The following is a 60,948-nucleotide window of genomic DNA, read 5'->3' as shown; positions in this document are numbered from 1 at the left end:
GCTGCTTATTAAGTTAAGATCAAGATTTAGGATGCAAAACGGAAAAGAATTTAAAAAAGAAAAAGCCAACCAACCAACCCTCTCTCTCTTTTCTCCCCCCCCCTTTTTTTTTTTTTTTTTTGCAAGCTTCAGCCTATCTACAGAAGCAATTCCATTGGTGGGAAGACAAAGGTATTTGGGGAATGCTAGATTCTGCACCATGAGACCAGCAGGGGGAGGAGGTTGGTTTTAATTTGACAGACCATGTTTACTCTTCCCAATCACCTTTGGACTCCGAAATGTGCAGTGAAATCGTGGGGGCTAGGCAAACGCACACTAGAGATTCCGGGGCTTGCATTGTACACCCTACTTCTCTAATGCCCAGCAAATATTGCAATGCAGATCCCACCCAGCAACGCTCTCTCTCTTCTATAAAGATCTGAGCTGGAAATTGCTCATGCCAAGAATTAGGCAGACACATTTACTCTCCAAAATACTGAGCTTTAATTCTGTAAACTTGCAATCAACAATCCATGAACAACAAAGACATCGCCCTGATAACAGAGAGAAGCTCAAGAACATGTGCCAGGAAATAGACTTGCTGGGTGTGATCCTGCCACATCAGAGATTCCCATGTGGAATGGTTCAGCACAGTGTCATTCCATAGCATTCATGACTTGGCAGATATACTTGAACTATGTAAACAAGAAGATAGTCAACAAAAGTATTTCGGGTTTTTTCCTGCCATTGCTTTCTGGCTAATGTGATAACATGGGATGCTAGGGTGACTTTGATTTTATTGACAAAGGACTTGATCCTGTTCCCATCAAACTGAATGGGAGTTTTGACATTGATGCCAGTAGAAACAGGGCTAAAGAAAGGGTAAAATGAAGCATAAATTCGGCAGTTGATTTTAAAACTTACACGTAGGGCCTGCTCCTGCTCCCTTTAAACTCAGTGGCAAAACTCACATTGATTTTGGAGGGGTCAAGATCAAGTCCACAAAATTCATAGGCAAGCACGATATAAAGTGTTTGCTGATCAAGGTGTCTGAGGCATCAGTTCTTTACACAGTGGGTTTAATCTGATTCCAGACAATGGCAGGAAGAAAGATTTGCATTATATACATAGACAAAAAGGAAATGCAAACAAAATTCATAGGTGGGAGTTTATAAATCTCCTGTGTTATCGCCTCTGCTCTGATTCAAAGCCTTAATCTGGACCAGGAATTAGGCTCCCAGATACTGCACTCCCTCTTCAGACAGCCCAGCAACATGTTACATAGACTAACATGAGGACTTGGTGCAAGTTTAAAACCCCACGAGTCTTCCTTCTTGTGCTGAGTGCGGGGCACAGGTGCAGAGCTGAGGGTGAAATTGGTAATACCTCCCCCTATGCTTTGCCAGAGACGGGCAACGGACTTGCACCTTGTGAAGAAAACATTCCTGAGATTTCAAGTCAAGGGGAAACAAATAGCAGGGCCCTGTATCCAGAAAACTGCTCAAGCTAGTGTGAAGCTCTGACTGACTGGATGAGGAGAACTGTGCATAAGACAGACCAAATTCAACCACAGGAATAAAAAATACAACACGCAAGTAATGGGCAAATCAGCAAGTGACACAGTCATGAAAGATCTCCCTGAGGCCGCTATCGTGCTGTTCTACAGGCTAACTCCAGCACTGGTTTGACAAATGATGTTTGTGCTGCCTCTTTGGAGCATTTAATTATTAGTTAAAGCATTTCAGTGTTAAGTCAATCCTCCCATCAATGGGCTTATTAAGCATCGTCAGGACACTGCCCTAGATGATACTAATAATTACATGCTGCTGAAATATTTATTCCGGCAAAAGTCTGTTCTCATCTGACAGAGCATAATAGCCAATGTGACCAACTCGAGCCAATTCCTGCTCGCCTCTGTCACTCCAGGGGTCCCGTTGGCCTCAGTGTGAGTTAGGCCTTGTCTACACTGGGAGCGCGTGACCGGTGTAGGAATACTGGTATGCTATACCAGCAAAGCGCTCCTAGTGTGGACACACCTCTACAAGCAAAGGTGTGCTTTGTATCAGTATAGTGAAACCACACCGCCCAAGTGAAACAAGCTACACGGGTAACAGCACCGTTTTGCTGGAATAACTGCATCTACACTATAGACCTTGGCCAGCACAGCTATGCTGGTCAGGGATCACATCTCGTCCCAATATTTCTATGCTGGCAGAAGTCTGTAGGGTAGACATAGCTTTTGCTGTCAGGGAGTCAAATAAATTGACTTTCCTTAAAAGTCCCAGTGCCCAGAGGGACAGGGCCTTTTTGGTTTTTTTAAGCATACGGACAAAAAAAAATATTAGCCCAGTAACTCTAATTGGTAATTATTCCATGCCCTTATATACAACAGGCATGAGACAGGTGCTGCACACACAGACAAGACAGTTACCTAGAGAGAGTAATGCCGTCACTCTTAGGGTCCCAATTCAGCAAAGTCAATGGGACTCATGTAAAGCGTGTGCTTCAGTGCCTTGCTGAATGGGGCCCGGGGTTTGGGGTCACCAGGGGTTTGCAACTTTCACTAGAGAAAGGAAAATGGAAACCAGACAAATGGTAAAATCATGGTAAAGGTGACGCAAATGGGCCACAGTCGGGAAATCTAAACTCTAAAAAAGAATAGCTGTTGAAGAGCTGGCTCGAGAGCTTGGCAGACAGAGGGTCTCTAGCTACTGACAAAATTGCTCCTGTATGGGCAGCAGTGATGAGCCTTCTCCCACTATCTCCTGTCAATATGCCTGGGTATAAACGGGGAGCTTGTTCTCCGTGCCCATTTGGAGCTTGGCCGCTCTGCTAACAACTCGGTGCCAAATGCAAGGGTTATTTCTGTGCTGTGCACACCCGTCTCTTAGGAACCGGCCAGAGACTCATTTCACACAGGCCACTCCCAGAGCCAGCAGACGGTGGTAACTGTCAGCGCTGCTGACTTTGGACTACATCTGACTCTCTCTCAAGCCAGAGAGAATCTTTCCCTGGGCTTCAGTAAGAATTCAGATTGTAGCTGAGCTGGTGGCCTAGAGGTCAAAGGCTCTGTGCCCTGTTATCAATTCCCTGAGCACTCCTGAAGAAAACCAAACCTAAGGCAGGACCCATATCACTCATTTGCCCTGTGTTTCCCTGGTGAGCCCCAGGGCCTTCAGAATGCTGCGTAATCAAAGGCACCACATGTGCTGCAAAAGCCAGGCTGACAGGGGGTGCAATAGGGAGAGAGGGTCAAAGCCTCTTCTGCAGCTGTGACCAATTTGTGTCACAGCATCAAGGGTATTTGAACACTCTGGGAGAGAGGCAGCAGGGGGTTGCCTTTGAGAGCATGAAACACCCAGTCGCTCAGCAATTAGGGCCTGATCCAGAGCCCAGTGAAATCAATAGGGAGACTGTCAAAGGCATCAGTGGGCTTTGGATCAGGCCCTTAATTTTCAGCAGTTTTATTTCAACAGCAAGAGGCGCGGCTTCTAGCTCCATCTGTAGGAGAGCGGCCTGCGGAGTGCAATGGAATGAGCTGGGAGAATAAGATCTCCCCTGTCCCGGTGGCTGCCAGGGGGTGGATTCTGCAGCAAGTGGCCACAGGCTGCCAATGCTGGCTCCATGCTCACCCCCACCTTAGCAGTGCAGGTGCCAATGCTTTAGAACAGGAGGGGGGTGGGATCCAGAGCATGTCCATGGCATGCTGGACTTGGCCTCTCGTAAAAGATTAAATAGCAATTTAGCCTGAGATAAATATAAATAAGAGCAGATTTGAAACATTTCTTTTTAGAGTCAGAAAAATAGATAGTGATCTCCTCTTTCTCCACTAACGCTGCGATCGGCAGCTTTCTTCCAACATAGCAGGCACTGTAATAACACTTAGCACCCCAAGTCCTTTGCTTGGGACATGCTCAGCAGCAGGAGAGGTTGGGCAAAGGGGACAGCCCAGCTGCAGGGGCCTGGAGGAGGTGAGGAGAGTGGGGAGGGACCAGCTATCACAGGGAAAAGGTCTCCCATTCCTCTTCCTTTAGCGAACACTCCTGCTGATTTCATTCGCTGCAGGAAAACTTCACCTGCTAATGCAAGAGGGAGAGAAACGGTTCTTCCTGCCCTGGCCCCCTCAGCCTGGTGAGACTCCAGAGCAGAGACGTCCCATGGAAACTGGTCAGAAAGGTGGTGACTCTGGACTGGAAAGGTGCGGGACCCCGGCTGTGCAGCAGTGCTGACCTGGCCCAATGCAGATAGGTACAGGACCGTGGCTACGCTGCTGAGGATGACTTGGTCCCGTCTTGAAAATGGGGCACAGGCTATGCAGCCAACATTGACTTGGCCCAGTCTGGATAGAAACTGGAACCTGGCTTGTTTGAAGGCCGAACCAGCCGAGTCCTGGCTATGCATGTGAAGCTGACACAAGCCATTCCCAAGAGGCCGGGCTTTGGCTGTGCTGCCAGGAGTGATTCCCCAAAGGTTGGACTCTCACATTGTAAGATTTGCTAGTCAGGCGAAACCCAGAACTGGCTTTTATTTAGCTTCTGTTGTATCTTCCCCGCAGCCACCCACACTCATGCACATCCACACACACCCGCATGCATACCCCGCCCCCTCTCAGGGTAGGTTTGCCTTTTTCCTATTTGCAATTTATGGCCAGAAATATTTATAGAGGTCTTCTGACCAGTTTCCTTTCCAGCCCCGCCTTGCTCTTGCAGTATACCAGGCCCCTGTGCCCCAAGTCCTCCTTCCTGCCCTGCCATCCTCCTCTCTCACATGAAGGAACAGCAGCTGTTTTTTTTCTTCTGTGACTCTATGTAGTCCTGAATCTGGAACCTGGGCTCGTCCGGCTGCTGCACAGCTCGCTGCTTGAGTTCTCTGAAAGAAGCACAGCAGTGAAACATTGCACCAGCCGCCCCTCGCCCAGAAAAAGCAGCTGTGCATCCCTAAGAAAGGTGGACATGATACTCTCCACCTCCCTTTCTTCCAGGGGGTGTGATGAGAGGGTGGAACACATGGCTTGGCTCCTTGAGCAGATCTGGCCCTGTTCTACTTCCCCCAGCAGGAAATGGATGTGCCGTGGGGGCAACAACCTCAGCCCACTCCAGCTCTCTCTGCCAGCCGATACATCTGGCCAAGTCTTAGCCAGTGTTCAGGAGGCCAAGAGCCTCATTGACGGGGAGATACTGAGCTCCAGCCGGGAAACAACATGAATTCAGGGGAAGGTGAAACAAAACCCTACGAAGAGTTGTAGCTTGGAGGGCTGGGGGCTGCAGATGGGACAGATGTGCTAACACAGGGTTAATCCCACTTGCTGGCAATGGACCTGCATCATGCAGCACTGGGATACCATTCAAGGAGCCTTTGATCTTTCTATTTCGTGGTGGAATGAAACAGTGCCTCTGTGAATCAGTTGCTAGCAGCAGCATAGCCCCCTTTCAGCCCCTTTGCCCTGGCCCCTGCTGCAGCTGGCACGTCGGTGGTGGAAAGCCGTGAGGGTTTCTGAAGTGCCGCTGGAAACTGGACCCACATCCCAGGGACATTAGGTGGCAATTCACAGGCTTGTGACCTGACTGTCAAAAAGTAACTCTGGACTAGAACTTGGCTCCCCAGCCTGAGAGCAGAACAAGGTCTGGGGACAAAGAAGACAAGGTACCAGCTCCTCAGCCAAAGTCAATGGAACTCTGCCCCTTTACACCAGCTGAGGCTCTGGTCCAAGAGCTCTCAGGGATTCTGATGCTTTTATATCCCACTCTAGAGGAAAGCGTCTGAGCATTATAGACTTTGCCCATAGGAAGTGCTGGACTGGAGCGGACCAGCAGCCCATGCAGACCTGCAATCTGTCCCTGCCCTGGGCAAATGCCAACTGCTTCAAAGGAAAGCATCAGACCCCCGCATTGACCAGCCCAGGTGTGCATGCTTTACAAACATCAATGAGTTACGCTTAATAATACTCTGAGATAGGGCAATTTTATAGCCATCGGAGGTTAAGCAGCTTGTCCACACAGTGAGTGTGTAGATCCCAAGAGCTCTGCTCTAACCACTAGATGACACTTTCCCTTTGAAGGCAAAGATATCTCCCTCCCCCAGAGGCACATGTTCCCAACTCTGTGCACACATGTTAAATCAATGCCCCTTGGTATGGGAAGGCAGCCCAGGCATGGGAAGCTGCCCTTTCAGTCCCTCAGTTACTCACTTGGCAATGGCCCGAAATGCCAGCTCCACATTCATACCCGTCTTGGCGCTGGTCTCCATGAAAGGCACTCCGTATTCCTGCAGGGGGGCACAGCACCATCAGCCACTGCACTGCCAGTTACTACCACTTCCTCTAGCTCCACCGATCTACCAGCAAAGCCAGTCTCAGGGGATTCAAGCCGGTTACTTGGGTCTGGGCCTTTGGCCTGAAGAGGCCCCAGACGGAACAGCAACTGGAGGCAGAGCAACCAGGGGTGGCGCTATTCACTTGCACAGCTGGTTACTCCGGGGAGGCCTGGTTTGAAGGAAGATTGAGGATTCCAGAAGGGGGAGAGCAGAACAGAGGCCCTCTGTGGGGGAGGGGAACAAGGGTCTCTCTGGGGATCTGGAGAGAAGGATGCTAATGTTTTGGTGGAGCCTCATTTGACCGTATCATAGAAGAATCGTAGAATCATAGAATATTAGGGTTGGAAGAGACCTCAGGAGGTCATCTAGTCCAATCTCCTGCTCAAAGCAGGACCAAAACCAACTAAATCATCCCAGCCAGGGCTTTGTCAAGCCGGGCCTTAAAAACTTCTAAGGATGGAGATTACACCACCTCCTTATGTAACCCATTCCAGTGCTTCACCACCCTCCTAGTGAAACAGTGTTTCCTAATATCCAACGTAGACCTCCCACACTGCAACTTGAGACCATTGCTCCTTGTTCTGTCCACCCCACTGAGCAGACAGATTAATGGTCTCTCACATACCTTGACAGGCTGAGAGGTGCGTCCTTGTACTGCACACTGCTCCAATCCTTAACGCCACTCCCACCAATGCAGCCCCCCCAGGGTCCTCCCTCACACTGCAGTTCAATTGCATCCCCACACCCTATCTTCAGCCCTCAACCTCCTGCATCTCATAGCCCAAACTCTCCCTGCCCTCCCATCCCATCTAGCCTCCTCCCCTACATCTCCCCTACTCTCTCACTTTCATCCCTTCAGTCCAGACACAGTCCCAGAGTCAGTGCTTAATTTGTAATGAAAGAGAGGCCGGGCCTCCAGCAATTGTTTTACATTCATAACTGATACAGCAAGCCCAGAGGTGCCAGGGCTCCGAGCTGCCAGGCCCTGGCACAAATTAAGCACGGCCCAGAGTACGTCTAAATCTGAAAGTGGTTTAAGAGCTGGATGAACTGAGGTGATAGATGGATGATTGGCCCAGAGAAACAGCTCTGTGATCCCGGGGAGTAGCCTAGTTAGGTCTGTCCTGCACAGCAAAGGAGATCATAGCCCACATGGGACTGAGGATGATGAAGGGAGGGGCCAGATACCTTCAGGGATGACAGACACCCTGCAAAACCCTGGGGCGGCTCACCCTGGCTAGTGACTCTCCATCCTCCATCCTGATGACTCTCTCGCTGCTCACATCAGCCTGTAAACAAAGGGAAATAGTTACGGGAGTGGCACAGAGACTCACAGATCAGCCTTGCAGTAGCAGGCCGACACGGAGCTACCGAGCCTTAGGCTTCACTTGCTGAAGACTCAGACTTGGGCTTCCCTCTGCTGGCAGAAGTGGGCATGGACGCACCCAAGTGTCATTTTGCAGCATTTAAACCGCTCACCAGGTTCTCTTAGGAAAGTTCCAAACCCAGGTAAATGTCACAGGGAGGGACATGGGCACAGCAATGGGAGCTCAGAGCTCATGGATTCTGTTCCCAGCTCTGACACGGGCTCCCTCTGGGACCTAGGAGGGAAATTAAGGTTGGAAGAAGAAGAATGCTCTATACAGGCTAAGTGTTATCACAGAACCAAGTTAAGGAATTACAGAATCTAAAATGGCGCCCAGTTCTGGGTTTGGGGCAGCAAGTCACATCCGCCGTAGGTCGCTGAAACAGTGGAACCCAGGGTTTGGGCCCTGATGGTGTTGCTGTCTGTGGGATATCATAGCTTCTTGAGCTTCCCTCCATGCCTACTGGACAACTCAAGGAGTGACTGAGTTTTCTGTCTGGTACCTTGGGTTTGAGGAAAAACAGACAAGGCCACACAGGCTGATGAAGTTGGAAAATGGAGAAGCATAAATGTTGCCCTGCATGGTCAGAGCTGATATGGATCAGCAGTGGCTGGAGATCTTGTTCTTCCAAAATGGGGCAGGCAAAGCTCCCCATGAGATGGTGTCACTGAATGAAGAGGGGGAGCCTCAGAGCCACATCTGTACAGATTTGGGGCGTCCTCGGTATGAGGTGGGGGGCAGACAGCACAAAACAAAGAAGGAGAGTAGCTGTACATGAGCACATCCCTCAGTAGCCCACCAGGAAGCGACACTCACCTTATTGCCTAACAACATAATGACCACATCCTTTTGGGCATATTCGTGTATCTCTGTGAGCCAGGCCTACAAGAGAGGAAGAGGGTCACGTGGTATTAAAGATGAACAGTGGAGACAAGCAGGTTTATACAAAACTATAAGTCTGTGGGGAGAGCCAGGAAGGCCTCTGCATAGCAACAGCCAGATTAAAGGGGTGGAACATGGGCTGCTATTTCCATGTAGTTTTGGAGCACTTATGCCCAAGGGTCTCTGGGACACACAAATAATGGCTGGTGAAAAAATTGAAGGATTCGAAATCTGCTTTTGTTTTGATGTAGAAAGAAACAGACTTTTCAACATTTTTCATGGACCAAAACAGAGAAAGAAATATCCCTGCTCGGGTGGAGACTAAAACCTGGGTCGTCCACATTCCTGGGGAGTGTCTGAACCATGGGGCTATTTGCTGTTCTGGGGTGGTGCATTGTCTCTCTCACCCTTGCCACCAGCAATTCCAGCCAGGACTTGAGAAACCTTCTCAACAAATGTGGTGTCAAACAGATGTTTCTCCATGAAAAGTTTTGGTTTTGACCATTTTCTGATGGAAAATACGTTTCATCGGAAAATTCCCAGCCAGCTCTCATCTCTGGGCACCTTAGTCAATGGTTTGTCCTTGCACCTCAGTGTCCTGTAGAGTCTGCCAGCCTGTACCATCTTGCGCCCAGTTCTGTGCCTCAAGACACTGTCTGCTAAGAGGCAGGATTCAGAGGCAGCCTCCCTTTGGGTCCCTAATTTAGTATGGTGCCAGCTATCTTTGGTGCCCGTTGACTGTGCATGGCTTTCCATACATTGTAGCACTGAACAATTCTTCCAAACCCATCTTACTTAACTCATGTTACCGCCATCCAATGCAGCTGCATCACCAATGTGATAGGTTGGAGAGGATAATAGTCTACTACAGTTGCCAGCTAACAGAGTTTCTCCTTTCAGTGCTAAAAGCCCCAAGTTCATTTCTTGCTGACAACCCATGATAAGAAAGCCCCACTGGTTTCAAGGAGAGCCGAGGGTGCTCAGCTTTCTGCAGTATTGGATTCAGTATTTCAGGTTCTGGACCCAGAGTATAACTATTCCCCTATGCCCGCTGTGACTAAGGCAAAAGTCACCCATCACATCGTAACACAGAGCAAACTGAACAAGCAGAGAAGTGGCCGTTCTGCATTGCTAGCTGCCAAGAATTGGGAAAGGCCCTCCCATAATATCCGTCTGCCAGAGCTTTGAGAATGAGGAGACTCTGCTGCCCCTCTCTGGGGGTTTAGGAGTTAACGATTGTGTCAGTGAGGTCCAAGGGGATACATACTGACCCGAATATTGTCAAAGGACATTTTGCTGGTGATGTCATAAAAGAGGAGCAAAGCTGGAAGAAAAGAAAAGAGACAAAGCGGGGGTTTAATGAAGATTCTGTTCCTGGGTATTAGTGGCAAGAGCAGCTCCACTAGGTCTGCAGATTCTGGTTCTCATCTGACCCCAAATCGGGCAAACCACAAACCTGCCTAAGAACCTACCCTGGGCATCTCTGTAGTAGGCGTGGGTCACGCTACGAAATCGCTCCTGCCCCGCTGTGTCCCAGATCTGCAAAGAGACAGCCCCGATGAAAACCAAGAGAGAAACCCCACTGCCACCTGTCTCATTCCCAGCTCTCCAATCCCAGAGGAGCATTGGGATCCGGGCATAACAGAAGGTAAAGAACCAAGACCTCAGAGTCAGTGCAAGGGTTGGAAGCACTCAGGGACACACTGCTTGTATATGACACTCTTTGTCTAGGAGGGGATTTCCAGGTTATAAAAACAAGTCTGAAAGAGATTCGGAGCTCTGGATTAAATTATATATGAGGTCCCAAGAAAGACTTCAGGCTGCGAGTTGCCAAAGTTATATGGGGGAAAAGCATGAAAGGTTGGTAAAAACTAAGCCTTTGTCCCTGTTTTTTATGAAGGGATGTTTTTAAAGGTGTTGTGGTACATGATATGCTGTATGTGCACAATATACATCACACCCAGAACAGTCTTTGCCCCTCAAGGGCTCACCTCTCCCTGAGAAATGTCCATATTAATAGCTATCAAACACTGGCTGGCTGTGCACCGTCACTGCAAGAGTTAAGCTGAGAGAGAAAAGATCGGCTTCCCTTCCCCTCCCCCAAACCTTATTAGAGAGCGTGTACACATGGCAAAGAATAGATAAAAGCCACTGAGCCATGGCCTATTTGTACAGACACCCTCAGACAAAGTATTAACTGCACATGCTGCATCAGGATCCATTACTGGACTCACCTGCAATTTTACTTTCACACCGTCCACTGCCACGACTTTATTCTGTAAGAGAAAACAAAACCACACTGGTTTAATATGGTGGGAAAGCCAGGTGTGGTCTTTTGTGGGGTGCACCTTCCCCATACTGCATTCCATGGTACCATAGTCATCTTGAACCCTATGGGCATGGTTCAGTATAGACCAGCTCCATTGATGCAGGAGCATGCAATGCTGGATTCAGAGCCTGGAGACAAAAAGAGAAGGAGGTAACAGGTAACTCTCTTCTAGGTCTGTCTCCTTTCTCTGCAGCAGCTTCTCCTGTCAGCTAAATAGCAAGGCAGGATATTAAGAAAGATAGATATTAATTGACTCAACAGCTCATATTCATGGTGTGAGCCCACTGAAAACATTCAAACTGGCAGCTGTGGAGAAAGCTTCCAGCTTGGGTATCCCTCAAGGATGCATTTTCCTAGAATTTAAACGTCCATCTGGAGAGATTGGGAGCTAGTGAACATAAGAACGGCTCTACTGGGTCAGACCAAAGGTCAACCTAACCTAATATCCTGTCTTCCAACAGTGGCCAATGCCAGGTGCCCCAGAGGGAATGAACAGAGGTAATCACCAAGTGATCCATCCCGTTGCTCATTCCCAGCTTCTGGCAAACAGAGGCTAGGGACACCATTCCTGCTCACACATCATGGTCATGGCACCCTCGAAGTACCATAGCTTAGACAGATTGCATTAGAAGCAGAAAAACAGAGATATCGAGAAATAATAATGTATGGAACGAAGGCATCTAACAGAACATCTCTCCTGAACCCCTGTTCAGAGCTTGGACCAAGAAACCAACAGGAGGTGGTTGTTACCAGTATTTCCAGAGAGCCTGCCCTGCAGGGCACTTTACACCAAGCTGCAACATTCTCTCTCCTCCACTGATCTGAAATTCAGCCTGTCACAGAACTTGAAACACCCAGCTGTAGCTCACGAAAGCTTATGCTCTAATAAATTTGTTAGTCTCTAAGGTGCCACAAGTACTCCTTTTCTTTTTACAGTCTGGCTGGTTTGCTTTTATCTCAGAGCCTCTGGGCCTATTTGGCAGCCAGAGGTGCTAACAGATGGGCTGAAACCTGCGAGGTACTGACTGCCTGCGCTTCCTGCTGACATCCGTGGGAGTTGAAGAAGGTGCTTTGCACTTTGCAGGATTGGACCTAACACATGAGTGACACATATTTCTGAAATTGCCCCACATAACAAACAAAGGCAGTCACTTGAGAAACACAGGCAGAGATCAATGGGAAAATTCAGTGCAGCCTCAATCTGGGAGAGAATTTAGCACAGCCCTGTCCAGCTAAGGGGTTCATTTGGTGGCAATAACAGAGAGGAGTAAAAATCCTGCAAACCTCAACCAGCTACATATTAGAGAAGCAGCAAGTACCATTAAATCCAGTCCCAAGCTCCACCTACTCAGACTTTTACCTCTGTGTGCAAACAAGCTTGCTCGGGATGTTTTCATACTGCTAATAGTTGTCCGGGCCCTTGATACTCACCTCGTTTTGATTGGCTGGGTGGATGTTTCTTCTCAATGGATACTCTTTTTACTCCAGTTGTTATGATTGGTCGGCTGGGTGTCACTTGCCAGTGCATTCTCTGGTTGGCTGGCTGCCCTCCTAATGAATGCCCTGGATACTCTGGTTGCTTTGATTGGGCACCTCTTGACAGTGGATATTTACAGAGTGGTGCCAGACCCTGAATGGGTAAGGAGAAAGTGTGCCAATGTGGGATGCTGCTGCCAAACCTTCCCCTGGCTGCAGATGACAAATCTGGTGGAACTCAGCGGTGGGGGGGCATTAAAAAGGCATCCAATGAACAGGTTAAATGCAGCAGGTCGTCTGTAATTAATACGAGCACACTAGCCTTGAACACTTGTCACCATAATAATGACACGATGCAAAACAGAGAGGCCCAGGTAAAGCTCTCCATTCAATAACAGGGAGCTTGCATCTGGCTGAGGCCTCAGGGCAGTGCATGGAGCGCAATTACAACAGTGCAAGAATACACAACACCGCATGCATGCTCTCGCCCAGCCCAACCACGCACAGAGACAGGAATAGGGTCTCCTCCTGTTGTTCTTGTCTCAATGTTGCTTTTAACTTTGGAGCAGAGACCGTGCTGCATGCCCAGGAGAAGCACCACAGAAAGCAACGGTTCATTTCTTGGTGTGCAGAGACAACTGCCCACCATGCTAACCAATCTGGAGTTTCATGGTTCATTTGTACAGTCCCATCTGTCTGTAGCCATCTGTTGTCTCTCGTCTTACACTTAGATTGGACGCTCCTTGGGGTACAGACTGTCTTTATGTTCTGTGTTTAACAGCACCTAGTACAGGGGGTCCTGGGCCATATGGGGCTCTTAGATATTATGGTTATACAAATGATAAACAATAATAATAAAATAAGGCCCAATCCACAGGAATGGAGTCAAAGGTGGCATTAGTTTCTGGGCTGCTCTGGGGGTCAAAACAAAGCAGCTCATAGGGGCTGAGGCAGGGGACAGAATCTGCCTCTCCATCTTTGTATGTGTAGTAAAGCACCACGTAACCCTATGGTGCTGTATCAACAATTCAGGACAGAGCTACCATGGGCAATATAGAAAGCCCTGAGGTTAAAATGTCAAGTCACCGACATCAAGAACGTACCTTCATTTCATACACACCTGCACTCTCCCTTGACACAAACCACCCTCCGCAGCATCACACGGTCACGTATCTGCATCCCAGTACACACAGATCTGAGTCTCTGGGCACTGGGAATGCCGCAGGCACAACCCTGCATTAATAATCAGTTGCATACACCTGCATTACAGACAGGGCTTGGTGAACTAGTCTGGGTAAAACAGGAACCAGATGGAGCCTTTCATCACACCGAAGCTGAAGCTCATTTGAGGGCTGGAAGAGTAAAGGTAACGCTCTGAAACCCTGGCTTCAGTTTTGCGCCCCTCTGCCTTGCACAGCCACAGCAAGAGATGCTGGTTCCAGGAGAACAGATGGTTTCTGGCCCATTTGCCAACAAGGATGATCAGTAAGCATCGTGGGGCACAGATCATCTTTTTGTTCCATGTTTGTAAAGTGCCACAATGCAGTGCTGGGCCAGGCTGAGCCTCAGAGGCACTGTGGTCATACAAATCAATAATGGTAATCCTCCTCCTCCTCCCCAGGAAGCCTCTCATTGCTAGAGTCCAGCTCAGTTGTGCAGGCTTCAAATGTTCACAGAACGGTGGAATAAGAGCCCAGACGTTTGGGCGTTTATCTGGCTCAAACCTCTGAAGTTCACCCTTCAATAATGATAAACCTCCGGCATCCATGCAGGCACGCCCATCCACGCCGACATCATCTACAATCCATCCTTTGGGAGAACGTATCCTCCATTCAAAGAGCCAGACCCCGATCTCTGTGGAACATGGCTTAATTCAGTGGACTACCTCCCAATTCGCCCCAGGAAAAGTGAGAGAAGAATCAGGCCCTAAGTGTAAATGGAGGGCTGGAAATATAAGATAATGAGAAAAAAGCCCATGTCAGGACAGCAAAACCTGGGTCTGAAACTTCCTCTTCCCTTATTCTAATGTACTTTCAGGGCCTACACACTACACTACTCTGAATACACTAGACTGGAGAGATAGATACTCTCCAAAGCTGCAGCAGCGCTACTGGCTCCAGCCCCAGCTGCGTGTGGATCACATCAGCCATTCACATAATACTCTCTGCTTAGCCAGGAACTGGGCAAAGAGAGAGGGCCCCTCCTCAGTGCTACTCGCCCCTTTTCTTCAGGCAACAGCTCCTGCAATCGAAGACACACGGGCAGTTTAACTGAATACTATTCCATTCAATGATTATCTGAATGGGGGCAGAGGGGGTGTTTCACGCTCATCCCCTGAGCTGTAACAAGAGGCTCTCTCCCTAGCGCAGAAAGCTGCAGCGGTCTCACCCGGAAGTCTATGCCGACGGTAGCTATGAAGGTCCCAGAGAGGAAGGCCCCATCTTTGAACTGGAGCAGGAAGCAGGTTTTCCCCACACCCGAATCTCCAAGCAGCATCACCTACAACACGGGTGCAAAAACTCATTAATAGTGCTGGGGGAGAGTGTGATTCGGGGTGAGGGCAGAACCAGGGTTGAGGGCAGTGCAGCCCTGTTGAGGAGGAGTACTGATTGGGGTGGTGGGTGACACAGTCAGGGGCAGCCTGGGGTGTTTCTTTTTATTCCTGGAGCTTGTCAGAGCCATTAGCTTCCTTTCCTCTCCCAGCTCCCTTTCTCTTTCAAACACAGATTTGAACCCACACAAAGCGACACTGCCCTATAGTGTAGGTCTCAGATACAGCTTCCCTTAAAACAGGGTCTCCCCAGCTGGTGGCAATGTTTCCCCGCAGTGTCAGCTGCTTCCCAGACTGGGAAATGCTCCTGTAGCTGCAGGCAAGTCCTAGAAATTTAACTTTCTTCCCTCCATGCTTCTGTGGTGGTCTCTAATACACTCAGATCCAGGAACAGCTCATATGTTCAGAGCCAAGATACGGGCAGGCATCTCACCACCCCAGAGTTTCCTTCTCTTCTCTTTGGTCCCACAGCACTCAACCATGAGAGCACATGTTACCTGACTCCATGGAACTTCCAATGGGCAAAATATAAGAAAAGAAAGAAAGAAAGAAAGAAAGAAGGGGGCGGGATAGCTCTGTGGTTTGAGCATTGGCCTGCTAAACCCAGGGTTGTGAGTTCAATCCTTGAGGGGGCCATTTAGGGATCTGGGGCAAAAATTGGGGATTGGTCCTGCTTTGAGCAGGGGGTTGGACTAGATCTCCTGAGATCCCTTCCAACCCTGATATTCTATGTTCTAAGAGGGGGAGAGAGCACTAGTAGCGGTGGAAGTCATTACAGGAGGGATGTCACTGCTAGAGAGTCTGACTATGACCCCATTATCTAGCAGGGAATGGCTAAATGAGTTTCCCCTCTATATGAACAAATCATTTAATTGCTGCTTCTACTAATGCTTTGGAATGGCGCTAGGCCAGGAGCACCGTGCTGCTGGCACTCTTTGTAACTAGACACGTTCTATCTACAAATACCCCATAGATCTCTTCCTAGAGAATGGGACACACCATGGCACTATCCCCCTCCAGTCAGTTCTCCAGATACCAGCGTCAGGTTTCTCCCTGCAATCACAGGTAGACGGACAAAGACCTCAGGCCTATCTCAAGAAATGGCTCATTCTTTCTGTTGTCCCCTTTGTTCAGATCCAAGGAGAAAATCCAGGATATACATCTTAACACACTCAATCCACCTTCACCAAACATGGACGCTGCATCAGAGCAGTAGATCACATCATGGAACAGGCCAACCAAATACCCTGAAAGAATCTGCTTCAATAGAGAAATAAACCCCCCTCCAACTACACACCCATAGTTGTCACCACACCTACCACCACACACCGGAACTCATACAGAACAACATCAAACAAATACAACCCATACTTGATGGGGACTCCATCCTGAAAGAAATCTTTCCTGAACCCCCACTTCTGGCCTACAATCCACTCCCCAACCTCTCCAAGCTCATCATCAGAAGCAAGCTCCCCATAGACCAGGACTCACCAACTCAAAGTGGTGCCAGACCCTGCGAGAACAACAGATGCAAAACCTGCAGCCATATCTCCACTGCTCCAATGATAACACCTCTCACAACTCACCTTTCAAGATCCATGGATCCTACACCTGCCTATCACAACATGTGGTGTACCTCATCCAGTGCACTAAATGCACAGTAACTACTATGTGGGCGAAACCAGACAATCACTACGCTCTCAAATGAACTCACACAGGAAAACAAGAAAAGACAAACACCCTGTCACCTGTGGATGAACACTTTTTACCAAGCAATCACTCTGTATCTGACCTCTCAGTCTTCATCCTCAAGGGAAACCTACACCACACTTTAAAAAGACAAGCGTGGGAGCTTAAATTCATAACTTTGCAAGGCACTAAAACTCATGGACTGACCAGGAACACTGGATTTATGGCTTATTACAACAATCCATAACCCACTAACAACCCCCTCCCCAGCTGACTTCTTCCCCCTTCCTTCACCCCCCATGGCTGGCTGGGTGTTAACAGGCCACTTCCCTTTGAATGGTCCCTTGAAATATGTGTTAACTACTTACACTGAACAATCTGTTCCACCTCGTATGTACCTGTGACACATGCATCCGAAGAAGTGAGCTGTAGCTCACGAAAGCTTATGCTCAAATAAATTTGTTAGTCTCTAAGGTGCCACAAGTACTCCTTTTCTTTTTGTGACACTCTGAGAACCTTTCCCAGAGCTCTGGGTAAACTCAAAATTGCCTCTCTCACCAACGGAAGCTGGTCCAATAAAACAAAAATCTTACCACGCCCGCCTTGTTTCCTTGAACAAACTCTGACAGCCCCAGGACTCTCCGCCTTGCTCCAATCACCTCACCCACACCAGATACCAAAACAAACACACAGCTCAGCATCCACTCCTCCTAAGCAAACAGCAGCTTGGCTTCATTGGCACCTCCACATCCATTTTTACACCAGGGAGGGCGAGGCGGCACCCTTGCCAGGAGAAACACTGTGCATTATTAACAAGTACTCAGCCGCCCAGAAGGTGTGATCCCCTCCTGCCTGCTCTGCGATAACAGCAATTTCCTAGCCCTCACTGGGTGATAATTCATCAGGCACATGGGCAGCCCCCATCCCCTGTTAAAAACAGAACACGAAGCAGGGACTGCAGCAAGTGACCTGCAGAGAATGAAATAGTCTAAGGCAGGGGTTCTCAAACTGGGGGTTGGGACCCCTCACAGGGTTTTGAGGTTATTACATGGGGGGTCACGAGCTATCAGCCTCCACTCCAAATCCCGCTTTGCCTCCAGCCTTTATAATGGTGTTAAATATATAAAAAAGTGGTTTTAATTTATAAAGAGGGCACACTCGGAGGCTTGCGATATGAAAGGGGTCACCAGTAAGAAAGTTTGAGAGCCACTGGTCTAGGGTCCTGCCTGTCAGCGGAGATGAGCCCCTGTACCCTCTGCAGAAGTCAATGGGAGGTGCAGGTGCTCTGTGCTTCTGCAAGTCAGGCCCTGACATTCTAGCTGTCCCTGTCCAGACATGCAGACAAGGGGTCTGTCCTGGAGGAAAGATGGGGAATGGGATCATTCTTGTTGGGCCGGCAAATAAACTGTACTGCAAAAGATTCTGAGCCCCCAAATGACCCTTCTGCAGGCAAATTCACCTTGACTGATGTTGCCAAATCCTTTGCTGCAGACCCACCTGAACAGAGGCAAGCTTTGGGAGCAGCACTCTATCCTGACTCTAGCTCGCTCAAGGTAAAGTTTCCAGGTTGCTTTTGGGGAAAAAAGAAAAAAACCCATCTCCCCCCTATAAGTCCATCAAAAGAATCAGAGAGAAAGGAGCAGGAGGAAGGTGCGAGCATTAAAAAAGAAAAGAAAAGAAGGAAGTGGCCAAGAAAAAAAATGGGACCAAATGCCATTTTTCTGAATAACCAAAGCAAAGCAGAACGAACTCTCGCAGCAATCGCAGGCAGGGGCAAAACAAGCTGCTCGGCAGAGTGGAAGAACGGCCAGGGTGCTAGGGCGGGCTCAGAAGTGTCCCTCCCCCTCCCCTGATTCAATTCCCTGCTCTGGCACAGACTTCCTGTGTGAGCTTGGGCAATTCACTTTGCCTCTCTGTGCCTCAGTTCCTCCAGCCATACAATGAGGGTGCAACAACCCTGCCCTGCCTCCTGGCGGTGTTGTGAGGCTAAATACCTCAAAGACTGTGGGTCCTTGGGGAGCGGGAGCCGTGTAAGATAGGTATTGCAGCGGGGAGTGAGCAAAGCAAGCCCCATGAGGAGATGTTTCTCCCTGTGTTCACAGCTCCGGATGCAAATGCAGAACTCTGAGCACAGCGAGACCCAAAAAGGGAAGGGAAGCGAAGCGCTGCACACATCTCCCTGTACTAAGATTGATAAGCACCCTTCTCAGCTGCAGGCTCAAGGAGCACAGCGAGCATCTATTCTGCTGGTCCCAGGCTGGGTCTGGATCAAGTCCAGCTCACACATTCCCATGTGCTGGGGCCTGGCCTCTCCTCTGTACAGTGACAATTTTAGAGGTGGATCATTAGAACTTCCTACCGATGATCACATCCAATTTGGGGGGGACCACTTTTATGGCTGGTAGCAGATACCTCTGCTGGGAACCGTTGCCATGTGGCTGACTGGGTCCTGTGCCCATCCAGCGATGGTGCCTGATGACATCTGGCAGCTGACGGTGGGGACAGAGAGAATGGGGAAGCTGGCAAAAAGACAGAACTGACAGCTGCCAACCACCCCTGCACTGTGCACTCTTGGGTGGGGGCCTCCATGGCACCCCTGCTCCCTTTGCCTGGTGAAGTCCCATGGGCCCCCCGCCCTTGTCAGACAGGAAGCCAAGACCCTTGGGGTTGGTTCCCACCTACTCGGGCTGTGACCCGGCCAACAGGGGCTTTGGATCAGCTTCCCTCTCCCGGTCACGGGAACGTATCCGCCCCGGCAAGGGCTGCTGCAAGGGGTGGGAACCGCTGGACGCAGCCCCCGGGCTAGGCCAGCACCAGCCTGCGGGGAGCGCAGGGGAGGGCACCGTCCCCCTGGGCTCTGCACACGCAGCCACCCCCACCCTGAGCTTCGGAGGGGATCCCCGAGACCCAGGGCGCGTCGGACAGGCCGGGGGCGGGGCGCGAACCTGCACCCCAGCACGTCTCTCCCCCGCCCTGCCCCACTGGCCCCTTCGCGAACTGTCGCCGCCGCGGAGATGCTCTCAACACGCCGCCCGCAAAACCGCTCGCTTCTCCCGAGCGCGGCTCGCATCGTGTGAGCGGGACCCGGGGCGTGCAGCAGCGAGCGCGGCAGAAGGGGAAGAAAACCGGCCCCACACGAGCGGGGCCATCGCGGGAGAGGCTCCCCCCGCCAGCCCAGGCTCCGCGGCAGCTGGCAGCGCGTCGGGGCGGGGGGGGGGGGGACGGCCAGCGCTGGGGCTGAGCAACGCCAGGGGACCCCGGGGGAGCAACGCGCCCCCGCCGCCGCGCTGCGCTGCACCGACCCCTCCCGGCCCCCGGGGCGGCTCCCCCGCTGCCCCCTCCGCCCCGCGCCCGGGGGGAGCTCCCCACCCGCCGCCGGGGCAGGCTCCCACCTTGCAGGCGAGATCGTAGCCCTGCGTGAGCGACAGGGACCGCTCCCGGACCGCCGCGGGCCACCCGTTCTGGGCAGGAGCCGCGGACCCCGCCCGGCCACTCATGGTCCCAGGAGCCCGCAGCCCGGGCGGCGAGTAGGAACTAGGAGAGGCTCGGCAGCGCCCGCCCCGCTGCTCCTCCTCCCCGCGGCCCGCCCCCTTGCTGCGCTCCGTGCCGGGGACCGGACCAAACCGAACCCGAGCGAGCCCCGCGGCCTCCCGCACCAGTCAGCGGCAGCCGGGCCCGGCCGTTGCTCTGCGGGCTGCGCGGAACCGAACCTCGCTGCGCGATCCAAGGGCCGAACCGAACCGAACCGAACCCCAGCGCCCCCTTCCCCGGACCGCGCCGCTTCCCTCTCCCAGCCCGTGCCCGGACCGGACCCAGCGGTGCCGACCCAGCCTCCAGCCAGAACAGAACCCGGTCCCCTGCCCGGACCGGACCCAGCGGTGCCACCCCAGCCTCCAGCCAGAACAGAACCCGGTCCCCTGCCCGGACCGGACCCAGCGGTGCCACCCCAGCCTCCAGCCACAACAGAACCCGGTCCCCTGCCCGGACCGGACCCAGCGGTGCCACCCCAGCCTCCAGCCAGAACAGAACCCGGTCCCCTGCCCGGACCGGACCCAGCGGTGCCACCCCAGCCTCCAGCCAGAACAGAACCCGGTCCCCTGCCCGGACCGGACCCAGCGGTGCCGACCCAGCCTCCAGCCAGAACAGAACCCGGTCCCCTGCCCGGACCGGACCCAGCGGTGCCACCCCAGCCTCCAGCCACAACAGAACCCGGTCCCCTGCCCGGACCGGACCCAGCGGTGCCACCCCAGCCTCCAGCCACAACAGAACCCGGTCCCCTGCCCGGACCGGACCCAGCGGTGCCGACCCAGCCTCCAGCCACAACAGAACCCGGTCCCCTGCCCGGACCGGACCCAGCGGTGCCACCCCAGCCTCCAGCCAGAACAGAACCCGGTCCCCTGCCCGGACCGGACCCAGCGGTGCCACCCCAGCCTCCAGCCAGAACAGAACCCGGTCCCCTGCCCGGACCGGACCCAGCGGTGCCACCCCAGCCTCCAGCCAGAACAGAACCCGGTCCCCTGCCCGGACCGGACCCAGCGGTGCCGACCCAGCCTCCAGCCACAACAGAACCCGGTCCCCTGCCCGGACCGGACCCAGCGGTGCCGACCCAGCCTCCAGCCAGAACAGAACCCGGTCCCCTGCCCGGACCGGACCCAGCGGTGCCGACCCAGCCTCCAGCCAGAACAGAACCCGGTCCCCTGCCCGGACCGGACCCAGCGGTGCCACCCCAGCCTCCAGCCACAACAGAACCCGGTCCCCTGCCCGGACCGGACCCAGCGGTGCCGACCCAGCCTCCAGCCACAACAGAACCCGGTCCCCTGCCCGGACCGGACCCAGCGGTGCCACCCCAGCCTCCAGCCAGAACAGAACCCGGTCCCCTGCCCGGACCGGACCCAGCGGTGCCGACCCAGCCTCCAGCCACAACAGAACCCGGTCCCCTGCCCGGACCGGACCCAGCGGTGCCACCCCAGCCTCCAGCCACAACAGAACCCGGTCCCCTGCCCGGACCGGACCCAGCGGTGCCGACCCAGCCTCCAGCCACAACAGAACCCGGTCCCCTGCCCGGACCGGACCCAGCGGTGCCACCCCAGCCTCCAGCCAGAACAGAACCCGGTCCCCTGCCCGGACCGGACCCAGCGGTGCCGACCCAGCCTCCAGCCACAACAGAACCCGGTCCCCTGCCCGGACCGGACCCAGCGGTGCCACCCCAGCCTCCAGCCACAACAGAACCCGGTCCCCTGCCCGGACCGGACCCAGCGGTGCCACCCCAGCCTCCAGCCACAACAGAACCCGGTCCCCTGCCCGGACCGGACCCAGCGGTGCCGACCCAGCCTCCAGCCACAACAGAACCCGGTCCCCTGCCCGGACCGGACCCAGCGGTGCCACCCCAGCCTCCAGCGAGAACAGAACCCGGTCCCCTGCCCGGACCGGACCCAGCGGTGCCACCCCAGCCTCCAGCCAGAACAGAACCCGGTCCCCTGCCCGGACCGGACCCAGCGGTGCCACCCAGCCTCCAGCCAGAACAGAACCCGGTCCCCTGCCCGGACCGGACCCAGCGGTGCCACCCCAGCCTCCAGCCACAACAGAACCCGGTCCCCTGCCCGGACCGGACCCAGCGGTGCCGACCCAGCCTCCAGCCAGAACAGAACCCGGTCCCCTGCCCGGACCCAGCGGTGCCGACCCAGCCTCCAGCCACAACAGAACCCGGTCCCCTGCCCGGACCGACCCAGCGGTGCCGACCCAGCCTCCAGCCAGAACAGAACCCGGTCCCCTGCCCGGACCGGACCCAGCGGTGCCGACCCAGCCTCCAGCCACAACAGAACCCGGTCCCCTGCCCGGACCGGACCCAGCGGTGCCGACCCAGCCTCCAGCCACAACAGAACCCGGTCCCCTGCCCGGACCGGACCCAGCGGTGCCACCCCAGCCTCCAGCCACAACAGAACCCGGTCCCCTGCCCGGACCGGACCCAGCGGTGCCACCCCAGCCTCCAGCCACAACAGAACCCGGTCCCCTGCCCGGACCGGACCCAGCGGTGCCGACCCAGCCTCCAGCCAGAACAGAACCCGGTCCCCTGCCCGGACCGGACCCAGCGGTGCCGACCCAGCCTCCAGCCAGAACAGAACCCGGTCCCCTGCCCGGACCGGACCCAGCGGTGCCGACCCAGCCTCCTGCCAGAACAGAACCCGGTCCCCTGCCCGGACCGGACCCAGCGGTGCCGACCCAGCCTCCAGCCAGAACAGAACCCGGTCCCCTGCCCGGACCGGACCTAGCGGTGCCGACCCAGCCTCCAGCCAGAACAGAACCCGGTCCCCTGCCCGGACCGGACCCAGCGGTGCCGACCCAGCCTCCAGCCACAACAGAACCCGGTCCCCTGCCCGGACCGGACCCCGACCCAGCCTCCAGCCACAACAGAACCCGGTCCCCTGCCCGGACCAGACCCAGCGGTGCCACCCCAGCCTCCAGCCACAACAGAACCCGGTCCCCTGCCCGGACCGGACCCAGCGGTGCCACCCCAGCCTCCAGCCACAACAGAACCCGGTCCCCTGCCTGGACCGGACCCAGCGGTGCCACCCCAGCCTCCAGCCATAACAGCACCCGGTCCCCTGCCCAGACTGGACCCAGCGGTGCCATCCCAGCCTCCAGCCAGAACAGAACCTGGTCCCTGACCGGACCCAGCGGTTCCACCCCAGCCTCCAGCCAGAACAAAACCCGGTCCCTGGCCTGGACCGGACCGGACCCAGCGGTGCCACCCAGCCCTCCCTTCCCCAGGGCTCAACGAACTTACTGTATCTCCCCTTGGCCCTGGAACTGGACCCACCAAGCCCCTGTCTGGCCGGTCCAGTTCTGTACCCTTTACTCCCCCTTCAGGTGCCCCATCCCTCTTCTCCTCCAGCTCAGCCCCCCTCCCCACACTCCATCTTCCCCCAACTTCGCTGGAGCCAGGTGAAAGCGGGGGTTGGTTTGACTCCCATGGGAGACTTAGGAGAGCCAGGTGAGGAAGGCTTTCCAGCTGGGCACAGTGGACCCAGCTGGATCAACTCATCAGCCTGCATCCAGCCAGCCAGAGCCCAGAACCACAGTTGGTTGTAGGCTGCTGCCCAGGGAGGTGTGGGCCTGTCCCATGGAGAGGGCCCTAGGCACTGGGAAGTGGGCAGCCTCAGTCACTGACAGTCATTGTGTGAGTAGCTGCAGGCTAGTAAGGGGGACAGCTGCTGGCTCACTTGGAATGGAGGGACCCGGAGAGCAGGGGCTGGGGATGCATTGCCCTGTGCATGTCTGTATGGACATGCCTTGGCTGTGTGCATGTCCAGCTACCTGGGTGGAGGAGAACATATGGGAAGCTTCAGATCACACACAGGCCGCTACCTTCATGAGAAGGACTCCTACTTTTTGGTTTGTTCTCAGAGCTAAGACATCAACCAGTACACACTAGAGACAGGGCTTCATTTGTAATGAAAGAGGTGCCGGAGCTCAAGCAATTTTTTTACATTCATAACTGATGAAGGAAGCCCAGAGGTGCCGGGGCTCTGAACTGCCAGGCCCCGAGGTCCGGGGTTCTGAACTACCAAACCCAGATGTGACAGGGCTCGGCTCTGGCCAGGCGCAAATCAAGCACTGACTAGAGAGGAACATGAACCGAAACCACAGAGCTGGATTCTAATCCAGATCCAAACCTCATCTCCCCGGAATGGGCTGAAACCACACCCTGGATCTGAAACACCCACAGTTGTGGGGGAGAGGGAGAGCGTGTGTGTCCATCTGATCCTGATTTTTCCCAAGCTCAGCTCATTCTGCAGAGCAGGGGGAGCTGCCAAGAGGGTCGTGAACCCACAGTCTCCCTTGAGTTATGGTGAATCTGTCTGGCCTTGAGCTCTGCCTCACTCCTCGCTCCTTAACACTGTCTCTGTTCCCCCAACTCTTAACTCCAAGTCTTAGTTCATGCTGCCCCTATGACTAGATAGCCTCTCTCTGCCAGTCCACCACACTTCCCTCTTCCTTCAAGTCCCTCATTGAAACCCACCACTGCTGTCAGATTTTACTCTTGGGAGGTACTCAGATACTATGGGAATGGGCACCAACCTAGGAGAGAGAGTATTTCATTGATCAGTTACGACTCTGTCTGCTCCCATCCTCATGTCCCGTCATTTGATTACCATCTAAATGGGAGAGATGCAATCTGCTTGGGGCGGAGACCCGCCTGAACTCTGTTTCTAAAGCACCATGCATGGCTGTAGCACTGAACATATTAACCTACTCACCGTTCTCAGCAATCATTAAATTGCCCTACTGGGGAACAAAATTAGGCCAACCTCACCCTAGCTTCACACAATGAACCCCAAAAGTTAGAGACTGCTTGAAGGTGGCTTTCTGATCATTCATGGATGATCTGCTGCCTTCCCTCCAATGGTACCCCCAACACATATAGCAAGCAGAGAGCAAGGAAGCATGCACCACCATGCATAGCAGACACCCTCTCCAGGCCAGCGGAGCAGAATGGAATCCAAACAGCCATTGATTTAGGCCAGCCCCCAGCTCCCCTCCACCCCTGGTCCCTGACCTGTCCGAGGACTGCCTGGGATAACAGTGGAGAGATGGAACAACCTGGATTTCTCCCTTACAACAGTCTTTTTAAAACCCTATTGCTTCCAGTCAACCTCAAACTCATTTACAAGGATATTTAAGAAAGATGATGAAATTAACTTCATCTTATAGAAGAGGTTGAATGGGAGGGAAACCTCCTAGCCATATACTGGCCAGGGCACTGAGGGGAAGGGAAAGAGTGGGGAGGGTCATATAATCATCAGTTGATGCATTAACCTTGCAACTTGCTGGTCCCTCTGGTTGTATAAACATAGCAATGAAAAGTGCTTTCATTCCCTTCATGAATCAGCAATGGAGCACTTCACCAGAGAATGGGGTGGTAACACATCCCACTGGACTCATCACTAGGGAAGAAAACAAACCACTAACAAAGGAGCAATTTCTCACATCATGTAAACCAAGGATTCCAGCTAGCTGCTGACTCTGGGCAAAACCCTGGGATCTGAGATGAGGGTGCCCATCCGTGAGTTCTACACAGGTTTGGTCATTCCTCACCTGCACTAGATAGATTCCAGGACAAGTCTTTTCTCACCCGGTGGAAATCCAGTTTGAGAGCAACCTGAAATCTGGCATTTTTCAAGCCTCAGGAGAAAACAAAACAAAACAGAAAAATCTCTGGGATTGAAGGGAAAAGCTGGCAAATGCGACTTTGAACATTACATGGCATTTGCCAACAGTGCCCCGATCACTCTGCATCTGGCTTGCATCCCTTCCTCTCAGCCTTGATCCGTCTAGTCTGATTATACTGCAAGCGCTTTGAGGGCAGGGACTGTGAACTCCTAACCATTTGCACAGCTTCTAGCACCATCCTGATTGGGGCTCATGGGTGTATTTGCAATACAAATATTAACTAACAGTGATTCATAATTTTACACCTGGGGAAACAGTCACAGAAGTTAATGACTTGTCCAAGGGTACACACAATCTTTGACAGAGCCGAGAACAGACACCAGGTCTCCTGACTTCCCCTTTTGTGTTCTGACCATGCTACCTATGACTTCTTCCCTCCACACTCATCAGACACTGATCTCCTTCAGTCGGAGCCCTGGCCACTACAGATTAAAAAAAAAGATGGGAACGTCTGGCTAAACATTCAAACTCAAACTGAAAAGGGTAAATATGATCCTCTAACACCTCTGGGGTCTAATTCAGATCTCATCTAATGGGGGAGGGGAAAGGGAGCGGGGGCAGAGCATGGGAACAACAAAAGGGATCTCACAGGAACAGTGATGTGAGAGAGCCAGGAATGCTTTCCTCTTCGTGTGACAGCAGTGTTATGTTACCAAACACTCCACTTTGCTAATGCATTTCAGGTGATGCCCTTTGTACAGAATCACCTACATGATAATTATTAAGCACTAGTCCTCACTAGAACAATACCACAGGCATTCTGACAGATAGGGCCAGATCCTCAGTTGGTGTAAATTGGTATCGTTCCATTCAAGACAATTTACACAATGTGAGGACAATCTTGGGACAGATTCTGCCCTCAGCAGTGCTGGGATAATTCACTGAATGCATGGGCCTGATCCTGCCCCAGTGCACATCTGGAGAGGTTCCACTGAAGTCAATGGATTTATGCAAGTGTAAAACTAGTAGGCATGAGACCAAACATCAGGACTTGTCTCCAACATGCAGAAGTTAGGCTTTCATTGGTCTACAAACTAAATGATGCATGCAAACGCAGGGGGGATGGCAGAGACACGCTCCACGCAGGTGTTTCTGTTACCGTGCTCTCACTGGTCTCCGAGTTTTGTTTTAGCCAAGACTTCCTCTACCCCTCAGGAGAGAATAGATTAGGAACCTGTATTTCCAGTCTTCGTAACTGTACTGAAGAATATGCACATGGAACATGTACTCACCGGCCAGTTAAACTGAACACAGCTGAGATCCTTTGGGTGGATGTATTTCAGATGATCTAAAGCGATTAAAAGCTCCTACTGAGTGCTGTAATAAGTGAGGATTAATAATACCAGGAAAGATTATGACGGTCCCCAACTATGGGTGATAATTATGTTTGGCAGACCTGAAATTCCTCCTGCAGTTTCAAGAGAATAGGTTCTTAACCTTTTTGTCCTGAACTCTTCAACAGTTGCCACACTCCTCCCCAGAGAGGGTTGCATTTCAGTGGTGGGCAAAGTACTCCTTTATACCACGTCTATGTATGGCCCAGTCTTGTCCTTGTGGGTAGGCTCCATGCTGCAGCAGGGCGATGGAGGGAGATGAGACCAGAGCAGTGCATTTTGCATGTCAGTTAGAGGAGTTATTCTGTCAGTGCTGGAAAGGGAGGGTCAGGGAAAAATGTTCCTCAGAACTCTGGAAAAGTTTGGATCTAGAGCCATATCTGAATGACCCGGCCCAGCTCTATAATTAACGTATCCTAATCCCAACACCTGTGGATTTAGGGGTCATGTGGATTCAGACAGAATTCTAGAACCCAATTTCCTGGGTCAGGAGGATCTCTAGTCTCATGCCATGTAAATACCACCTCTACCCCTTTGTGGTGACACAGCTGGGCAAGTGATAGCAGGTGATGAAAGGAACACACAGAGCCTCTTGCATGAAGGAGGGATGTTTCCCTTTGTTCCATTGCAACAAAGGAACACAGGAAGGAGAATTTACACAGCTATTATGCTCCCTGGCTGAGGACATACAGGGAATGTGTTATCAGCCAAACTTATCTGTTCTTCTGATTTGCATTTTGGAAATGTCACTGAACGCTGAATTCTCTCCACCCTGGGAAACAAAATGGCCAGCAAATCAGTCACCCGCTCTACAAGGCCTCTGTAAACGACTTATAGAATCATAGACTATCAGGGTTGGAAGGGACTTCAGGAGGTCATCTAGTCCAACCCCCTGCTCAAAGCAGGACCAATCTCCAATTTTTGCCCCAGATCCCTAAATGGCCCCCTCAAGGATTGAGCTAACAACCCTGGGTTTAGCAGGCCAATGCTCAAACCACTGAGCAATCCCTCCCCACATTAGGAGTCCCAGTGGGTAGATAGAAAGATTAACCTAAATAATCTATACAGAAGCCCCTGGAACCCCGTAAAATTGGGTTCCTAATCCATGAACTATTGGAACTCATTTACAAAATTTTTCTTAAATATTACATGAATATATTGTCTCATACTATAGAATCAGAATTTATAATCCCTATTCTGTGATGACAGGTTTCAGAGTAGCAGCCGTGTTAGTCTGTATCCGCAAAAAGAAAAGGTGCCACAAGTACTCCTTAGAGACTAACAAATTCCCCTTAGTTCTCACCAACACTACAAGAGAGACAGGGTGGGTGGGGAAATCTCCCTTACTGCACCAACGAGTTTACAAAATGAAAATATTTTGTTGGTGGAGAAGTTGGTGCAATAAAAGAGATTACCCCACCCACCGTGTGTCTAATATCCTGGGACCCACACAACTACAACAACACTGCATATGACCACACGAGGGCAGTCTTACTCCATTCAGCCTCTAGGCATTTCCTGCACTCCTAGATCATTTTTCATCTCTGAGACACAGCTGACCATGAGGTTGTTAGGAGCCAATTATGATTATTCCCTCGGTTCCTCAACCCAATTTGGAAAAGGAAATCCCTATTATTAATTGCTACCTGACACCCAGACAGCTTCATCCTCGCCTCACTGAAGGGGAATAAGGGATTAGACCAAGCATGCTTGTCCAGATGAGAACACAACCATCAGGGGAGAAACCCCCCGATACTCAGTCTTTAAAGGTAATGGAAACAATTCAGGCCTCCAGGGCCTTGAGTGAGAGTGTCCATGGCTCACCAGCACAAGGGATTAAGCAGCATGTACAAAGCTATAGGCTCCCAGTTGTAGGTGCAGCAGAGAAGCGGGCAACAGATGCAAAGAGAGTCACTCTGGAAATTGAACTGGGCCACAGTAGGAGTGAGCTTTCCACCAACATGCTGTGTTTCTAATTCAGAGGGAAGGGGTCTGGGCTGCCTCTAGGCCTCTGCCCCGTAGGTGCAGGCCAAAGGGTATTTTCTGTCTGTACAGGATGGTTTATAGTGTATAAGCCAACACTATAATGGAACACACAGCTAGACTTCCACTATAATCCCATGTTTTCACCAGTTTTTAACTTTCCTGTACATTTACCTTTTGGATTCACTCTGACTGGTGTGACTCAGGTGAATTTCGTTGAATTGAATCCGATTGGTCAGCCCTGAACAGCATGCGTCGGTGACACAATACTCTTTCCCCAGTTTTTGTAAATTGATTTGATCTGGGTAAGTCACAAAACATCTCAACTCAACAGAGCAAACCTTCACCGACAGGGAGTTCTCAGTGAGGCAGACTCATTGGCAAGGTTGGAGGGAAAAGTTAATATGCAATTTGAAAAGTGCCACCTTCAAGCATTCATAGCAACAAGTGTTTTTGCTTTTTCCGGACAGCATTGGGCAACTCCATCATGCAGTGCAGCTTAATTCTGTGTTGCTACACATTGTACAGCTATATAGAACGCAGCCAGGTTTTCCCCTACACACAGGGTGCTGCTCTTTAAACATACAGAGAAGGGAACATCTACCTAGTTAATAAATACGATGTCCATGTCTATAGAATTTCACTGGTATGCCACTGGCACCCACTTTTTTATATTTTCGTGGACTCCAGCCAAGAGGCAAAATCTTATTTTGATCCATCCTCATGTTTCCCTTCGCCCTGTTTTTAGATGGCCAGCTAGATCCTCCGTGCATGTCACCTCTCTCTGATTTTGGTTAGAACTTTCTGCAAACAGCACATCACTGCTATTAGAGGAAACAAATGTAAACAAAAAAACAAAACAAAAAACATGCTTTACTTGGAGAATTTAATGCCTCTGTGGCTGACGTGCAATTTCGATACCATGGTATACTGGATACTGAAGTTATCTTTGGATGCCACGTTTTCAGGTGGCTCTTCTGATTGCTTACTATCCTCAGACTCGTATGCTACCATGGTAAGTCCTATATTCCTTTTTTTTTTAAATAGTCAATACCACTTCCACTACTGAATGCTCAGCTGCAGAACAGCGGAATAGCCAAAGATTCAGCCCTTACCGTAAATCCGATGCCCACGGTGGCAGAAAAAGAGCCGGGAATGAACTTGCCCTGGTCAAACTGAACCAGCAGTGATGTCTTCCCCACTCCACTGTCTCCGACCAGGATGGTCTGTAAGAATCAAAGAGAGAGCCATTAGCATCCCGATAAGTGACTCAGGAAGCTAGAACGGCCTTTGCTGTCTGAAACTCTGCAGGCTTCTCCAATATGTATCCTCGGCATGCTGCATGGGGAAGAGCATGGCAGTTCCGTGCCCCTTTTCCCCACGTACCGACAGCTGGGTTATTTGCTGCTTGTGAAGTGCCTGGATCCCACTGAACACATTCTGAACTGGTGCAAATTGCTGCAGCTCTGTTGAAGTCAATGGAGTGATGCCAATTTCCACAAGCTAAAGATCTAGCTCCTAGGGTCTGATTCTGCCCTTATGCCGGTTTTACGCTAGCTTGACTCCAATGACTCCGTTAGAGTTACTCCTGATTTACACCAACGTAAGGGAGATCAGAATCAGTCCCATGGCATCTCTGAGGGATCCAAGCAGCAGCAAACAACCAAGTGATCAAGGTCAGGGGATCTGACCCAGCCGACTGTCGTTAACCCTCAAGCACCAGGGAAATGGAAAGCTCTGTTCGGAGTCCTTAGCCAGCACTTTTGGGCCAGATACCACATGGAATCACTGGGCTCAGGAGACTCACTGCAAGTCATTAGGAGTTGGACTCCTGAATCTCTAAATCACTCTTGGGACTTACCCATGTAAACCAGCTAGGGCTTGCAGTGCTGAGCAGCACAATGCCTCAGCACCTGTAGAAACCAGAAAAAGAAACTACACCATCTGCTCAAGAAACTCCCTGAAGAAGCACAAGAACGAATCCGCACAGACACACCCCTAGAACCCCGACCTGGGGTATTCTATCTGCTACCCAAGAGCCATAAACCTGGAAATCCTGGATGCCCCATCATCTCAGGCATTGGCACCCTGATAGCAGGATTGTCTGGCAATGTAGACTCCCTCCTCAGGCCCTACGCTACCAGCACTCCCAGCTATCTTCGAGCTTTAAAGTGCTGGAAATGGCCCACCTTGATTATCACTACAAAAGGTTTCTTCCCTCTTCCCCCCCACCCTCCAGCTGGTAAGAGCTCACCTTTCCTGATCACTCTTGTTATAGTCTGTACGGTAACACCCATTGTTTCATGTTCTCTGTGTATATAAAATCTCCCCACTCTATTTTCCACTGTATGCATCCGATGAAGTGAGCTGTAGCTCACAAAAGGTTATGCTCTAATAAATTTGTTAGTCTCTAAGGTGCCACAAGTACTCCTTTTCTTTTTAGAAATACTGGTGCAGAGGAGCACAGTGGAACAGCTGCTCTAAAGTTGTTGAGACTGGAAAGTCAGAGATCAAGGTGAAACGGGGCAGAGTCTCCACCACAACAGGAGCACATTCACTGTGACCATGAAGAACCTGACTCTGAGAGATGCTAGGATCTACTGATGTGGAATAAATATAAAAGGTGCAGGTGATCCTTATTCCCTTGTTAAGGTGACTGTTCTCCCAGGTGAGTCTCTGCTCTGATCTACTGATGGCAACCTGGAGCAAAGGCCAGATTAACTCTCCCGTGGGACCAGGGCTATTAGATTTTGTTGGGCTCCTGTATACAAGTCTTTTTCCTAATTTAAAACAAAATGATCACAATCATGGCATTGAGGCTATTAATGCTATACTAAACTTGCCTTTTAGTTAACATAAAGTCATTCTGTGGTTACATTTAAGTCTTAAAACATTTAGACTATAGTAAAGTTAATTCAAAATAGCCTACTTCTTATCTAAGAACAGCTGTTATATTAGTTTCTTTCTGGGAGAGAGTTTGGATGCAGGAGGGGGTTCTGACCTGGGGCAGAGGGTTGGGTGCAGGAGGGAGTGCGAGGTGTAGGCTCCGGCCGGGAGGCACTTACCACAGGCAGCTCCCAGCCAGCAGCACTGTAGGGCTCAGGCAGGCTGCCTGCATGCCGTGGTCCCACACCACTCCCAGAAGCCACGCCAGGGGTGGGTGGGGGAACAACATGTCTCCGTGCAGTGCCCGCACCTGCAAGTGCCCAGTTCCCAGCCAATGGGAGCTGCAGGGACGGTGCTGGCAGCAGGGGCAGCACGTGGAGCCGCCCTCCTGTCAGGGGCTGCAGAGACGTGCCAGCAGCCGGCTGTTTCCGGGAGTGGCATGGAGCCGTGGCATGTAGGCAGCCTACCTGAGCCCTGCTGCGCCATGGCCCCCCTTAGCCTGGGGCTGCAGCCCCTAAAGCCTCTGAATTAATCTGGCCCTGCCTGGAACCCAAGTGTCTTTGATTGCGGAGTGCTGGTGGGAGACTCAGACAGCTATTTATAGGCACTAGCTTATCCCCAGGATAGCATCCTGGTCACTCAACCCTAGTGGACAGCAATAGGCTTTGTGTTTGGGTCAGTGAGGCTGAAGGAGTGAGCTGATGTGGGCACCCAGGGATTAGTGTATGTATGTGTGTGCAAGCTACACCACCTACTCCTGGACAGCGCCATGCACCCACTCCTGCAGCAACTCTTAGTCTTGGAGGGCCAGCAGGGTGCTGCTGGAGGCCTCCAAGCTCCAAAGCGGGGGAATGGCAACAGTGGGCTGCAAGACCCTCTCCATCACACAAAAAGGCAATCCTGTCGCTGCTGACCTGAGGCTGGGGGCAGAGGGACCAGGGGGCAGGGACTCCTGGCAATGCAGCCAACTATAGGGGAGACTCCCCTACTGAATGCAGGACTGGGATGGGCAGAAGCAGCAGGCCGGGGGGGGGGGGGCAGGTATGGAGAGGGGGAGCAGGAAGGAGCACGGAGTGGGGTGTGCTCTACCTTGGGTACCTTGCTCTGCATGCCTAGCTCCATTGTAGCAGGTCTCTTGGATCAGGCTGGACCCCCAGGCAGCATGGGCTAGTCCCTGAGGGCTCCCTACTCTGGGCTGGCTCAGGAAGCCATGGTGCACTAGGAATAGAAGCAGCCAGCGGAACCTGCTCCTTCTGTCGACATTTCCTTGTGAAGATCAAATAAAGGAAACAACTGTGTGTGTCAAAATTTAAAATCCACACAGTGGCCTGCGTGAGAGTTATTATGGCACAGGATCAGTGTGTGGAACAGAGGGGTGTCTGGGGATCTGGTCCTGGAGCAAGGGGGGAAAAAGCCTGTATGATCTCGGGGGAAATCCCTAGAGGGGCTCAGGTTTGAATATCTCCCTTGCTGCAGGGGGTAAATATTTGGCCAATAACTATTATAGCAAATTGAATGGCCCCCACAGGCCGAGTGTATTCAATCTAGAGACTGTGGTCAATGCTTGGAGTACAGCATAGGGGGAGCTTAGTGCTGCTCTGCGGCCCTGATCCAAAGACCATTGAAGTCTCTGGATACACTCCCACTAACTTCAGTGCGCATAAGGCCCTAAGTGCAACCTTAACTATGGAGCTCCATGCTATGTACCCCATGTGAAATTCCCCCTCCCTATCCAGTCCCCACCCTGAGATCAGCCCACTGCCATGCAGCGTACCCCAGCTTCTCACCTTTGCTCCATTACAGAGCTCTGCTTTTCACTGATGGACAGTAGCTGCCATCGCCTGGTTGTGTGGTCACTTGTGTGTGGTGCATTTGTTAGTGACAGTCTAGACCCCTGCGGTCACCTCTCTGTGTGCCAGCTAACACTCATACCGTGTGCTAATTGTCCCTATCGGTGAAAGGCCAAGAACTGAACTGGCCCTAGAGACCGATGGCTCCCTTCACTCCTAGGAGTGCAGTGGGGAAGCTTGCTCTGCCCGTGCTGGGAGTGTTCGGTGAAGAGCGGGCTCCAGGCTCCAGCATGGGCAGGCTGGCACCTTTCACTTGAAATGTCAAGACTAAGAACGCAGCAGCCTATGGAGAAGTGACATTTTGAAGACCTCAGAGCACTGTGTTTTCTAGCTTATATTTTCAGCGCTTTCCACTGCAGTGATAGTAACCACTGGATCTCTCTCCCCAGCAATAAGCACCTCAAAAGGTAAGGGCAGTTAAGTACATGTAAAAGCAGGGTCTAAGCAGGGGTGTTCAGGACTGAATTTCCAGGCCCAGCTTTGCATGCATGTTACAGTCTGCAGCGGCAGAGATGGGCACATCCTGGTTTATGTATGCACACTAAGGGGCCGAGCACCTAGCTGCCTGATTGGTGCCTGCAGATGGGGATTTTGCACATCCAAAAACAGAAGTTTCCACCCGCCTGCTGGTGCTCGTGACCCTGCACTGCCAGGCTGATGCACCGTTTCCCGGCACTGTGTGTCATCATTTACACAGGCACAGAGGGAGTGCAAGCACACTGCAAAAGTCTGTGGGAAAACTGCACAAGTTCTGCAGGCTCAGGAAGCTACAAAGCACAGAGAGGTAGAGCTGCTGCCTCATGGTCTCTCAGTGTGTACCAGTGTGACAGAGCTAGGACTAGATCTCGGGTGTTCCTGGACTCCGGTTCTGTGGTCAGACCACTAGCCCAGGCTTCCTCAAGACCTTTACTCTGTCTAACTGCACTTTCTCCATTGGTTTCCCTAATAACGCTTTGCAATCAGTGTACAAGAAGCTGCCATCTTATTTCTCACCCTTCCCGAGAGAGATCAAGACCTTCCCTCAAAGATCACCCTCCTCCTTCAATCTTCACCGCTCCAACCAGACATGGCAGCAGCAGGCAAATCCTCTCTTTTCTCTTGGCTTGCTCTTCCCTCTTATTCATATTGCCAGCCCAGTCTGCTCTGCCTTCCCTCCCCACCAGTTGTAGCTACAGCTGGTAAATTAAATCTTCCCCTGGATATGGTGACTTAGCCAACTCACTTACTCTAATTATATCACATCTCCCTTGGCAGACATGCTAATAAGTAAAATTGTCTTGGTTTCTGAGCTTCTAGTGTCTGTACAGAACCCAGTTTGAGTTTCCCTTCTCTGGCCCTGCCTCTCTTTTGCGCCGTAATACGAGCTGGTCAAAGATCTCCCTTTAGCTGACCTCGGTCTCACCCCTCAGCCCTTGGTGTAGAAACCGAGGGCTGGTCTACAGCCAAAGCCAGGGTTTAAACCAAAACTTAGGTCAGCCTAGCAACGTTGCTCTGGGGTGTGAAACATTCACACTGCTGAGAGATGTCGTGAAGCCAACCAAATCCCTGGTATAGACATCACTAGGTCAATGGGAGAATTAGTCTGTCTACCTAGCTCCTGGCTCTTGCGGGGGTGGATTTACTACAACGATGGAAAAAAAACCTTCTATCACTGAAGCAAGTGTCTACACTATGGCAGCATAGTGACTGCGCAGTCATGTAGACAAGCCCCAAAAGGGGTCAGTTTTATACCAATTCAGTTAAACTGGTGCAACTTTATGTGTGGACGTTTACATGGATCTAAGGCTGGATTGTAGCAGTTCAGCTGGGTCAGTAAATTATCAGCTCCATGCTAAGCCTCATATAACCAGTTTGAAAAACTGATAGAGGAGCCTTCACGCAGGGCCGCGCAATAGTTTAACAGCATCAGTTTTTGAACTAATTTGAGTTAAACTAGTGCAACTTTGGCATGCAGGTAACCCCTGACTGGATAATTCTGTGCATTATTCCCAGGGGGGAGCAGCACTGCTTTAGCCATGCTTTATGGAGGTCTCTTTCTATAGAAGGTAGTGGAAGGGCTTCTGCATTTAGGAGAGGAGACTAGAGAGGGAAGAGGGTCACTTTTTTCAGCTCTGATGAAATGCCCAGGAGGCTGAATTTGGAAAGTGTCAAGTCTGGCTCTGGGCCTCTCTCTGGAGCTTGGTTGGTTGGAATGGGCATTGGCATTCTCTGGGTCAAGGAGTGGCTGTGGGTCCCTGGGGCTGGAAGTGAACAATCCCTATAGCAGGGAGGGTCATGGCACAGGGGTGGGAGGCGGGGAGAGGGAATAGCAGGGTCTGTAAATGGCTGCTGGCAGTCCAGTATACAGAGGTGCATTTGCACAAATACTTAGGGCAGGGCTGGCTTTGTTCCCTGACTGAATTTCCACCACCCCCTTCACTGACAGGTAGGCAGTGTCTCAGAGATGTATTTTTCCTTTGTCTTCCAGTTCTTCTTTCATCAGTGCTCTGTTCTTGCTGCCAGTGCTCCTGCTGGTTTTACTTATGTTACTGAGCGGAGCCATTCTCCTGGCCCGAAGAATGATGCTGAAGAGGAAAAAAGGTGAGAGGCGGAAGCGGGGGGGGCTGCCCTGGTCTCAGATGGGCTCTGCCCTCCTTTCATTCCCCCCCCTCCAATCACTTACTACCTTGGCCAATAAAGCTTTGTGACGCCCTGATCCTAACTGCTTAGTCTGCCAAAAATCCCATGCAAATCAGGAGTTTTGCCTCAATAACCAGTTCTCCCATTTCTATGTTCAGTGCAAGGGAAGTGGTTTAACAGAACTGCAATTATTTAGAGAGCAGCCAGACCGTGCTAAGCACTATAGGGGGACACAGCAAGACACAGTTCCTAGAGGGAAAGGCTTTCAATCGAAGCAGGCAACACCCAGGCCCAGCGTAGGGGAGGGGAGTCTGAGCCCCGTTTCACTGTTTCTCTTATCTGATTTTGGTCTAAATCTCTCTCCCCCCATCTGAACTTGGCATGGGGCGGGGGGAGGGAGGGTAAGGGTTAAGGGACTGGAGACAGCTGGGTTCTGTCCTTGAGTGCAACATGGGAATAAAAATTCTTCCCAAGGTTTAGTCCATTAACATATGGGAGGCACTTGGTTACTACAGTGAGAAGCACCATAGAAAATCCTATGCAACAACCCCCTTCCTCTTCTCTAACCAATACTGAATTCCCTGCACAAACCCCCTCTCACCCCAGTCTCTGCCACCCACGCTGGGGTCAGTCCTACAAGGGGGTGAGCAGCCAGCCCCATTTTCCAGTCAAGGAGCCTACTCACACTCGTGCAATATGCAAGCATGGGCTAAATGCCTTGTGCGAGAGTGCAAGAGTGCTCAGCCCCCTGCAGGCTCATGCCTATTTTCTTATTTTACACACGCACTCCCTTTTCTCCTGCTCTAGGTTGCATCACCCCTGAGCCAGTGATTAGTCAGAGCTGTGGTTTAGTGCAGTTTCAAAAATAGCAACAGCCAAGTTACTCAAGGCACCTACTCAGCCACAAGTGGAGCAATGAGATAGAGACTGAGGAAGCTGGGGGGGGGGGAAAAGGGGGTTTGTACTAACACTATTGGACAGGCAATGTAATGCACCTCAGAAAGAGACGAGGCCAGCAGCTTCCCCATTGTCATGGCTAGGGGGCTAAGCCGCCACTCCCAAGGGGAGATATGCAGCTGACTATACCCCACACACTTGACTTTGACCTCCCCCTACAGAGATTTCTAGTGAGCAAACAGCAGCAGGCCATCTGCTTCTCCCAGGGAAGTTCCACTTGTCCAGGGTTGCACCCATCTGCCAGGAGGAGATCTGGCTCCATAGCTTTGCCTACAGTTCATCTGTGTTTATGGGCCACGGCTTGCCAACGCCCAATTCCCCAGAGGGCCTCAGAATTCCTTCCTGTTCACAGTCTCCATCTGCTCTTTGCCCACTGGACATGGTGCAAGGGCAACTCCAGAGAATCACAGCGGGAACAGCAATTGCCATCCATGTGTGGGTGGGGGATCTGGGTGTAAAATTGGTGCTTATTACACTGGTGAAAGCTGTGGAAGTGAAATAGGCTCAGGAGCTCCAGGGATGGAGGTGGTGGTTCTGGCCTGTAGGATGCATCTCAACCACAGGGGTGGTGAAACCAGAGAAGATCCATCTCTCTCCTTTTGAAAGACAGGAGGGTCTAGCTCCGTGTGTTCCTCATCAGTTCTAGGTACGTGCTCTGTGCCTCATCCCAACTATCCCCAGTCACTTCCAAAAGTCTATGCCCATCTCATCTAAGCACTAACAGCTCAGAACTAAGCCCTGGAGAAAGAGGCCAACATTTTTGTGATGCTGGTGGCAAAGGGCTGAACGCTTCAGCATTTTACCCCTCCTTATGTAGGATCTGGAGGAGACCACCTCCCTCCCCCCCTCCCAGCCTCGTCACTCCTCCTCTGTAGATCTTTTCTTTCAACATGGTTACATCAGTGTAATAAGGGTCTGTTACCTTTCAGCTGATGGAGCCATTGGGCCTAGCCCAACACTGAATGAGGTAAGAGGGGAATGAGTGCTGCGCTCTGAGACAGTAGGTTAGTTCTCCAGCCCCAAGGGTGGCTTTAACAGTTGAGTTCAAGTCTGAGTAAGAGGGTGCTGAACTCAGTTATTCAAACCCTTAGAGCTAAAATAAGAGGAGAATCCAGAATGAGGGACAGGCTGAATCCCTGGGAAGGAGGTTGGTCACTGTAGGGGGGCGCCAGCCATGATTTGGTCTGGTGCATAAAACATTGGATGGAATCAGGACTCCTGGATCTGCCAATAGCTCATTATGAGACCTTGGGTAAGTCACCATTTCTCTGTGCTTCTTTTTCCAGTCTGTAAAATGGGAAGAGCACTAGTTCCCTTTGCAAAGGGCTTGAAGATTCCTGGCTGAAAAGCACTGGGTCAGCACTAGGAGCACTGCTGGAGAAAGCAGGGAGACTGTTGCTAAGTGTTTGGGGAGTTGGGAGTTAGTGGGGTGGAAAAACCAGGGGACAGATAACAGAAGTAGGTTGTGCCCCTGGATCACCCCAGAAGTAGTAGTGGCCTGGAGAGTGCCTGGTGCTGCTGCAGGGGCAGAGAGCACCAGCTCAGAGACCCCAACCCAGATTGTGTTTTATTTTTTCAGGCAGGTACCAGCACTGAAAGTGATGTTTCCTATGCAACTGTGAAACCAAAGCCTAGAAAATCCATCACCACAGCCCCATCCACTAACTCTGCTCAGGCTGAGCCCAGTCCAGAAAGGGTGGAATATTCAGCTGTAGTAAGGATTCTGGCATTCAGTTCTAAAATGCAAGGATGTTTGAAGAGAGATTCTTCTGATCCCTTTTATTCTCTTTAAAATCTTGCTTTTGGGTTCTACAGGGCATGCTGAGTCTTGCACAAGAGCACTTGCATGCAATATTCACATCTCTTCTAGCACATTGAACCCTATTGCTTTCATTAGGCAGCGAGAGGAGTTCAGGAAAGGCTATAGAAAAGTTTATCAAATTTCTAGAGGCTTTAGAAAAGCTCAATCTCCATCAGGTCTGGAAAAGGTTGGACCACCTCACACTCAGAACAGCAGCTGAAGTCAGAGCATAGAGGGCCAGTTGTGTTTTGTTCTGCTTTGCACATACAAATGTTGACAGACCGTAGTTGCTGGTGGGCAGGATTGAACCTAGGGCCTCTGAAGCTTAGTGCGTGAGCTAGAAGCCAAGTGGCTGTTAGTGAAGGCAGTAAAGCAGACTCATTTTAGAGCTTTCTCTCTCCCCTTCCCCCGCCCCCCACTAGACGGGAGGAACACCATACCCAGAAGGTGTGTGGGTTTTTAAACAAAACAAAACCAAATTTTGTGTGTGTCTGCATGTACCAGCTGGGAAACTGCTGGCCAATCTCAGTCCATGCAAGTAGGATGCAAACATGCCATGCACAAAGAGTTAGCTGCAAATTTAAGTGATCCAGTCTCATGTGACTTGCCCAGCAGTCATGGCACATGCTCATCCACAGGACTGGAGTTCCACTCACTACCATGCCATTTTTAGAAAGAAACCATTCCAAGTGCAGAAAGATCTGGACGGACGGACGGACGGACGCACACACACACACACACACACCAGGGATGTGCATGAGCATTAGGAAACCTGTGCTGTGCAACCAGCCTCATCTGAGCAATTGAGTTACTTAGACAAAGCAGCCAGGGTATGAGCGCCTCTGTTCCTCAGCATCTGTTCTAGTTACGGTCTCTCACCCTTCATTTCTTTTTTCTGATCAAGGCTGTTTTAAAATTTCAGGCTCCAGGAATGACAGATATTTCTTACGCCACAGTGAAATATCCAATCCTGGATGAGCAGACAATCTATGTCAATGTGGGCAGGTCATCCAACCAACCCGCTCTGGAACAGACAGACAGAGTACTGCGAGCTGAAAAAGAAATAGACTCCCCCGGAACATTTTCCTCCTCCCTGTAGTTGTGTGGAAGTGCGAAGATCCCATTCCTTGCAATGCTGCTCCAAGAAGTTGCAATCGCCCGAGATGAGCTGGTGCTGGTGGAGACCCAGCCAGATTAAGCAAGTGCCAGATGGAACTACAGTATATTGAACTGGGAGACTGTCTCACCAGAATGGTTTGATGCAGCTGAACATGATATGGTGTAATGGGGGAACGCTGTGGAGAGGCAGAAAAAACACTTCCTCAGTCTTATTTATTTACATGTACGTCAGTCCTCACCTGTGCTCTCTCATGCAAGTTAAAGCCGGAGGGGAAAAAAAAATAAACAAACGTGATTCTGCAGAGATGGGTCCAAGTCACGTAGGTCTGCTCTAGTTTCCTAAAATTTGAGTGGAGAGAGGTTGGGTTTGGGATCTAGACCCAGGGAGCATGGTGGTGGTAACATCTTCATCCAGCTCTCTTGAGACAGTGAAGCTGTTGCATGCGTCATTGCTGCTCAGAGAGATAAGGGAGAACTGTGGGAGCAGGACCACAGAAAGACAGGGATGGAGTGCGGCTGGCATTTGGAGACAATGCTTAGATAGGAGCATTCCCAAAAAAAGGCAGCCGGGACTTTGATTGGAATGGGCCCCCAGTGGAAGACAGCGCCAGGGAGGAAAGGAGAAAGACCTCAGACACCAAGCAGCATGGAATAGCACCAGCTCAGTGGAGATGATGCAGCATTGTTGGGGTATAGGCCTTGGAGAGAGAAGACAGCAGCCCTGGGAGGGGTGGGTTGGCAAGATCAGACCAGAGAGACAGGAAGCAGGAGGAAGTTTTGCATCATTTCACTGCATGTTTCCGTTGCTAAATGGGTAGTGACCTTTCAAGGGGGAGTTCCCACAGCATCATGGGACAGGGAAAGTGATATTTGCCTGTGCAGAATACATTCCCTTTCGATAGGGTTGGCCGGCAGCACTAATGCATGTTCTAGTTCACTGCCATGATATCGCTAAGAGCCGGTAAATAATTCACAGCTAGGAAGCTGGATGGCTTATTGAACAGTCTCCATCCTTTGCCCGTCGTTCCCCACAGCCAAGCTCCCAGGTCAAGGAGGCTTCTGACTTGCACTTACAGAACAGAAGTCAGCAGCATCTCTAGTATGTCTCTTGAGTCGGACGATCCAGGTCAAGGCTGCATTGTGTGATGCCTTCAGACCAAGGCTGGCTGCCTATCTGCTTTAACCACACACGTTACAGGGGTAACTGGGTGACATCTGATGGTCTGTAATACACACAAGATCAGACCTGATGAATAATAGTCCCTTCCGATTTTAAACTCTATGGCTTTCAGACTTTGCAGACTGCACGGGGCCTGTGCCTATGTCCATTGAAGTGAATGGTGTCAATGGGAAAAAACTCCCAAAGGGCTTTGGATCAGGCTCATGCATAGTAGCCTGGCAGGCTAGAAACAGATCATGTTATTTTAACTCTTTGAATGCCATGATGAAATCACTGTAGCCATGGGCAAATTGCTATTGAACACAGAAGGTAGGACTGCCAGCCACCGAGAGGAAGCTGAAGAAGCCAGTGATGTCAGACTTTTACACTACTTTTGTTTTAGTTAGTGTAACCTACAGTCAGGGGCATGGCGTTCCAGGGGGTGGCCCAGACTCCGCTAGCTGGGGACTGTGGGTTACAGCTGCCAAGTACAGTGTGGAATTCACTCGCTGAAGATACAGCCTCTTGGGGGGGGGGGGGGAGATGGTGCTGCAACATTCCAAGTTTGGAAGTAAGTTTAATGGTTATGAAAGGAGGGGGGTGGGGTGTCAGGGGGTGGAAGCACCAGCATGCTCCAAGAACAGGAGACCAAACTGGGAGTCAGGAATCATAAGTTCTGTTCCCAGCTCTGCAACGGACACACTGTCTGATCTTGGACAAGCCCTTTCACCTCTTTGTGCCTCAGTTTCCCTCATGTGAAGCATGGCAAATGGCTATGCACTGAGAGATCTATGGCGGAAGAGTGGTATATACAAAAGAGTTCAGTAGGGTTATTTACAGGGCTGGTTTGAGCCAGGCACACAGAGCATGCATCGTGCTACAGCTCTGCCAACAATTCACTCCAATACTGACCCACAGTCACATCCTGCTAGTCAAGTCCTGAGCTCTCCCCCAGGTTTGCCAATGGTCTCACCCTTCTTCAGTGCCTGCCTTACTAATCCTGGGCTTTTCTACAGCAAAGGCTGCCAGCTGATTAATTACACCTAGCCTATTGTGGTTCTGCTGTGAGGTGCACAGAGAGGGACCGGCACAAGCTCAGACCCTTCACTTGCATCTTCATTCAGGAACCTGGGGGTCTCTAATACAGACACTATAATGAACCAATGCACAACAACTCAGCTCTGAGTGCTCACTCCTGCCTCCTTGGTTATTGTCTAGGCAGAGACATTCTGAGAAGCAGGGACATGGTGCTGGCTTCTTCCCAGAGTGGCACGGGGCCTGTGGCGCCGCAGGGGTGGCAATCCTGTGGGCCAGATCCAAAGCCCTGAAGGGCTGGATCCAGCCTGCAGGCCATAGTTTGCCCACTCCTGGTCTAGTTGAAGCCCTGAAAATACAGCTGAAGTGGAATGTAGGTGGCGCTAGGCCTTACAGGCAGGCAGTCTGCACAGGGCTGCATTTCACACAGTGATCAGGGAGCTAGAGGTAATGTTCCTTGTTAGCTCCAGCTATTTTCTCCCTCCCAGTCCGATCCTGCTGACAGGCACCTGAAGTAACCCCAATGAATACACCTGTATTCATGCAGGAGCAGGGCCTATATTTGTTGTTGCACTGGGGTTTAGTTGAGAGTTGCCCTCGGCAGCTCTAGTGTCCTTTTCTAGTTACAAAACAGCCTCCAGCCCCTACCCCAGCAAGCAGCAGCCACCACCAGCTCTCTGGGCTACCGACTCTCACTGCACCCTGAGGGGTGGAGTTTCCCTTTGAGGAGCAGAGATGTGTGGCTCGCTAGATGGAGATCATCATGTGAAGCAAGCACAGCCCAAGTTCTAACTGCACCTGCAGGTTTCCCCAGATAGGCAAGCCCCTGGAGGGAAGCATCACTTCAATAATTTTCATCCCCGTATTAATGAAGGGGGTGGGGGGGAAGATAGTGTTTGAGCATCACAGCTGTAGCTCAGAGTGGTAGCCATGTTAGTCTGTAACTGCTAAAAGAATGAGGAGTACTCGTGGCACCTTAGAGACTAACAAATTTTAAGTCTCTAATTTTAAATAAATTTATTAGTCTCCAAGATGCCATAAGTACTCCTCATTCTTTCAGCTGCAACTCAGTGGGTGGAAAGTAATTTGCACCTTGCCGACTCCATAGACAGGCTTCCTTTTGTGTCCTTTCCACTTGGCTCAGCAGGCCAGTCCCTTTTATTTGGGGAAATAGATTGGGAAATTAAAATACAGTGATTAGGCAGAGTCCTTTGCGGATCCATAGTATCCTACAGCCAACAGGCCTAAGCACATCAAAGACATTAATGAAGGCTGTCACCTCCCTCGGAGGTTCGTACCTTTCCCGTTATATGGATGAGCAGGTTAAGGCAAAGCAAGGTTCAGGGACTTGTAAACTGAGTGGCAGAGTCAGGCATAAATGAGTCCCAATAACCTGCTGTCACCTCCAGGTGTAACTGTCTCTATCCTGTATGAGAACGAACAGGGTTTTCAAAGCTGCAGAAGGATGGATAGATGAATCGGCACAAATGTAAGACATGCTGAAAGCCTCTTAGATGCTATTTTAACATACCACACAAGCTTTTATTTCAAGGGGTCTTGCCAGAGATGGGGCCAACTCAGTACCAAACATCAGGGTGAAGTTCAGATTCAGGTATGCAAAAGGGGACCTTGTCCTGAGATCTGATTCTTACAGGGAAAGAGTCAAGTTCTCACACCAAAGTTCAAATGTACTACAGACCCCAATGGTGCATTGGTTAAAATCAACCAGGGAATACACAAAAGTTGCTCCTGAACAAGAAGGAAGAGAGTTTGAAGTAATGAATTCTACTCGGCAACAGCGCTTGGAGAAAAGGAATTGGAGAAACCATCAGCATCTCCCAGACAGAGCTCTGCTTTAGATCTTTAAGAGGAGAAATTACTTGTAAAGATAAAGATAAAATTGCTCCCCATTAGAGAGAATACTGTAGTTGGAAAAGACTAATCACAGACATCTCAGCTGCAGTCAGTTACGTTGTCCTGCTGCTCCAGTCTGTCCTCTGGCAGGATTCTCAATGCAATGGGCATTTTGCCTGGGTCAGAACTACATGATCAGGCTTTTGAGTCTAAAAAGAAAGTCCACAGGAGTCTTCCCATGAATGTCAATAGGCTTTGGATGAGGCCCTAAATGATGCAAATATACTGTATCTCTCCCCAGCTGATGCATGCGCACAATGCTGGAGGCATAAAGCAGTTATAAATTATTAATTTGACTAACCTTCCCAGTCCAATAGGCCATCTTCACAATATTGATTCAGTGTATTCACAGTTTCTTCATCCTGTGGAGGGTTCTATATGTGCAAGTACCTGGGACAGAATAGTCACAGAGCCCTTTATTTTCCCCTCTTCCTTGCCCTTGGCAAACATTCATTAACCCTCACAGCACATGGGTGAGGCAGGCAAGTAAGCTGGGGTCTCCCTAAGGCAGAGGTTAAATGATTTGCCCAAGGCACAGAGGGAGTCAATGTCAGAGCTGGGCTTAGAATTCAGGATTCCGGTCTTAGACAACACTTCTCTTCACGGAAGGCTAAGACAGTGGTTCTCAAACAGGGGTCTGGGACCCCTGGAGGGGGGCATGATATGAGCAGGTTTCTGGGGGTCCACCAAAATAAATGAGAACAAGACCAGTTTTAGACTCATTGGGGCCCAGGGCAGAAAGCAGAATCCCAAGCCCCTGAAGCCAAAGCTGAAGCCCTTCCTCCCCGGGCCAAAGCCCAAGCAACTTAGCTTTGCAGGGCCCCCTGTGGCGTGAGACCCTGGGCAACTGCTCTGCTTGCTAGCCTGTAACGCCAGCCCTGGCTTTTAAAACAGTTGTGGCAGAGGTGGGCCCTGGAATTTTTATAGCATGTTGGCAGGGTTTCAGAAGGAAAAAGGTTGAGAACCCCTGCTCTAAGAGATGTTCAGGCTCCAGGCTTCCGAAACACAGAAAGCACCAGAAACCCCCCACAATTTCTCAAGCACCTGGTCCAAGTCCCCTAAATCACCCCAGAACAGTCAAATCCAAGTCATTGCCCACACAGCAATTCAGCTCATGGCCCAGGCATAGCCTTCCATGAGCATGAAGAGGCCGGGTACTATGCAAGGTGATGCTAAGCTGTGCACAGTGCAATTCTTCCAGGCCCTTTACTCCAGAGGACAGGCAACAGCGTGATGGATTCATGCATCTTCTGTTTGGATGCAACAAAGTATCTTCCTGTGGAAGAAACTTTCAGCACTAAATGAAATTATAAACAAGTCAAGAGTGCTGGTGGGCATTGGTGCATGAGAAGGTACAAGTCTTCTCCTGCAGCTGTGCTGCATCCAAGAGGAAACACTCCCTGGGATCATTAAATACAATTTTCTCTCCATACCATGGGCCAGATGGTCCCATTCAAATAAAAGGGACTGTTGCTAAAAGCTGAATGGGACCAGGGTTCTTCAGCCTTCTTTTGGCTGGGTCTATGCACAGAGAGCCCTGGTTTAACTGAAAGGTTATTTTAATACAGATTTAGGCTCACTTGTGGCACTTTGTGAGTGGATGCTCTTAAATCAGTTTAAAACTATAGCTAGTCAAAAAAAATTCTGGTGAAACAGGTTTCCCCACCAGAAAAAACAGTTTGATGTGTTTCATTTCAGACCTGGTGAAAGCACTTCATTTTTCCTTTATAACAAAATCAAAACAAAGAACTGCAGGAAAGTCATTCCCATATTTCCAAAATGAAGTTTTCCAGATGTTTCATTCCATGGGAAATTTCCACTTGGTGTCTTAACTGGGAGACGAGAACATTCCAGGATGCCTGGATTTCCCACAGAATGGAATTCCCAAGTGTCAACCAGCTCTAGCTTATATTAGCTTGGCTTCTGTTGAAGAATTTACAGGGATAAGCTAAGCTAATAGAACCAGTTTTAAACAGGTGTTCACACAGGTTTAAATCAGTTTAACAATTGTTTTTGTTTAACTTAAACTGGTGCAGCTTCTGTGTTTTGATCAGCCCTTTTTTTTTTTTTTTTTATTAAAAGACATTTTTTCCCTCTCTTAAAAAAGACAAAGTTGCTCTTAAACAGAGCTGCAAATTAATAGATAACTTTTATCCAGTGCTTTTCACCTGCAGATCTCCCCGGGTTAATCAAAGTTGGAGAGTATCCTTACCCTCTTTTTATAGATGGGGAAACTGAGGTTCAGAAATATTTTTTTGCCCCACCTCACACACCAAGTCAGTGGCAGAGCCAAGAATAGACCTTATGTCTTCTGACTCCCAATCCAGTGCCCTTTCCACTAGACCTCACTACCTCAAATCCACTTTGCCAGCCTTATTTTCCAGGAGTTATGATTTGACTGAGTCAAATACCCACATACTCCTCAATACTTATGTACTGATAGCCAGTGAAGGCCAACTATGAGCAGAACCCCAAAATCAGCATTACGGCAGCTTCACTAATTCCTCCAGCAGTCTCATCTCTTGCTCTTTACTATTCATTTTTAGTCATTCATTTCTGCTTTACATGGAGTCTGGAGCAAAGTGAGATCCTGCAAAGTCTGCAGGCAAAGTCACTGAAACAAGAACCAGGAACCAGCAAACCCACAAAAGTTATTTCTGTCAAGGCAATTTCCCCGTGCATTAGGATGTTCCTGGTTTCTATGGTGCTGAGCACTGAGGGAATCTCTCTCCTTCTACTGGAGTGAGTGAGTGAGTTACTTTGGCAACTTAAATGCAGACTCAAGCCAGCTCTGTTGCATCAGTGTAAACATGTCTCTCTGCACGGTGGGGTCACATCCTGCAGCCCTGGCTCAGGCAAGCCCCCTACTGAAGCCATCTTTGAGATTTATCCCTCCTAGTGAAATTCACCCCTCTGCACAGCACCAGTGTGTGCACCACTTCAGCTCTATTTCAAGATCCAGTTAAGCCAGTCTACCTATGGGCTCGATCCTGTCCTCCTTGCAGTTACTCCCATCGATTCGGTGGTGCACCTTCAGGCCAGACATGCTTACAGGATGAGGGTAAGCCCTCTGCTGGCCACAGTGCTCAGCACTTTGCAGAACCAAAGTCCTAAACGCACTTCAGCCCTCCAAAGAGTTAATTGGTGCATCATCCTGAAGGGACTGGGAAGGATTAAACAGGGGAAGGAGGCCGAGTCATATGTTGTAACAGTGTAACACCCTGGCTTGTGCCACTCCAAATGGGCAGATGCTCCACTGACTCCAAAGGTGCTACACCAAATTTACACCAGCTGAGGATCTGGCCTCGTATTCCTGGTGAGGACTTTGGAGTAACTGAAGAGGCCACCCATCAAGACTCCATCTCTGGTGTCACACTGGGTCCAGGGACACTTCCACATGGAGATCACAATCTGGGGCAGAGTGGACATGTTCAATAAAGCGGATAGCTCCTTGAATTAATGCACTCCATCACCAGAGACACTTAACTGAGCAATAGCGTAGCTCTGACAAAAAGGATAGTACATTCATACCCGAGTCTTATAAATAATAAATGTCCCCAGCCTGCATTTCTGCTCCCAGCCTTGTAACATTGTTCACCTGGAGAACAGTTAATATGGAAGATTACATTAATTATGTAGAGAGGAAAGCTAGTCGGAGTGAACATTAAGGCCTCGTACGCACAGGATTTAGAGACATTTTCATAAAAGGCAGGCGATCTTAATCGCACTTCAGTAATTTATGGGACATTTATAAAAATATGGACAACTTGTGAATTGCTTCATTACTTTGAATAATAATGTTCCAAAAGAACAAAGAGGCAATAGCACCCTATTCACTCACTTGCTGGTTTGCAAAGTTTTGAGATAACTAGTTTGTGGCAGCGAGCTAGCTTTTATTTATATAAAGTAATTTATAGCAAAATTTCTGCAAAACATAAGACTACTACACAATAGTTACAAAGGACTCGTTTTACTGGGTATTTGATAGCACTCTGACTTCATATTTCTGTGTTATTCTTATGAACAGTGTGAAACCTTTGTATGGGTTGAGTTAAAAGCTTGTTGAGATGGGTATGAAACAACCAATCATTCTTCAATGGCAAGGATAAGTTAACCATAGCCCTCCCTACCCAAGACAAAAGGATCATGTGAACCCATTCCATAATGGTGTGGGTGGAGGGTTTTTTGCTGAGAACTGTTTTGGGGAAGTGTGTGTAGAACACAGAATGAGAAAAAGGAGCGTGCACCTGGGCCTGAAGAGATCCAAGCAGAAGACTGTAAGCATGGTATGGCCCTCAGAGAAATCTAGGGAGAGGTTTTGGGTTGGCGGTGTTGGCTGAAAAGAAGCTTGGGCCTATAAGAAGATCCTACTCTTTTTGCTTTTGGTTCCTTCTGCTTTTAAAGAAACAGGACTTTGTACATTCCTTCTATATCAACAAAACTGCATCAAAGAAAACACCAGACTATCATCAATCTACTCCTACAGCCCCAGGGCTCCAAACCTTGACTAGCTGCTCTGGTCAAAATGGAGTAATATTATACAACCAATAAAATATGAGAGTGTACACACACACACACACACACACACACAGCACCATAAACAGGCCTTAGTGTAAGTGAGCATCAGACCTCTGTAGTGCTAATCAAGGGCTGAATTTTTCCCTTTCTGGAAATATTGTCGTCCCCTTCACAGTGCACACATGCAATATGGTCAGGGAGTCAGATGGAGTCCCAAACTCAGTGCTAGAGAGGAAAGTGACATTTCTAAAAGTTGGAAATCAAGTTTTTAGAAGAAAGACTTTCAAATCCTAGTTCCCCTGCCACTGGATCATGAATTACTAGAAGAAAATAGGTTAGAATTTCCTTACCAAGTTGGCAAGCCATTTGGAAGTCAGGCAAAGGAAGAGAAGGATAGGACTGGGCCCAGAGCATAGGATTTACATTTCCAAACAGAAAAATGACAAGTAAAAAAAAAGTCAGACTAAAATTACCATTTTAAATCAATAGCGTGAATCCATTTGCATTGAGCTAGTAGAGAAGATAGCTAAGAGACTCTTTGTTGCAGTCTGAGGGGAGACACTTCTAACAGAACAAAAGACAAGGAGAGAGAGAGAGAGAGACAGACAGACAACACCATGACCAAATTCAGCTGTTGTATTCTTTAACTCACAGCTTGCCTAGTATTATTGGCAAATTGGTAAACCTCAGTACAGTGGAAGCTGAAGCAGTAGTGGAGAGAGACCGTCTTCTTGATTTCATAAGTCTCTGAAGGGAAATGCTCATGTCTAGGTCTTAGTCCATGCAAAGATAATTAGCAACAGTTGACAAAGTCTCTTCCAGATTCTAGTACACTTGGCCCAGCTGTAAGTTGAAAGTCTTCACCAGCACTAGTTTTTAGGACATACACAAGCTGGAGTTAAGTGAATGAGAAAGAGCAAATGCACAGAGATTAAAAACAATGCAATAGAAATAGCCGGGTGGTTTACATTTTAACTAGAGAGTCGACAGCTAAACTGTTGCTTTGTATTTGCTCTGGGCTAAGTCAGCATGGCGGGGTAGGAATTTGACAGACTTTACCCCAATTAAATAAAAAAGTGGGCCTGCTTCATTGTATCCATTACTCCAGCTTTTACATTGATTTCAGCTGAGTGACACCAATGGGATTTCACTGGAGTAACAGTGGTAAAAAAAGGCAGGTTTCTATATGTATAGAGCCTGACCCACATGCCACTGAAGCCAATGGCAGCCTGTCCCCTGACTTGACCTGAAGCTGGATTGGACCCATATTCCACTTTATCTTACAAGATCACAAGGTACTTTACAAGCATACATAGAGCCCCATTGAAATACAGCCATTCCCAAGTGGAGGGCAGCAGCCGGCAGGCCCATAGCACCCTGCATGTCACTGGGGTGGAATAAGGACAGTTTGATCGAGGACACTGGATTAAAACCCCTGCTTCTCTGAAGAGTGCCATGAAACTTGTAAGGCTTGAATTGTCACTGCCTTGCTTCTTGTGCAGTATTGGACATCTGTACAGACTAGCTGCCAAGTACTACCAGATTGCTAGTCCCCACTCCCACTGGCAATAGCATCTCTCTCTCTCTCTCTTTCACACACACACACACACACACACACACACACACAGCTGTTAATGACAGCACAAACAGGCAAGGCAGAGCACTTAAGATTTTGATCCTTCCAGGACTAACGTGAAAGCAGCAGGCACCACCACACAGAAAGCATGGAACTCAATTCATCTGTCACATAAAAAGGAAGAGCTGAGTCAATCCTGCCAGGGTTTGAACTTGTGGTTTCCAGAGAATTACTATTTAAAACCCAATGCTTAGGCAACAAAGCCTTGGATTGTGTGTTGTGGATTAATTGTAATACATGGACAACTTCCCTTCTTTGAGAGCCTACATAAACAAAGATGGGATAAAGGGCAGGTGCCACACAACTTGCTGAAAACAGAAACAGACTTGTCTGAAAGCCCCATCAAAGTGTTGGGGGAGGAGAGAGTCCCACAAGAACCAGTCCTGGGACCTCTGCTGGTTCTAATATATACAGTTTACTGTAACAGCAGTAACTCATTCAGTGAGCTGCTGGTGAAAGACAACGGGATGGGGTGGGGAGGGGTGATGAGTGAGAGCAAACAATAAGTGAGGCTCCAATCAATCAGATCTCCTGTAACTGTGTTGGCATGCGGATGACAAACCTTAATAAGCAAATCCCATCAAGACACGTGGTAGGCTAATTTGGCCAGAGAATGAAAGCTTTTATATGCTGTCTAGACAGTCTTGCAAAACAATTTGATTTTTAAAAGTCAGCCAAGTCTTCTAAGAGCTGGAACTGCACAAAGTGGTGGCAAATGCAGAAGCCAGCATTTAAACTGTGTTCTTTTTGCCTACATAGGCATGTAGGTCTTGCTTTACTAGATCAAAACAGAGGTCCATCTTGTGTGGGACACTGGCCTGCACCAGCTGCTTCAGATGAAGGTTTAAGAACCCCACAGTAGGCAGAGGTGGGAGATCATTTGCCCCCTCAATATAGGTCTCATCCTGATCTCCAAAAGTTAAAGATCAGCTTAAACCCTGAAGCATAAGGCTCCAAAGATTTCATCATCATTATGATAACCATATAAACATCCAGCACCTTTTTTGGATCATGCTAAATTCCCAGCCTCTGTGACTTCCAGGGGCAATGAGTTCCACAGTCTAATTACACATTGTGCGTGGGGGAAAATCCCTTTCTTAGTTTCAAATTTTCCACCTGTTAATTTCATTGCATTGCCCCTTGTTCTCATATTAAGGCAGGAAGAATAGATGCTCCTGATCTATCATTCATTATTTCATGTACTTCTAACATATACTCATTGAAATACCTTATTAGTCTATTGTTCTGGGAGCTCCCCCATCATAGCCCTTGTCCTTTTCTCCCATATTGCTGCCTGACAGGCCCCCACAGAAAGGGTGGAGAGCTCACGCAGGATTTTTAGGATAGTTTTAAACAGTGGACAAAGCTACCTTGATGCATGTCTGCAAAAGGAGAAATACATTTAATGATAGCTCCAGTGTGTATCAAATAGCAAACTAATGATGATGGGAGCCATTATTTGTAGCTCAATACACATAATGGTGCAGGAGATATACTTGATTAATGTAAGGAACTGGAAGAGTCAGGAGGATGGGATGAGCGTTTCCCATCAGGCAAATCTTCAATGCTGACAGATTATTATTAGAGTTATGGTAGCACCCGGGAGCCTCACCCATAGACCGGGACCCCATTGTACTAGGCACTCTACAAACAAACAAACAAACAGAGAGGAGCTTGACTGTACAGACACACACACACAGAGCTCATTTAAAATCATTGGTAGTTCTGAGGACTTTCTCCAGCCAGCAAGATCACTGCATTCTGGATCACTCCAGCTACCCCTCCCCTTGCCCCCCAAATCCTGCTCAGTTACTCTTTGGTGATTTTTACCAGGAGAAAAACCTTTTTTTCCCCACTCCTTCAAGTGATCAGAAGTTCTTTAAAATGCTTGTGTTAGTTAGTATTTTTAAAATGTTTATGTACATATCTGGGCAGCCTCCTTCCTTTGAGAATCTTCACAGGGTTAATTTAGGACAGCTTGCATGCGGTCAGATGTTGCTACCTGAGTTCTTTGAAATGCGTAAAGCAAGGAAGCACTCAGCCACATGTAACCATCTTAAATATTCACCGGGCACTATTATCATAGTTGTCTCAGAGACCCAGACAGCATATAAACCCCAATCTGAGCAAAGCACTTAAGCACATGCTTCAGCACTAAGCATTCAACTTGCCCCATTGACTTCTATGGGGCTACTCATGCTGAAATTACACACTGAACTAGTTAGGATCAGGACCTTAAAGGCATATCACCAAATGCCAACTGGGTCATCCAGTCAGATCACTGGATATTGACTCTTATAAGCAGATAAAACTGGATGAGCATATCAGGAGAACAGCTTATTCTTGACAACACATGATATGTTGCAGCAGCCTTACTTCTGTGAAGTTGTACTAATATTCAGACAAGTAGGATTACTGAGCCTTTCTCCTTCAGATTCCTCCATAAGACTCATTTACCCCAGTTGCATACAGAACACTTGCAACTGATAAAAGGTCTTAACACTTTAACTATGCCAGGACAGTTAAAGCAGCAAACAGGGTGTCACAGGGGCTTCTCATAGCTTCCAAGCACACAGTACTACACCAAGTCCCCTTTAAGAGAATTAATTTTCTTAAAACAGAAAACAGTCATTTGACTCACTTCATCACAAGCTTCCAGGACACCCCTCCCAGGGGTCTCTACTATTCTGTTCCTGGCAGCTTCCCAGTTGTAGTCAGCTTTGCTCCTGTCCTGGAGCAGCAGCCCCAGGGCTGCTTCCCTGAGCACATGCTCTACAGACCTACCCCCACAATGTGCTGTGCTCTGCTCTACTGTAGCTTCTCTTCCACAGGCACTGCCTGTCACAATCACCCTCCTTTCTTGCCCTTTAAAGGCCCAGGTGCTGCTGGCCACCTTTAATTGGCCGTATTGGGCTCACCTGCTTTGACCCAAGGGTGCTGCTGGGGCTAGCTCGACACACACAGACCAGCTACGTCGTGACACAGCTAAAGCAGCCAAACTTCTCTCATATAAATGTAATTATACCAGCTAGGTGCTTATGCCAATAGAGTTTATTCTGGGTCAGAAAAGCTGTACAAGTATGAGCACTTTTATATTGGTGTAACTGTGTCTACACAGGGGCTTTTACTGGCATAGCTACATTGGCAGGAATTTTAAATGGAGACCTGGCCTAAAGCAAGTGGCAATTGTACACAAAGCTAGCCTATGCCATAGCAAACCTTTTACCTTCTCCTTCTTCTGCTGCTTGTTTCATTCACTTACAGTCTTGGTTAAGGATGAGGTACAGTAAGTTCTTTGCAGTAGGGACTATCTTAACTACGTGTTTGTACAGGACTCAGAAACAATGGGGCTCTGATCCCTGTTTGGGGTGTCCAGGCAGCACGGCAATACAAACGAGCAGCTCTGTGTCAAGGGCATAGGGAGCCTCTGCTGCACTCCAGGAGAAAGCTAGTTGCTGATGGAAAAATAAGTAAGACGTGAAAAGTACCAAATTGTCAAGTAAGATAACTGAGCCAATTGTATATTCCAGAGGCTTCTCCCCCTCCCCCTCCCTGGTCCATTTTCCTGGGCATTTATTCTGCTCTGAAATCACATGATCAGATCATAGACTATGTTTCTGCTGACGTGGTTTGTAAGCAGGAAATTATTGCTGCAGCAAGAAGACACAGTGAGGACCCAAAGGACCCTTAGTCCTTTCCTGGGGGGTTTTCCTGCGTGTCGGCGTATTCTGAGTAACGGGAAAAAAGGAGTTGCTCGAGATAAACATTCTCATGAAAAGCATAGGCCCTGTCGTACAGCCCTGGCTGCGGTGAGTAATCCCATTGCAATTAATAGGCCTGTCCCCTTGAGCAGGGGACTCTAAACCAGCCATGATGCCACGCGTCTGCCTGCAAACAGAGAAGCTGCCAAGCAGCCATCCGACCCACAACAATTTCTAAGGCCCCTCACTTCTGCCCAGAGGACTCAGGCATTAAACTTTCAAGGTCTTAGGAATGCTGTCCCCGGATAGCAATAAAGGCAGTGATGTGAAGTAGGGAGGCCTACCAGAGAGTGGCACCTACATCATTTTTAGTGACCAAACAAGACCAGAACAGTGAGCAGCAGCCTTCTTCCCCAATCTGCTGCTGTAGCTGAACCTGGAGAGACCACAGCAAGGGCTGAGAGGGAAATACACTTTCCCGACCTAGTCCATTCTTGGCCTATCTGCTGAGGCTTCTAAGCAAGGGTGAACTTAATGCTTATTGTGACAGCACTTTTGATAAGGCTAAGCTCCTGGGAAAGCTGATGCTCAGGGGCATTTGTAAGGTCTGGTCCAAGGTTGCTCACAGAGACAGGAATTTGAAGAAGTGAAGGTAGGGAGAAGTGTATTTTGGGATATGGATACTTTCACTGAAGGCAGGTCAGACAAGCCTGCTCTACTCCTCTCAATTTACTTTGAGGATTCTTTAAGAAAATGCACACAGTGAGTGCTCAAGAGCAGGGACTTGGGGGGGAAATCCTGGCTTCATGGAGTCATAGAAATGCAGGGCTGGGAGACACCTGAAGAGGTTATGTAGTCTATCCCCCATGCCCTGAGGCAGGACCAAATACTCCCTGATGAGATATTTTTGTCAATATCAAATTTCTTGGTCAAGGTATAGTCAAGGTCCAGACTCCAGAGAAAATAATAAAACAATGATAATAAGTAAATAAAAAGATTTGGGGGTCCATTCTAAAGTGTCTTGTGGTCCGGATTTGGCCCACGGTCCACCTATTACTACCTCAACCCAGACCACCCCTAACGTGTTTGTCTAACCTCGTTTTGAAAACCTCCAGTGATGGGGATTTTACAACTTCTCTTGGTACCTGTTCCAGTACTTAACCACCCTTATCATTAGGAAGTTTTGCCCAATATCGAAACTAAATCTCCCTTGCTGCAAATCAAGCCCGTTACATCTTGTCCTATCTTCGGTGGTCAGGGAGAAAAATTGATTACTGTCCTTTTCATAACCGCCCCAACCTAGTTGAAGACCTTTCTCAGGTCCCTCCTCAGCCTTCTTCTCTCAAGACCAAACATGCAGCCAGTTCAGTCAATGGCAAAACTCGCTTTGAGTTCAGCGGAGCCCGGATTTCCCCATTTGTCTTTCTACTGGTCATTCTCTACCCAGCCCGTCGCCTCCAACATTGAAGGAGGCTTTAAAATCTTAGCTCCGGCAGTGGTCGGGAGAACAGCGTCGGTGCTTTCAGAGAACAGTTTGCACCCCGATTTTAGCTGCTAGCTGCGACACCATGGCTCGGGCTGGCGGAATCCCAGAGCTACTCGGAGGGGCTGGTTTGCGGATTCTGTTGAACCTGGGTGTCTGTCTCCTTTCCTAATTACACACATTAGTGCCTGGAAACAAACACGAGTTAATAGCTGCTCCTGCTGAGCCCTGCGTTTTGTTAATACATTGTTTGCTGCTAGGGAGGGGAGGGGGAGAGATCATTAGTTCCCAATTACTTGACAAGCCCAAAGAATCTCGCAGAACAGTTGTTTGCATATAAATAAACTACAGCTTGCAAGAGGCAGGGGAGAAGTCAGACAGCCGTGTTTAGTGGGAAGTTAAGACACAAACAGCGTCTATTCACCCCGGGGATGACTGCATGACTGTTAAACTCCCTCCAGGAAACAGCAAACCCACCGTATTAGGCTTGCAGCCAGCAATAAACCCCACAACTGCTGGCAGGTTTGCCCCCCCCCCGCCCCCGGCGTGTGCCCGGACTCTGGCGCCTAGCAGCCGATCGTATGATGCAGTTCCATAGACTTCCCACCCGCCCCTTGCATCCGCTACCTTAGGGAGCTCAGGACCCTGTTCCCTTTTGCGGGATCTCTGGTTTCCGAGTTTATTCTCTCCCACCCCCGCCAAGAAAAGCCGCCCGAATGGGCCCCCCACCTTGTGCAGAAGATCTTCATCGTAGTAAGGGCTGCCCGCTCCATCGGCGTCCATCCCCGAGGCTGCCCGGGAGCTGCCAGCCCCGCTCTGAGAGCCCCCGCCTGGCTCCATCCCCTGCAATTTCCCTGCGTAGGTGCCGAGCGCGGCTCCCGGCTGACCCCAACGCAGCAGGCGGAGCCGGGCGGCTTCCCCGAGGGAGCCCGGCTCTACCCGGCCCGCAGCATGGCCCGGGTGGACGCGGCGCAAGCCGGACGCAGCTCCTGTGAGCGCCCCCGGGGCTGGGCGGGGCGGGACGAGAGCGTCCGGTTCAGCTCCCCGGGCTGCCAAGTGCTGAGCAGGCAAGACCCCGGCGGCCTTGGCGGAGCCTTAGAGCCGCCCGGGCCTGGCCGGTTTTCAGCACCCGGGACAGCTCCCGCAGCCCGCGGGGCTAGCACCGGGGACAGCGGCAGGCGCAGGTTCCCTCTACGCACAGCTCCGAGCACCAGAGACAGCTCCCAGCCCCGGCGGCCGGGCAAGACGCTGAAGCCCTGCAGCTGGAAGGGGAAAGCAGCGGTTACCCAAACTGGAAAGCGCTTGTGTCTCACCTCCCCCCACAACTCCTCCCCCAGCTGCCTCTCCCAGCAGCTCCCGAGCCTCAGCTGCGTGTTTGGAAGCCAGTAAGGACTGCAGCAGCCAGGGGAAGGCTCAGGAGGAGGCACTGGAGCATAGGGGCTTCCTCCTTCTTTTCGGCAAGGTCCGGTGCCCCTGCAACAGCAGCTGTTTCCATCCCCCTTGGGTCAGGGGAAAAAGCGTCACCAGCCCGTGGGCGCTGGCAGCCCCTGACTTGGGCACAGTGCGTCGGCCTCCCCGCAGAATTAGCGGAGCGGGGAGAGCATGGGGGGCTGCGGAAGGGGGCCATTTCCGAGTGACAGGGAGCCCACGGTTACTCAGCAAAGAGGGGGGCGCGGGGCTTTACTGCCGCTTACCTCGTACGCGCGGCGAGGCGGAGAAGAGGAGTTTGGACCTCGAACGTAACATCTTAAAGCTCAGTAAAGGGAAGGGCCGCGTGAAGAGTTGGAGGGACTTGGAAAGACTCAGCTGTCGCCGTAGCGCCCTGCGCCGAGAAGCTCCCGGTTCCCAATTAAGCTGCGAGAGGGCTCGATCCCCTCTGGCACAATTCCCGTCCGACGAGCAGCCAGAGGAGCCTCCGGCCACGCAGGCTGCTCTCAGACCCGGCCCTTTTCACGAGAGCGCCCTGCGGAAGGGCTGAAAGTCCCCGTTCCACGTTTGGTTTTCAAATCCCTTCTCCTCCTGCGGGAAGGAGAGCGCTGCCGGGAGCCGCAGGGTTGCTCCCAACCCGGCGCGATTGACTATGGAGAGGCCTTTTGACTAGGGGAATACGTCCTCTTATTGTTACAAAGGCTGGACATTGTGCCAGCCAGGCTGCAGGAGAGGGGTGCTGCCATCATCATTTCCATTGCTGAAAGCACTTAAAACAGGACTAAGAGGGGGGCGTCACAGAGCGCCCGGGGGGAGCGGCTAGCCCGGCCTTTGCACAGTCTCTTCGGAGTGCCCCTCTTACTGGCCAAGCCCTCCGCTTCGCCAGTTCTGCCGCTGGGCTTCTCCAAGTCCGAGCCTTCAGGCTCCAGCACGCCCCGTATCTCAGCCCCAGTTCAGACTCCCCTTAAGGGTCTTACCCCTTCAGGGAGCAACGCAGCCACTAAGTGTCCGCAGAGACACAGGGCAGCCTTTTCTAGGCAAGCCAGCAATTGTTAGTCGGCTCCAGTGCAGCCCCTGAGAGCCCTTAAGTTGGCATGGAAAAGTCAAGCCGAGGACTGAGTCTAATATTGGCAGAAGCAACTGCCCCCCATTTGCCCACGGTTTGTGGAGTCCATCCCCATCTCTCTCTGGTTCTGTGAGCCTGGAGCCCAGTCCTTAACCCAGCCACCTGACACCTCCTGCGTCTTTGCCCCCCTGCAGCCCTGCTTTTGTGTTCCTCATCTTCTTGGCTGCCCGCTGTTGAGTCAACACTCAATCATCAGGTCTTCCATTATCTCCCCAGGGTGCTCCATTCATGTGTGTCCACGCCATTCAGTTCCTGACGGGGCATTTGGGTCAAGCCACCCAGGCATGTGACACCCACCCATCTCTTACTACACTGTCCCAGGGGAGGAAATTAACTTTTTCACAGCCAATGGTTAACAATACAAAGTTTAGGTAAATTGAGTCATGCATATTGTTGATAAAAAGTAAAAGATTTTCCACAACTGGGAATCACTTCACCTGTGTATACCAAAGCAATGCCATGAACCTCACTTCTAGATTACTATAATGCCCTTCTAAGAGGGCTCACATTAATGGACCTATGCACATCTGGCCCAGTGGTTTTTACAGAATAAGAACATAGCTCCTTCCACATTGAAAAAATCTATTTGACTTCTCTGCTGGTCCCCTTTAGGAAAGGAGCTGTCCTATTTTAAAAGAGATCTTTTTATCCTTACCACATGCTTCAGAATTCTTGGGCAGGATCTCAGCTTGTCCCTGAAGTTTAGCCAGTCTTTAGGCTAATTCTTTGATCATTGGTGGTATCCTCTCAACATCTCTGGTGATTTTGTCTCTCTCCAGGATCTCCATGCATCTTGCTGATGCTGCAAGATGTCTTCATTCTTTATTTTTACTTTGGAAATTTGTCTGTTCCTTGACTTCCCTAGGGTTCCCCCCTTCCTGCGCACACCTTACACTTTTGAAGAGAATTTTCTGTTCCTTCATGTCATTTTTAATATGTTCTCCGAAGCTTTTCTTCCTTCACTTGCTTTATCTGCTATTTATCCACCCACCTATTTTCTCAGTAAAGAAAGAAGTTCAAAGATGGGTAAACAACATGATTGAAGGACCTTCAATAAAGAAGACGAAAACTGTTTAGAGAGAAGACAAGAAAGGAGATGATTTAGAGTCATACAAAAATAAATGACTTGTACAGAGAAGATATACCAGGAATCCCTATGTGACTGCTCTCAAAATACAGGAACAATTTGATGAAAGTGAAAGGTAGCAATTTAAAAGCTGTTAAATGGTTGGTTTTGTTCTGTTTTGTTGTCATTTGTTTCCACAACATATAATTAACCTGCAGAACTCACTGCCACAAGGTAGCAATGAGGCTAAGAGCTCAGAATGACTGCATTTATAGGGCTAGTGTCTCTATGTCTAAATGTTAGACATTTAAAGGATAATGAGAATTTCCAAAGTTACGTTAAAGAAGCTAAACAAAATATGAAGGATATACACTCTCATGCTTTGAGGCACAAACTAGCCACTGTTTGATGGGGGCTCAGAAAAATTTTCTCCTATGAGCAAGTTATTCACTCTGACGTTTCTTGTGTTTTCCCCTGAAGCATATGATACTGGCCACTGTACTACATGAACCATGGAGAGTTTTGAGTGAAATACTATATCGTGCTATTATACATGTGCAGATTGCATAGAACTATTAGCAGGAGTAGGTAAGTGTATTGTAATATCACACAAAGGCCCCATTGTGCAGGATCACAGTGTGCCCAGTGTTGTACAGACACCGGCCTTTATCCCATAACAAGTTAGCAGCAGCACCTTTTTGACCATAGAATCATAGAATCATAGAATATCAGGGTTGGAAGGGGACCCCAGAAGGTCATCTAGTCCAACCCCCTGCTCAAAGCAGGACCAAGTCCCAGTTAAATCATCCCAGCTAGGGCTTTGTCAAGCCTGACCTTAAAAACCTCTAAGGAAGGAGATTCTACCACCTCCCTAGGTAACGCATTCCAGTGTTTCACCACCCTCTTAGTGAAAAAGTTTTTCCTAATATCCAATCTAAACCTCCCCCATTGCAACTTGAGACCATTACTCCTCGTTCTGTCATCTGCTACCATTGAGAACAGTCTAGAGCCATCCTCTTTGAAACCCCCTTTCAGGTAGTTGAAAGCAGCTATCAAATCCCCCCTCATTCTTCTCTTCTGCAGACTAAACAATCCCAGCTCCCTCAGCCTCTCCTCATAAGTCATGTGCTCTAGACCCCTAATCATTTTCGTTGCCCTTCGTTGTACTCTTTCCAATTTATCCACATCCTTCCTGTAGTGTGGGGCCCAAAACTGGACACAGTACTCCAGATGAGGCCTCACCAGTGTCGAATAGAGGGGAACGATCACGTCCCTCGATCTGCTCGCTATGCCCCTACTTATACAACCCAAAATGCCATTGGCCTTCTTGGCAACAAGGGCACACTGCTGACTCATATCCAGCTTCTCGTCCACTGTCACCCCTAGGTCCTTTTCCGCAGAACTGCTGCCGAGCCATTCGGTCCCTAGTCTGTAGCGGTGCATTGGATTCTTCCATCCTAAGTGCAGGACCCTGCATTTATCCTTATTGAACCTCATTAGATTTCTTTTGGCCCAAT

The 60,948-nt window shown here is 50.2% G+C and overlaps 1 protein-coding gene across 4 annotated transcripts; it reads right to left on the bottom strand.

The window, feature by feature from the left end:
* Positions 1-459: 459 nt before the first annotated feature.
* RAB37 (RAB37, member RAS oncogene family) lies at positions 460-57,433 on the bottom strand. Of its 4 annotated transcripts, none has more exons than XM_038372115.2 (9): positions 56,541-57,433; positions 30,249-30,359; positions 10,775-10,816; positions 10,013-10,079; positions 9,812-9,864; positions 8,475-8,540; positions 7,524-7,580; positions 6,167-6,243; positions 460-4,848 (listed from the first exon to the last, which is right to left on the bottom strand). In XM_038372115.2, exons 1-9 carry the CDS (start codon positions 56,649-56,651, stop codon positions 4,743-4,745), a joined length of 690 nt encoding a protein of 229 aa, XP_038228043.1. In that variant the 5' UTR covers positions 56,652-57,433; the 3' UTR covers positions 460-4,742. The 4 variants fall into 4 exon arrangements, with proteins under 4 accessions (XP_038228043.1, XP_043352366.1, XP_043352368.1 ...); XM_043496431.1 differs by lacking the exons at positions 30,249-30,359; positions 56,541-57,433 and adding exons at positions 14,734-14,844; positions 19,978-20,140; XM_043496433.1 differs by lacking the exons at positions 30,249-30,359; positions 56,541-57,433 and adding exons at positions 14,734-14,844; positions 19,955-20,115.
* Between the last annotated feature and the right edge of the window lie 3,515 nt (positions 57,434-60,948).

This window comes from Dermochelys coriacea, chromosome 14 (genome assembly GCF_009764565.3).
Source record: "Dermochelys coriacea isolate rDerCor1 chromosome 14, rDerCor1.pri.v4, whole genome shotgun sequence".
Classification (NCBI taxonomy): Eukaryota; Metazoa; Chordata; order Testudines; family Dermochelyidae; genus Dermochelys; species Dermochelys coriacea.
Note: the sequence above shows the minus strand (reverse complement) of the source record. Positions and strands in the feature narration are given on the sequence as shown.

Bases quoted from the DNA above. Each gene is read 5' to 3' on its own strand.
- RAB37 (XM_038372115.2), bottom strand. From the start codon at position 56,651: ATGGAGCCAGGCGGGGGCTCTCAGAGCGGGGCTGGCAGCTCCCGGGCA. The intron at 30,360-56,540 runs GTGGGGGGCCCA...TGATTCTTACAG, and splicing joins ATGAAGATCTTCTGCACAAG to ACCATCCTGGTCGGAGACAG. The intron at 10,080-10,774 runs GTGAGTCCAGTA...GTCTCTTTGCAG, and splicing joins GTGTGAAAGTAAAATTGCAG to ATCTGGGACACAGCGGGGCA.